The sequence below is a fragment of the Diadema antillarum genome, unplaced genomic scaffold (assembly GCF_040938485.1).
Source record: "Diadema antillarum isolate AM-2024a unplaced genomic scaffold, OU_Dant_1.0 scf00000182, whole genome shotgun sequence".
Classification (NCBI taxonomy): Eukaryota; Metazoa; Echinodermata; class Echinoidea; order Diadematoida; family Diadematidae; genus Diadema; species Diadema antillarum.
In genome coordinates, this window is record NW_027271071.1 from 491,302 (window position 1) to 552,244 (window position 60,943).

Sequence of the window (60,943 nt, forward strand, 5' to 3'; positions counted from 1 at the left end):
AATGCTGTTAACGCACTTTCCTGTGCATGGCAGAATGTTGTTAACCCTATGCACACTCCTACAGCCTAGCAATAATCTGCCATGCGCAGGGAAGCACGTTAATGACAATCTGCCGTGTGCAAGACGAAATATGTTCCTAAATGATTGATAGGCAATCAGCACAATGATAGTTCTTCGCTTAGAAGATTTTTTTTAATTTCATTTGGCAGAGACAAATCCAAAATACCAATAAAAGAAACAAGATTTACGACATTTGATGATAGTCTTACCCCAGCTTTCCTGAGGTTGTCAACCACGCCTGCCATGAGCGGTCCGTAGTCTCCACGGGTCACGCTAAAGGTCACGCCCTCAAAGTCAAATGACCCAAATTCAATGTCGCAATCACCACCTAGAGGGAGTATAAGGCATGAAGGTTAAACAAAAGAATGTCCATAGAGGTACACACAGTATCAATCTTTTGCACTGTATATTCCAAGCAATTCATTGTGTGCACCACATCACATTATCCATTAGCAGTATTTTCTAGTAGATCACAATCTTATCACATTTTTCTTCTTAAAACATGGAACAATTTTACACAAAACTGTCAGTAGTCAGATAGTCTGTGAGTACACAGACATTTTTACAACAATTCCAAACGAATCTATCTTGAGCTACACTAAAATAATAAATTTAGTGAATGAAAAAAAAAGGAGCTAGACTGAAAGATACAGAAAAACTTTAAACTTCAAAGAAAGACATTGCAAAATAACACACTTATTTGTATGCATCTTTTCTTTCACATAGCAAAACCATATGTAAAATATTAGCAATATGTGCTAATGGCACCCCTTTCAACAAAAAAGCAAGATATATGTTACAATAAGCAAGATATAAGTTTTCCTTGCAATGGCAACCCAGATCAGTCGTAGAATTCTCACATTTGGTTAGATAACATACTGGTAAGCCTGATTTCATACCCTTCTTCTTACCATCTGCAGTGGCTAGCGACGAAGCCAGTCTGATCTCATAGGTCACTTTCTTGTTGTCATCCAGGGTCTTCATTAGTCTCGTGTTGTATGCGCTGATGTTCTGGTAATTAGGAAGATGTGATTATAAAAGACAAGTGACCTGTGTGTGTTTATTACAAATATATGCATATATTCCTCTTTGTCCTGTCAAGGTCTTCTATGATCCTCACATCTTGAAACATATTCACATTCCACCACTTCTTCTGGCACAAGGCTGAATTTTTCATCTACACCTATGGTGACAATATCACTTCTTGACATTATGGTGAGATTTTATTGATTGGGAAAACACTATTCTCAAGCCATGCATACTCTATCACTCAAGACATACCCAGGTATATTCTTTTATCCACACCCTAGACATTTCTCGGTTACCCTGTGCTTTTATAATCATACAACAATATAAAACATTATCACATGTACAAGCATTAATCATTTAGTTTGAATCCAAGGGGGTGGGGGATATTCAATCCATAGTGAAAATGTACACTTGAACTGCACACATATAGCAAACCATAAAACAAAATTTAACTGTATTGAAAAACCTGGATTCAGCTTTTTCCATATGCTATTACCACCCAAAGGTTCTGTGACTGAAAGATCCAGATCTTACAGGTTTAACAAGATTTTAATATGTTGCAAGTGTCAGCAAACCTTCTCAGTCATGAACTTCTTCGCCATTTCAGCATCTTCTAGCGTACAGTTGTCAGAGAAGTAAGTCGTCACGCCCTGCAAAAATAAAGAGCAATACATAAAAACAACATAAAAGCAGAAGGCAAGAGCTTTGCAAATTGCACTTCATATGACACAAAGACTACCCAATATCACCATCTTTAAAAAATGGTAAAGAAACTCACAACTTCCCTTTCACTTTAATCCAGGCTATAGCTTTATTACAAACAGAAAAAAAAAACCCACAAAACAAAAGATAAGATTTGCTGTTTTGGTCCTATAAGGGTAACCATCACTACCAGAGCTTTTGTGCGAGTATAACATGTTTTCAGAAGAGCGTCATGAATCAGGATTCCTCGTCCCTTGAAGATAAAATCCATGCATTAGGCCAAAAAAAAAAAATTGTTGCATTGGCGAAACCCGCCCGACCCTAAAAATTCCGCCGACCCCATGTTTTTTTATTATTTTTTTTGCTATCGATATCAGATATCTTGTTGATTGCGATCGCGATCGCACAAACCCAGAAGTGGAAACGGCTCTGGGGATATCGGATGTACGAGGGAGAGATCTAGCGCCTCGCATAAGCCTTCCTTGATCAGTACGTCATCTGTTTCCAACACGGAAACGTACTCTAACAAGATTTATTCAGTGTATACGTAGCATTCAGACTGCGATGTATTGTGCACAGTTTTGCCATAGGTTTCTTGTGTGGAGAACTTACACGAATCTGTATATGTGGGACTGTAATAGACATCGCCGTGTGCGATGAAAAGATCGTACATATGGGTCAATTTGCATCTATCTTATCTAAGTCAAAATAGTAAAATATGAAGTGAAAACATTCAGGATAGGGATTTCAACATCTTTAAATTCTGTGAAGGGGTATAATTCCAGTAATATCGGCCTCATAAATGATTTGTAGAATAGATGAACACAGCACATTCGGTGCAGCAGTTGTAACTGTTTACTGAGCTGAGCACGAGTTTTACACGTAAAATGCAGGTAGCAAAAAAAAAAAAAAAAAAAAAAAAAAATCCGCCCGACCGACCCTATTTGAAAATCTCATGTTACGCCAATGCAACAATTTTTTTTTTTTTGCCTTATACAAGTTAACCTTGACTGTCTGAGGGCCACTGGGAGATGCCAAGGGTGTTCACAAAAAAAGAAAATAAAATCCACTCAAATTTTTCCTGTATAACTGCTACCTGGAATGATGTAACTTGTGCTATGACATGATACATGATACATCTGCTCTGATACAAACCATCATCTTCATTTGGAAATAATTTGGGGGAGGGTTACTTATGAAAGCTATTATGTTAATTATATGATATGACTGAGAGCATAAAGCTCTCCTTCATTGCTTCAACATTTACAACTTATACCATTGAAAAAGGTAAAATGCAACACAATTCAGATGTATTACACAATAGAGTTATGACAGAGGTCATCATAACAAAGCGATAACAAATCAGATTAAACAAAGAACAAGAAGAGAGAAGTGAAGTAAATTGAAAGAAAGAGGTGTCCCATAAGAGCCACAAAGGGCTTGCAGTGATGGGATCACCTGCAATAAAAAAAGATTCAAGTTTGGGCTCCATGTGGACCACTGACCTCGTCTCCGAGACCAAGTTGCTGCTCCCGCTTCTCCAGGGAGTACATAGCGGCCTTGACTTGGTCCCACTGCTGCTGTACACCCTTGGGATTGGCCTCGTATGCCTTGCTGGCTTGGACCACTGCTTCAAACCTAGCCTACATGTTAAAAACACATGATGATATTTGATGGTCGATACATACTGGCTTTCATCACATTCAGAAAGGAAAATTGTCATTAATTTGATTTGATAACATACTGTGCAAATTTGCAATTTTAAGCAAACCATACATGAAAAAGGCAAGATGAATAAAATGAGGTGCTTAGACAACTTCAGAATGCACTGTCATTTTAACAGAAAGATAAAGAGATAGGGACTCCAAGAGCATGGCATGGAGTGGCAGAGCACTAAAAAATGAAAGTGGAGATAGTGGCAGTGTAGGTGAATATTAATGAGCATTCACCATCAGGAAATCTGATGAACAGATGCTCCCTAAAACTCACAGAAGATTTTCCAATCCTTTAAAATGTACTCCAGTTTGATACTTGGAGGATGCTAACCATCTGTAAGTGTCATTTCACTCTGGTGCCTTCTGGCTAGTAAAACACGGGCCAGGCCAGTGCTAAACTAATGTTTCTCAAACTTTGTATAACAATGCCTTTCCATCCAGACATCTGGCTCAATAACTTTTAGAGCACCGGTACAGAATTTCCAACTCAGCTGTTCATAATATTGACATGAATGCCCTAATACAGAGCTTGATGCCATGTCATGAGGATCATATGGTCAACATGGATTGGGAATACAACCAACTTACCTCAGCCAGCTCAGGAATGAACTTGGTGTCTCCAAAAGACTTGTAGTTCCCCATGTTGGAGTAGAAGGCAGCTGCATAGGTCATGAAAGACTGCGTAGAATTCAAAAGTAATATCAGATTAACTACTGGGTACCGCAGATCAAATTTTACGTAAAGTCTAGTTTTCTGAAGGTGCGGTGCGACATCTGCAATCTAAATGACGTCATAAAATATCTCCAAGAGCAGTACAATCTAATCCCCTCCCCTGCAAAAACAAAAACAGGCACAAAACTAAGCAAACAAACAGATGCTCTATGACAACTGCATGTTTCACCATACATGTAGTCAAAATCTGTCTTCAATTTTTATTTTTAGTATTAAATTTTTACTATAATTTGACCTTCAATAGCATGCAACTTTGACTTGAGGTTAACCAACGCAAGGCATCTACCGATCTAGGAGATAACTGTCAGACTGGTTATGCACAGATGAATACATTTACACCCTCCAACATGCACAACAGTATGGCACGTACAGCAACTGGACACTAGACTAAGTGTTACTAGAAACACTGTAGAACAAGAAGGGAATTTTAGGTTAAGGTTATCAGGTAGACAATGTCAAATTATAGCAGCTTTATCTATGAGAATTATTTCATTATCATTGTTTGTTTTAGGTAAATTCATACCTGGAATTCATCTTCGGTGAGTCCCTTCCCAAGTGCTGAGTTCTTGAGCTGATCTAAGGGTTGGCTTTTGAAGATTTTCTGTAGAAGCAAAAATATGAGAGGAGACTCGGGACTTGTTTGAAAGAGGCAAACCAAACCACCGCTCCATGAAGCTTTGGCTATAAAATGGGCGTATTTCTTCTCCTTGCTTGTCAGACCCTCGAATGCTGTCTTGCACGCCAGGTTCACGAACGGAACATCGTTAGGAATAATAAACTGGGAATTTGCCATCGTGTAGTAAAAGTTTTTGCTCCGTTTGATGATACTACTGTCAGATCTACTACAAGTGTTACAGAAGCTGCTGTACCAACGTCTCACACCGCCGTCACACTCGCGCTCGCCAGAAGTATCGGCGTTGGAGATCAAACGGCAGCCGCTGAAGAGACGTTTGACCTGCGGGGTGACACTGCTGCGTCGAAGAGTTGACGTCAATTCCAGTCGTATAAACAGGTTTCTGGGAAATACCGACATAGGTGTAAGCCTACTGCACCTAAGATTTTTCGAAGCAGCGCCGATTGTATATGAAATAAAACATGAAAGTTTTAGGATTTGACGCGCTTCCAGTTCAGAGGGCAGTCACATGGCATGGTTACTATGCATGGACGAACGAGAGAGGCACACGCAAAGGTATAATCTGTTGTGCGCATGCGTAAATGCTTTGTGCACCTGTCATAGTCCTGTACAGTGATCGGAGGAGCCCGTGGAATACTCAGTAACGTACCAGGGGGTGGGGACTTTGAAAATATTGTCTGAGTGTGGATCTTTATAATATAATTACCAAATGTAAGATGAAATATTCAACCAACAACAACTCCCACCAGTCCTCCCAGACGCTACACAGTGATCGAAAATTGAACCATCCAGAGCAGAGGAGCTACATGCATTACCTACTTGTGTACTTAGAAATCAACTTTTCTATATCATGCAACCAAAGAGATCTCAAGAGATACACATGGCACGCCGAGGTCATGTTTTTGAGGACCTCCTTGATCAAACCAGGGAGGTCAGGGAGGTGCCTCACCTCCCTGATCAAACTCTACTCGGAACACGATGACCCCAAAGCAAGTAGCTGAAAATCTGATCCCGCCCCCTGAAAAAAGAGGAGCGTGTAATTCAACATGTGTGTGTGTGTGTGTGTGTGTGTGTGTGTGTGTGTGTGTGTGTGCGTGTGTTAGAGAAAGAGAGCGAAAGAGATAATTGATAGATAGATAGGTAGATAGATGGATAGATAGATAAGTAGATATAGATAGATAAATAGATAGATAGATAGATAGATAGATGGATAGATAGATAGATAGATAGATGGATAGATAGATAGTGTAGAAAGATATATAAAGGGGTTAATTCCTGGCATATCCCTCATATAGCATTCAAATTCTTATGTGTTCAATTGACTTAAAAAAAAAACCAGAGTTTAAGTTAAATAGTATTTGAAGTTAGACATGAACTAAAACTTTCAGAAGTTATTATCATAGTTCAAATTTCACAAGTTTCGTGGGGAATTAATGGGAGAAAAACCATATAATATTGCCGTGAATTGTGATTGAGGTCAGGTGTCGCAGTGTTTGTATGTGTGTTTGTTTGTTTGTCATTTGTTTAACATGAGTTTTCGTTTTGTTTTGCATGGTTTGGTTTGGTTTGGTTTGTTTGTTTGTTTGTTTGATTGATTTTGTTCACTGCTACCCCTCCGTAAGCAGAAAACTCTCCGAAGCTTGAATTATTAAATTTTACTCTTTGGAAGTGCACTCCACGTGCAAGATAATCCGAAGAGAACGGGTATAATTAAACAAGTCATGAAACACTGTCCGTTTCACTGTATTCAGACAAAATGAAAACAATAATGCTATGGAGTTTGAGTTGATTTCACACATGATATCGGTCAAAATCATCTCTTTTTAGGCAATTCATGGATAAAAATCATGGTTTATTTTAAGTTCAACAAAAAACTTACTTCATACCTGAAGAACAAAAACTCCCCTAAAGAAGATTATATCGGTTTTATGAAAGTCAAATTGAAGCGAGGTCAGGACTTTGAGAAAGATACCCTTTATCTATGAGACAGGGCCCGAGAAACCGGGGGGGGGGGGGGGGGGGGGGCTCGCCCCCTTTTTTCACAATATATAGGAATACTTTAGAATGTGGTTAAGCCTTTTCTTTTTTTTTCTTATAAGCTTATAAAACCCGGAAGTACACTAGAAAATAATATACTGCCCTACCCCCCTCCCCCCCCCCCCCAACTTTTCAAAATGTATAGCGCCGGCCATGTGACAGATATTTACGGCATTGAATTCAATAACGTGCGTGATCCGCGTAATTTATGACCGATTTATAAACATATTTATTAGTAGGTGAAGATTGTGTGAGAGATACAAAATCTCTGAAGTCTCTTCTTTGCTATTTTCATGAGGTTTCACTGTTCTAATATATTGGTTAATTTATTTGATTCACAAACATTAAGATTATCTCAAGAGCAATTTTTGAATTACACCAATAAGTGTCGTGACACAAAATATTCATGGCCCCTCATTGTCAGCAAAGCCCATCTCAAATCAGCCTTAAGTTTTCGCGATTCTTTCAATACGATAATTTACATGTGTATAAAGACAAATGAAATTGATGAATGCCCGAGAAATTATCAATCATTGAAGTCTAAGCGTATAGAGCCAAGACAGTATGACAGTGATAAATGGAAAACACGGTGCCATGAATGTATTGTCTGCACAATCTATATTATTTGATCTTAGTTAAGATATAGTACAATCATTAAAACGAACACTTTAAATCGACTAATTGATAGCGCTCATGCAACTCCTGTGAAGGTCTAAAACGTGTAGGGAAACAAATCAGTGAAAAGAAACTCCTTGCACGAATGTTTATCTGTAATAAGCGATTAATCTGCTGATGTACCGAAAATAAAATCAATTGTTGCACGATTGTAGTTTCACGAAACTTGTATTCATAAGCCACTTCAGTACCCCCCCCCCCAAAAAAAAGAACACCCCGCAATATTGGGTTGTATTAATAGGCATTGTTTTTCTTGACACCCCTTGAGTCATTTTTATGGGGGTCCGTTTCATGAAGTCATTACATAATCTCTATTCAAAACATTATACACATCTCGGAATGGCAAAAGTCGCTCATAACATGTAGCTTTGAGAAATTTTCAAAGAGAAGTACAACCCATTTTATGAAGCTTGTCATAAATTTCACAAGTGTGTCCTAGTATGAGCAAAAAGTCTCCATAAGACTTTCATGAAACAGATCCAGGGTCAATGAAAACACAACGTAATTTGTATTCATCGTGCGAGTTTTTCTTAAACTCTTAGGATATAGTAAAACAAAACAGAGTTTTGTAAATGGGTTCCGAAGATAAGAGCAGGAATAATCAATGTGCGTTGGAAATGTTTTCTCTCGACAAAATTGACGTCAGACAAGGTGATGGTTGAAGGAAGAGGTGGGACTAGACTTTAATCACATCGACGTGTCAGAATACCGCGGGTATGCATCTGCTACTAGTATATTCTGTACAAAAAAATAATGTACTGCGATGCAGAGTTTGCGTCACACCTGTGCTGGGTAAGTAGTGTTTATGAGCGCGCGCAGATATTTGAATAAGAGCGCCACCATTATTTTACGGGTATAAGTATCGTCTGCTGAGACTTTGCTCTCGTCGTATCTGTCGGCACGACATGGTGGTTGGATGGATGTCAATGTGGTTCATGTGTCCAAGATCTCACTGGCCCTCGGTTCATCTTCTTTCAAAGTTGAAGTAACAATGTGATTATTGTCGCTATCGGCGGTAAATTTTCGTGCTTTATACAAAGAAGTAAAGTTTGGCGCAAAAACGAACAACGCGTTCACAATCTCATCGTGTTCATCGGTAAGTAAACTCATCAGTCAGTATAAGAATAGAGAGGCATATTAGAAATCTACCTATATAAGTGAATTTCATCATACCAGAGTAATACATTACAGATATATGAGTGTTCTATTCCCCTTAATTTGATACAGTCAAACCTGCTTCGCAACGGCCACCTGCCATATACGACCACGTGAAGTTGAAAACAAAATCCCTGAGAGGAAGCCATGTAAACGACCCTGTATTTAGGCCTCCTGTCTATAACGGTCACTTTATCTTCTCCCTTGGGTGGCCGCTATATAGACAATTTTGACTGTATTGTGGGAAGGGTGGTTGATGGAGAAAAAAAAAATGTCATTCTAGATCAGTGTAAATTTTGTATATCTTGTCTTTCCCCATTTGGTTGCGGCAGTTTAATAACTATGCCAAAGAAAGGTAAATTCGAGTTAACGAATAATTGATTCAAATTGATTCATGTGTATAATAATGAGAAGTGATTGTACTAGCTTGTATAGGCCCTACACACTGGGGATGCACACGTTGAGTGTTATTGATTTTACGGATGGCGCTAATATAGCTCTATTATCATGGGTCAATTCTAGTTACTATAAGGGAAAAACAATAACAAAACATCACAAATATCATTCTATTTTTCAAACTTTCATGGTTTTTCCTATGCCTACTAATTATGTTGAATTTCAGTCTTGTTGGATGTAGATTCTAGGCCTGAGTTGAGACGGATTCGGTACGAAATTGGCGACTTGCTTTCTGGGAGGCATTTCACAAAGTGTTTTGTCAAGAGATTTTCGCCGACAAATTTGCTCTCAGCCAAACTGAATACGGTAGATGCAACTCTCGTGAAATGGTTGGACCCGTTTCATAAGACTGGTCATAATATTGATCTTACGATTGATGCGATTCAAACAAAGTTTGAATCTGCTATGAGATCTGTGCTGTAAACCATCTTTCAGCATGTCTTAAAGGGATTGTACAGTTTTGATTGAGACCTAATTTCAGGTTTCTAACATTTTTTGGTGGGATAATGAGAAACATCTCATGAAATATGAAAGAGCATGTAATTCTATGAGGAATTTCACATTTATTTGATGAAAATTGGTTTTGAAATGGCTGAGATATCCCTAAAAGAGTAATTCTAATAAAGTGTGGGACCCAAACTTTATTACAATCGCTTTGTTTTACTGTGTTTTTGGATGTTTCAGTCATTCCAAACCCGATTTTCATCAAATAAACTTTGAATTCCTCTTAAAATGGTATGTTCTGTACAATATCATAAGTGTTTGCTTGGTATCTCGCAAAAAGTTAAAAGCCCAATTCTGCATCTCCACCAAAACTGTACCATCCCTTTAATTTGAAATAAACTTTCGACGATCATTTATATCAATATTGATCTTACGCGCGATTCACTGAGTAACGCTCAATAAATCGAACGTAAGATCAATCATAACTCTTCTGAAACAGACCCCAGAGAGTGCTGGTGTTGAAGAGGTTTGGCGGCACTACAAAGCTGAAACTATTTCCCCTTTAAAAATATATGTTCAATGTTAGAGGTGTAAAAGTTTGTACTGTAACTGTTATATGATTGTATGATCGCCCAAAATATCCAGATACTTTGCGCAGCAGAGTAATATAATGGCTTTAGTTGTTTCAAGTTAGCAGGCTGAGCGAGACATAATTAAAAGTGGTCACTCTTTCGTTTTTGGGCAGTCACGCGTGAGCACATGCACACCGCCCCGTATCGTGACAAAGAAAACAGAAACCTTACCTTGAACACACATTGTTGAAAACATACCAGTAAAATCAGCTTGCCGTCGCACGGGGATGAGAGCGAACACCCCGCGCCGATAAGTATCGATCCGAATTTAGGCGAGGCGCGGCGTCAGGCACACTTACGTACATACGTGTACACCGTGTACACGGTACGGTACGGATTATACGGGGTGGTTACGAAACCATTCTGTCTGGCTGCATCATCACAGTGTTGCCAGATGGTGATTTCGGGAACCAAAAAGGGTGAAATTTGGTGATTTTTGAAGTTGTTTGGTGACAAAATTTTAGCCTGGTAACCAAATCAAAATTTGGTGATTTTTGGTAACTTTTTGGTGATTTTTAGACCGATGAAAAATAATCACACTAATTGAAAAGGAAAATGCATTTTGCCCAAAGTTTTCCCCTTATTTCCTGCAGAAACATAACATGTGCCCCTTTTTTGTCACAGCGACACACACAAACACTCATAGTCATATGTCCATACACATCGTACACATTTTGCACTTAGTGCGTGTGACTACGGCGCGCCGAAAATTGCACCGAGACTCGCGCAGAGTGTTTGATAAAGGTTTATTGCTACAATTTTGTCTTGAAATTAAAGCCTTACCTACGCTTTTCCAAATTTGGTGATTTTTGATGGCTTTTGGTGATTTTTTGCAAGCCTTTTGGTGATTTTACTCTGTTGGGACCTGGCAACCCTGCATCATCATAGTGATAGTGGCTTGTGAATGTGAAATTGAACTGGTGGTGTATCAAAGCTCCGATAGGATTATAGATCGAAGGTTAAAATGAGTGAGAGAAACAAGATTTCTGCCAAGGTACGTTGCCTTTCTCCGTTATATTCAGTTTGACATTATACTCAAATATTTGTTTTGACGTTTCAGACAGCTAACGAGTTGAATCAGAACTGGTATTTTCCCCAATAAATTTGGTGTGAACTCCTCTACTGAGCGAGAGAAGCAGTTCGTTCTGAGAAAGCTGTTCGGTCCAGGAATCCCTCGGGGCGCGCTCCCGATGAATTAGCCCATGCTCCGCTGTCACTGCTGATAATCCATCACGCTCTGGCTGGTTTGGTAATGTCAAATAGATTTTCTACTTGTTTAAAGTTGTAGTAGGCCTAACTGCGCGTGTGTCATTGAAAGAGCTCAAGCTTGGATGACTTTTGCGATTTTAGGCTAGTTTGTCTTAGAAATGTGTCGGCCTGTTTGTTTCAGGTTTTCTGTGGATTTTCAGAGTTGCTCACAAATCTGTGCTGTGTCTCTCTGTGTAGTGTGGGTGACAATGAAATACACTGGTAAGCGGGTTCGCAAATCTGATTTATCCTAGATCTAGTGATTGCCTACCGATGTCCTTCTCACGCCACCTCCTGTAGAAACTATATATTATTCATTCTTAAAGTTAGATCTTGTGTATGTGGAATTCATTCAGAAGCTACATTTTCTCTGCTCTCCGTTAGTTCCATTTGACCTTTTGGATTTTTCTGTTCGTGTCTGTCTTTTTCGTTTTCTTTTTTTTTTTTTACCCTTCTCTGGCCCTTCCAACTTTGATGTACTTTGATCCTTGCTGTGCTTGTTTTTATGGTTGTTTACTGTTGTTACTGCACTATTATCAGATTTTTTAATCCTAGAGTGGCAGTGTAATGTGACACAATGGAAACTCAATATATCTATCAACTAATATAATTTGACCGAGATAATCATGGTGGTCAAAGACTGACCGTCATAATTTACTGTAGTCATACATCCATGTTAAATGCACTGTAAAAGTGGAAAATGTTTGCGCATTTTGTGCAACCAGAAACTGGCACAAAATTATAGGCATTCAAATATTTGCTTTATATCAAACAATATTTCAGTGTGTCAGCAAAAGGAAAACTGTAATTCAAATGTGCCTTCTATAGTTCATAGGGCAGCGAGAGTATCTCCCACTGGCAAAAGATAAAAATTAGAGGGTCTACCAAACTGGACATTGAAGTATTACACATAAAATGCACAGTTGGAAAAAGAGTGTGCTGCGAAGAGTTGTGAAAAGCCATAAGAAATTGTGAAGTGGTATAGATAACTGTGTTATCGGCCATTAAAGTTGCATTATAGGAAGAAAATTTATGAACCATCACATTCAGACCATCAATGTACCTGGAAACTCTCTCTGCCCTATTTGAAATGCAATTAGGAACAAATGACCTGTAAGTAAGGCAGCACATGACAGTTTAGTTTGTCACACTTTTTTCAGCACAGACCATTAGGCAGAGCGCGTCTCATTTGAGGTGGCGTTTATATTGACAGTCAATTGCTTCGATGGATCCTGTATTCCTGGTTGCTAGGTATACCACCAAAGGAAGAGGGATAGTTTGTAATTGGACAAATTTATGTGGAGTATCATACGATGTACGTAATGGTCTTTTGTCTTTAATATTCATACTTTTGAGGCGAGTCTGGAGGAAAAGGTGCTCCAAATCCAACTAGTCTATGATTGTAGAAATGTCAGATAGCAAACTGACATTTCAGAGCAATTTTAGTCCTCCCTCACTTGTGCTGCAGAAGTGCATCTTTCCATGTGACCAGAAACTATTTGGGGTAACTAAATACTCTTTTTTGTAATGAAAAATGTAAAGAATATGTCTTACTCTAAGTTTGTAATCAAAACGGCTGAGGAGAAAAGGATTTTTTTCTTTTCTTTCAGAAAATACTATTTTTATGCCTCCGCCACGAAGTGGTGCCGGAGGCATTATGTTTTCGGGTTGTCCGTCCGTCCGTACGTCCGTCCGTCCGTCCGTACGTCCGTACGTCCGTACGTCCGCTTTCGTTTACGCGATAACTTGAGTAATATTTACTGGAATTTTACCAAACTTGGTCCAAGCATGGAGTATGATAGGGCAATTATTTGATTAGATTTTGGGTGAAATCGGCTAAAGGTCAAAGGTCAAAGGTCAAGGTCAAATCATGAAATTGTATCCGTTTACGCGATAACTCAAGACTGGATGGAGTACATTTCACCAAACTTTGTCGGAGGATGATGTATGATGGGACAATTACTTGATTAGTTTTTTAGTGAAATCGGACAGAGGTCAAAGGTCAAAGATCAAGGTCAAATCCTAAAATTTATCTGTTTACGTGATAACTCAAAACTGGATGAAGCAGTTTTCACCAAACTTGGTCCAAGGATGATGTATGATGGGACAATTAGTTGATATGATTTTAGTGACATTGGCAAGAGGTCAAAGGTCAAAAGGTCAAGGTCAAATGCTACAAATGTTGCAATTTCCCCCATATCTATGCAATGCCCAAAGGTATTTTCTTGAAACTTGGTGTGGACATGTACTACTGTGTAAAGATTCTCCAGAGAGAGTTTCATGTCATAAGGTCAAAGGTCAAAAGGTCAAAGGTTAGGTGAAAATGTTGCAATATCACTTTTCTCGCAAATGGTTCAATGTATCTTCGTGGAACTTGGTACTAACGCATGTACTGACTGGCAGGGATTATCTAGGGAATTTAGGGGTCATGGGTCAATTGTCAGGGGTCAAAGGTTAAGGTCAACTCCTCAAAATTTTACTATTTCCCTCATATACTAGTATATATGCAATGCTTGCATTATTAGTTTCAAAACTTATTACATGCATTACCTAATGGAGATTCTCTTGGAAATTTCCAGCCAGAAGGTCAAAGGTCAAAGGTTAAGGGTCAAAGGCCAGGTTTCAATGCCCCCCCCCCCCAAAAAAAAAAAAAAAAAATCCATTTTGTACCGTCATTACACTCTTTCTTCATACCTTGGAAATTACTGAATGCATAAACTTATAAAAAGGTCTGTCAGAATTCAAGTAAAAATTCTCAATTCCCCAAATATGTGTACCTGCTCTCTTAGAAAATTCAAGCAAACCCAGTTCAAGACATTTCTGACAAACCTGTCATTTCAATATTTTGCCAGTTATGTGAAACTGTCATGGATCACACATTGTGAAGACATTGTACTATACTCCTATTGGGAGAATCATGCATTATGGCGGAGGCATCAGTCGCCATAGCGACATTTCTAGTTTATTTGTTACACTTCATTTTGGGGGGAGGAAAACTGCAGTTGTGATAGTACTAAATTCACTGAATGTATAAAAAAAAATGTTGATACAAGGGATTTTAATCTATACTAAATATGTCCATCATTCATTAAACTACATGTAACTTAACCTGTTGAGGATGGGCTTATTTTGCTACAACATGCATATCCCATAGACCCCTGCCTGGGTATACTCGAGACTCGTCCTCAACGGGTTAAAAAATAGACTGGAAAGAGAGAAAGTCTGCAGAGTTACAAGTGTAGTGCACATCTGTGTTCGTGCATGCACATTCACATTGTCTGGCATTTAAAGCAATAATGAATGTGAACATGTGTAATGCTGTAGTCAAGGGCACATTGACATAATTAAATGTAATACGTGTTCTCTCGTACAGTTTATGCCAACACTTAATTTGGGTTTTATTAGTGCGGCATCACTTTGTATCATACATTGCATAGCTGTTCAGGGACATATATTCACTGTTCCAATTAGCAAAGTAACGTTGTACATTGTACAGTACCGCGGTACTTTTGTTTCCCAGAGACATCAGTCTAGACAGGTTGTCCATTAATTCAATTCCTGTACATTGTAATGATAGCATAACTTGGTGCAGAATCAGCTGATGATGCATTGCGTTTAGATGGAGATTATGTATCCACAGTCTTACTGACACTCAACCCATGAAATACACACAAATTGATGATATGATCCATTAATGACACACATGTGGATGAGGCTGATCAGGATGTTAATAATTTGTTCCCCTGGCAACACTTCATACACTTATTACAGTGGTATACTGCAACAATATCTCATATTATATTTTGGATCAAAAATTTGTCTTCCATTGATTGGTTAAAAGAGCTTCACGTGATTATAGGTATTTTGAACTATTTTAGAGTGTTGGTGTGTTTGACACTCCATGAAGTACTATTTGCAAAATGACGTCACTTTTATGACGACATTTTGCAAATAGTATATACTATTTGCAAAATGATGTCACAATCACCCTTCTTTACAATCAAGTGTACGTGGTCCGTCCACGTCCGGTCCCGAATTCTAGTGTTCAGGTTTGCAGCGGCCATACGAGCGCTTGGATACATGCGACGGGCAACTCTGGCGGTGCCACGGCTGCTACGTTTTTCAATTTCCGGTCTCTCGCACTGCTGCGTATTGCAGGCGCTGCGCTGCCGCCGCAGTGCGTGCGGCTAAGCCGAACTGCGACCAGCCCCAACACGCAGTGTTGCAGTGTAACTGTGTACACGGAGCGTCCCGGGGTTAGGCTAAGCCTATAATGATTTTCACTTTTTATTCAAATTTTTGATCCAAAATATAAAACAAATATACTTTGCCTAGTTTCGAGTTTCTTGTTAAAACTATGGGCCTCGGTGACTCCAAACTAGTACTATTCACTTCGGGGCTGCGCCCCTCAGTGAATAGTACTAGTTTGGAGTCACCTCTGCCCATAGTTTTAACAAGAAACTCTCAAGGCCAAGTATATTTGTATATTATTATCTCAGTTCTATCATGGGTAAGTTCAGTATTTTTCTAGTGTATTCAACTCCTGTCTTGCTATTTAATATTTAAAAAAAAAGAGAGAAAAAAATAAACCGGTTGTCAAAACTGTTCTGATGAAAAATTATCATGGATTAATACAAGCTTGAATGGCATTGTCATCTCATGGATGAAAATGTTTCTGTTGGACATGGAGGTGAATGACTGCTCATTCAAAGTTCACTGGATTTACACTTTTTACATCCCCTGTATGAGATTCCAGAACTTTCAGAACCCCCCCCCCCCCGAGATTTCTTGTGTGCCATTTCAACAGGAGAAGAGCCAACACTGTGCAGCAAATTCTCTGAAATCTAGTGGATATTGTTATTTCAGGCATCACAGTGCAAACATAATTTGTAATATGAGATATTGGATATGACATGTGTTGCAATCATGTTTGATGAACCTCAACTTGTGCTCAAGACAAGTGTTTGAGTGACTGAATTCATAATGGCGAAACATGCTGATACTTGTTCTATCTGATAGAACAAGAAATTAGTGATGCTGTATTGTCCCTTTTCAATAGAAAATTGTGTAATCTTCCATCTATGAGATGATATACACGTTGTAAACTTTACGTGGCATTTCCGTTATGGATTACAGACAGGCATCACATCCACTAGACTACTGAGCTTTAGCCTGATAGCCAGTGTAGTAATCAGGAGATCATTGGTTCGAGTCCAACCCAAACTAGTATGCATGCCCATGATTTTTTTTTTTTTTTTAAATATCATGATTACTACTAAAACACTGAACAATCGTGGCTTATTTACAGCAGTGTAGGCTAATTTGTCAATCAGGATTTCTTGTTGTTTTTGTTCGTGCTAATTGTCACTCTCTCTTAGACGGGACCTCTGTATCATGTCCTACCTGAGGCTGTTTGAAGTAATTTCATGGTGAGCATAAGACTGTAATTGTCTCCTCTGTCAACTGATCCTAACCAGAAGTTTATTATTTAAAGCCAAAACGTGGAAAGTGAAATGCTGTGCCTATAATGACACTTGGCATGCTAAGCTACGCTTGGCGTTTCTCCAAGATGTACAGCTTCAGAAGGCTAGCAGCTTAATAGGGTAAAAAAAGATGTCTGTTGGCTGTTATTTATTTTTCATTGGTTTCTTCTAAGTATTTGTCCCTATTATCAATGCCCCAACACACAGAGAAAAAAGGGAGTTCTCAATATCTATCAATTTGATGGCCTGGCCCTCTTTCTTTATGATTCCCATTGCCTTTCTGGAAGTATAGGTGGACTTCCTGTAATGCATACATAAAATATCCTGCAGCATGCATGGATTCTTGTGACTTTCAAGGAAGAGTGTTTAGATGTCATCGATACATTTGGATTAAACCATCAGACTGCTGAAGGGTTTTGGAGTTCTCATGAATTTTCATGAATCTCAGACTGAAATAATTGAAGAAGGACTTGGTATAAAAGCCTCTGATACTCAGGGAATCCATGAATCATGCTGTTAGTTTTAGCATGAACACTTACTTTTAGACATTGATTGTTCACACAAAAGTGTGTATCATAATACCGTTCATTCATTCATAAAGCATATATGACACAATGTGCCTGGTTGATACCATTTCCTGACTACAAATGTATTGCCAGTAACCTGGGGCGAACCATGAAGGGTCGGCATCATTTACTGGTTTACTTGTGTGGGTGGGTAGGGGGACCACTACACCGGGTTGGCACAGTGCTCTTTGCCAGGAATTAATGAAGTGGGAACTGTGATAGGTATAATTACTGATACTTGTTTGTAATTCTTGATAGTTCAATTCAAATTTTCAATGATCATTTCTTTTGATACACTGAGTCATGTGTACCCTAGCTTAATGGTGAAAGTGGCAAATTACAATTCAAGTGTTCATACTACAACTTGACTTTAAAGGGGAAGGCTAGTAACTGATCAGTGGGAATCAGTGGAAATGCTGGGAGATGATTGTTCCAATCCTTATGGGATTCATTCAAGAGTTCATTGTATATCTATTGTTGTGTGAAAATGATTTGCTTCAGAACGGTCTCATATTCAAGTAATGTGCAGATTAATGCTCCGTCACTGACCAGGGACGCTAACCTGGAAGCATTAAACTGCACATTACTTGAATATGAGACCATTCTGAAGCAAATCATTTTCACACAACAATAGATATACAATGAACTCTTGAATGAATCCAATAAGGATTGGAACAATCATCTCCCAGCATTTCCACTGATTCCCACTGATCAGTTACTAGCCTTCCCCTTTAAAATGCAAGTCACTCAGTACATACTCTGTATTGCTACATAACTGAGGCACACACCCACACAATTTTTTCTTTTTTATAAGATATATTCTTGTGATTTATTTAAATCGGTATGGAAATCATACAGATTTATAGTGGTAGCACAAAATATGGCAATCCATGTATTGATACGACTTGGCCAAGACATGCGAATGGAAACTAGAGAGGTGATGTACCCTTACATAAAATGAATGTCCTATTAAGATGAACAATACAATGTGATCCAAGTATGTCGATGGATATCATACAAAATAAAAGTACTGTAAAAGCTGTTACACTGTACCTTCTCGAATAGATATTTTTGCAAATGATGGATTCCCAGACAATTTTAAGAGATGTTTAACATACAATGTAATATTAATAATAACATGTATAATAACAGCTTTTACACTACTATTAAAGAGTGAGCAACAACATGAAATATAGCCTATATTATAAAGGCCATTTGGTGCTATCACCCTTCCCCTACCCAAGCCTACCGTATTCCCCATGTATTTAATCAATTGCATTAATTAATGCTGCCTTATTCTGCATGCATGAAGTCCTTCACCCCTACTCAACAACCTTTAAACACGAGCACACCCCCACACACAGACTTGCACAATGATGGTTTTAAATGGTCAGGTGTATTTATGCCAGTAATGGTTCATTTTGTTAGACTCTGTTCATTTTGCTACAACCAAAGAAAGGCATCTGAGAACCAGAGAGCAAATCACACTGATAAATGTATTGATAAAAAAACAAACAAACAACAACTATGTATTGATATATGAGGAGTTCATATTTTTCTGGTTCTTGCATGAAGATTTGTATTCCACAGGTTGTCATCTCCTGAGAATTTACTTGCTGATGGAGCTAAATCAACATCTAATGCTTGGAAAATTGTGTGCTGTGGGCAAGCTTTTCATGAATTTGTGAGTGTTTCAGGATTACTGAGATTGTCATATGATGCATTCTACACAATAGATGCATCGCTGGTTGATGAAACTTACAAATTGATGGTATGGGAATACATGTGTAGCAAAAAAGGTAAATGTGCACAGGATGTAAGGTGTATGAAGAGCAAGCGTTTTGTTGCTGCATCATTCTCTGTACCGGTACTTAAGTGAGATTATGATGCTACCATGTATTGTGTCCAGCAGGGTGTACTTACAGTGTTCTGTATTAAGGTGTACATTGTGGGCTTTCATGTCATTGTTGGATGAATACCCATAACACCACTCATATTGTCACAGTCCTCCTGATGAAGGATTCCCCTTGGCTTTTCTTGGGTGAAAAATGTCATCAGCCAGTTGATTTTTTAGTGGTATTTGATTTGTAATTTGAGTGGTTTATGTTACAAAATCTATTTCTATTTCTGGCTCTCAGTCTTCACTTCACAAAAAAAAGAAAAAAGTGATAATAATGATAATAAATGACATCACCACCTCCAACAACAACAGCAACAACAACAACAACAACAGCAATAATAATAATAATAGAAATGATGATAATAATAAGGATAATAATAATAATAATAATAATAATAATAATAATAATAATAATAATAATGATAATAATGATATTGATGATTATAACTCTGGAAATACAACTTTGCAATTGTAGTGTGGAGATGTGATTGTTATAATCACTGCAATGCAACAAAAACTTTTCCATCAAAAAAAAAACAACAAAAAACAGTCAAACAAATCTGCCTGAGCATCTGAGAAACCCTTTACAGTTTAATGCTACAGGACCTGCAAATTGAATATGCCCCAGAAGGAGTAATTGTGCATGGTTATAACTTCCAATCATTTTGAGCCCTGCATTACAGGACAGATTTATTTTGTCCCCTGTATGAGTCAACAAGGCTGTTTATATCCTATGCGTGAAATTTCACAAGTCTATATGTTTTATTAAATCTCGTAGCTGTAGTATATTAAGCTTCCCTTGTGTGTGTTTTGTTTCTCATGGGAGGTTGATTTCAATCTTTCAGCCCACTGCCGACAGCATCCATCATCAAGATGCAGGTACCAGCTAGTATAGAGCTGTCTCTCACTTTTATCGTGTTTGCACGAACCTGGGATGCATTTCATGAGACAGATTGTTTGTTTGAAGACAAAACAAAAGAAAAACAAACTGTTATCCTTGGCAATTGATACTAGTTTACATAGAAAAGAATACTGAGAGTTACTTTAAAGTGGAAATATTGGATCACATTTTTTTTTCATGATCAAAGTACCAGTAAGATGAAAATTTTGCACACCCCTTTGCAGTTTTTTTTTTAACTGTTTACATGTCTCCTATGTTAGTAAAAAGTAATTTGGACAAAATATGGAAACTGAATCTTTGCATGCTTTATTTTCATGCTGATATTTAAATACATTGTGCGAAATAACAAAAACAAAATCCAAGTTACCATTATTCCATATTTACAGCATCCCATCTCTTCATGTTTAAACAAAATCCAAGTTACCATTATTCCATATTTACAGCATCCCATCTCTTCATGTTCAAATAACCTGCATAATATCAAAGTATTGTCATGAAATTTAGCATATTCAAACAGATAGTGATTATTTATAGAAAGTTATAGGCCTTGGGGTCAATAGTCCAGGGTCAAATAAAACTCGGTTCAAGGAATACAATTCAGTGCATTTTGGGTTGTGGCTTTATTCAAACATTTTGTTTCATTTTCTTGCAATCATGTGAAACTATCATCTGAAATTGTGAAGATGTACTGCAGACCTTCTGGGAGAATGATTTGATACGTGTAGCGGAGGCATACCAGTTGCCATAGCATTATTTCTAGGTAGTCAGCTCTGTCATCATTAATGACAGAACACGTGGCAACAGAGCTTGTGTTTCCTGGCACCGCAACCGAACCCGTTTGTGCCTTCATGCCCCAAATATATGAATATTTCATCGTTGAAGTCTAGACAGAATCTGGCCTGTCCCCCAAGGCCTGCGCGGCAGAGTGAATAGGTGTCCAATTCATTGTACTTCTTGCTATTCTGCAAAGAAGCTACCAGAAATTGTGATATAAAATCTAGTGATTTTAGTGTATATGACTGGCCTTCGTACTGGATAGAAAGCATTGCCAGATATCCCAAGAGCTGGGATTGAACAGGTCAGTTTAATAAGTGATTGTGGATCATATTTACATACTGTAATGGTATTGACTCTTGGAAATGATTGTATTTGCCATGTTTGAGTCATGCAAGACAGAATCATGCCCTTCTCTGTCATTGGAAATTTTGTGTTGTAGTGAAAATATAGTTTTGATATAATGCCAGAAGTTGAGCTGCTGTGATACATGTAGTGCGTACCTGGTATTTAAAGCTAAATACGTGTACATTTTTTTTTTTAAACCAATGGTGAGGAACTAATTTCTGCTCTCTTCTTGAAAGTACAAAGTCAGTTCGAGTATGTCAACATGGTCTGCATTCTTGTGTTGTAGCTCCATGCTGCATTCAAGATCAAACCCTGTTTGTTTAAAGTACACTGTATATGGCATTATTAAAGGCAGTTGTAAATCATTCATCCCTGAAGCATGCGACCATAAATAAGCAATAAATTTGTGGAATTGTTATACTGTGTGGCAGAAGGTAGCATTAAGTCAGTCTCATTGAGTAATGAATAATAGTTACTTTCAGACAATGATCCTTAAATTCAAGGCTACACTTTGTAAGCTCTGCAAGGGGCAATAGCTTAGTAACATTATGCATAGTGTAACATGGACAGACAAAGATGCGACAATTTTGTCTATCCATGTTGAATATGTTCACTACTATTTAGTTTAAAGTCTCAAAAGGGTATAAAAATGGTTGAAAAAACAACAAATTTTCAATGAGCATTAATCATTTGACCTAGCTATGCACTATACTAGTGCATAGCTTTCTGTCCAGCATCACATGATGTTCGCCCCAAATTTGTCATTATTGCGAAAATTCTAATACACTGCTTCTTCAAAGCAATTTTTGGGCAAAGTTATCTCTCATTAAAAATCCATAAAATGTTCTAAAAGATTGTATTGTATTGGGGGGTAAATGCACATTGGAAACAGAAAGTGAAGTGACATTCCTGAAATATATTCTTTTACTGTGGAAATGCCCATTGTCTTTTTTTTTTTTGGGGGGGGGGGGGGAGGGGAGGTAGGGCAGAGGCCCAAAAGATGAAATTGACACTGAAATCTTTATTATGCATAACTATCAGATACTAGTAGATCTTCTCTGAATTTACTGTAAAACAAGGAATTTTTGTGTGCACTTTAATTTCACAAATTTCGCGAGCGCCAAAATTTGCATAATTAAAATGCACGCGAAAGTCCTTGTTTACACTATATGCATTGAACGCCAGTGGCACTTCGCGAAAATTTCATGCCACGAAAAAGGCTGTCGGTTCCATTTCGCGAAAAATTCATGCCGCGAATATATACATCATGTTTTACAGTATCCAGAAATAGTACAACCAAATCTTCCTACATTAATATCCTGTTTATCCACAAAGTAGGACAGAGTGCTTGAACTTATATCCTTGTGATTTTCTTTATACAGAGAGTTACAACCCACCAAGATCACGCTGTGAAGTGGCTGAAAGAGCCCTAACTGTTATGCTAACCGTGAACATATGCACAGAGCGTAAATATGTTTGTCAACAACAGCATACCACCTCCAGGAGTGCTCTGAACATTTATGACTATTTTTACAGGAGCGCTCCTGAGCCCATATTCAAGAGGGACATATTTTCAGACCACTCCAAAACCACTCTGTCTGTTCATACAGAGCTAAGAGTGCTTCAGGAGTGCTCCTCGGGGGCTCTAAATGTCATGTGTAAATGGGGTATAAAGATAGTCTCCAGGGGTAAAATTTTTTAACTGCTCGCCCCTGAAGAGGCACACAATGCAGTTAATGACCTATCATCAAGGGTCACCGCGGGGAAGATGCTTCCAACTTGACTTTGTCTTGGAGCTGAGATGATTGTCAGGCGCCCCCAATCCCACCCCCACCAGCTCTTGTTTCATTTCCTGTTCTCCTCATCATCGTCAACACCTTTCAATACCTTCTCTCTTTCCACAACAGTCAGTGCTCTTTGCTCCTCCCAGTCAAAGTCTCAAACCTTTCCCTATTTCTCGTCATCCTACTTGTCTTCCTCCTTCTCTTCTTCTTCCTCTTACCCCTCTCCCTCCGGTTCCTGGCCCCATTGAATGCCAAAATATTCTGCTTACTGGGATTTCATCTTTTAACCACCAATTCTGTACGTAGCTGTTAAACCCCCTGAAAAGCTGTACATACTGAGGACAAAGAGGTAGGAATGTGTGACAGACAAAACTGGCAGTCATCTGACTCCATCCCTTTGCAGGCATCAGTGAAGCAGAAACCTCTTCTCACTCTGGATCTCACTTAAAAAAAAATCACTCAGCTGTCTCCTTAGCATCTTAGCACACCCATGGGGACCTACTTGAGAATAGACCTGAACAAAAGAAAAGGCAGTGCAGCATATATATACATTGCCTTTGTTGTTAAAATTTCTCTTCATTTTGTCGTGGAGGATTTAGGGACTTGATTTTCAAAATCCAGCGTAGTTCAGCAGATCAGCTTACTGGTTGACTAGTTTTATTGTTGTAGATATTCACTCATCTGAGCATCTTAAAGTGACTGTGCTCAGCTTTGCTTGCAGTAACCATTTCTGTTTAGCTCTCCCATTGATGTTATTCTTTAATCCCTATGCTGCCAAAGGCCTATCATATAAATACACAAACAGAACAGCATTTAGAGAACTCTGGCCTTAAAGGGTTGAGCAAGAAGGAGAAGAGGCTGTATGTAATAACTTGCACTAATTTTCTGATTTAAAGGGATAGTACAGTATTGGTGGAGATGAGAATTAGGCTTTTAAATTTTTGCGAGATACCAAGAAAGCACTTATGATATAGCACAGAGCATACCATTTTAAAAGGAATTCAAAGTTTATTTGATGAAAATCGGGTTTGGAATAACTGAAACATCCAAAAACAAAGTAAAACAAAGCGATCGTTACAAAGTGTGGGTCCCACACTTTATTAGAATCGCTCTTTTTTGGATATCTCAGCCATTTCAAAACCGATTTTTTTTTTTCAACGTTGAATTCCTCATAGAATTACATGCTCTTTCATATTTCATGAGATTTTTCATTATCTCATCTAAAAATGTTAGAAACCTGAAATAAGGTCTCAACCAGAACTGTACGATCCCTTTAATGTTCATACTAGCATGTACTTTACTCATCAATGTCAGATGACTCAGAAAATTGTGTGAAATAGTTATCAGCAAATGTACATTGTAGGTTGCACATCAACTTGCCATAAACTTGCAGTACTCCATTGTGGGATTCCTTTTGAAAAATACAGTAGATGTGTTATCGATGAATGAAGAATTTGATCGTCCATTATAGGTAAGAAGCACGGTGCACATTCGTACGTCAGTGTTTCTTCTACTCTGACCGTCAACTTGAGAGAAAAACAAGGAAGTGCCTTCCTGCTGGTGGACAGAAAATCGAAACTGTGCTTTTAATGGATGCACTATGAGCTGCAGTAAATGCACTCTTATCTCTCCCTGGCTGCTGTCACTGCTAGTGCCCGGTAGTCAGATGCTCGGCGAGTAAGTAGCTAGGTGTGTGATATTGATTGCAATAAATTATGCCCTGTCTGCTGTTATCCTGGCAAAGTAATATCACTCGTATACCTGATCGCGGGGAAACACGCTGATCGCAGAGAAATGAAATGGGAGTTGGGAAGGCTGATTTGTGCCATAATTAATGACTGCACGCTCTACATTCATGTCCTGCCAAAGTTGCACACAAACACGACCATGGTTCCAGAGTTGAAAAAAAAAGAAGAATCTATAGAATAAAAGAATTGTCATATCTACAGTGAAAATACATTAATTATATGAGCTTATGGCAATATACTTTCCAAGGTTGTGCTAATTGACTCAAGTGTGATGATGTAGACATTTAGGCCTACACCATACTGCAATCATGTTATATAAATCATGTTTTGACGTCAGCTAAGCTTGTTTGTTTTGGTGATAAATTTCTTGAAAATCTATGTTCGACCAGGGAAGTGGCTTCTTCCACATCCCTGGTTCAACAGATAACTTATCAAGATTTCTTTTCTTCTTACATGCTATGATTATCTTGACGTACAAGGGTATACAATCTGTCTATCATTTTATGTATCTAAACTTTCATCTGTCTTCAATCTACATTTGTCAGTTAGTCCTTCTGGGTGTCAATATTGGTGCCTGTTTTCATACATAAAGAAATACAATGTCAAACTTTTAACTCTCTTTATTTTACCTTTGCAGATGAATCATCCGTGTCTGGAGGATATAGCAGCAGTGAAGTTCAGATAGCACAAGTGAAACCACTATGAGAACAGTGTGTGATAAAGAGCAGAACTTGAGGCTGAAACAATTTTATACCCTGTTGTAGTGGATGGTACAAACACCTCAACTGTGTCGATAGCCAGGAGAACTTCTCTGTTTTATGACCCTGAAGTGCTGCCTGTGTGAATGTAGCAGATGGTGTCATTTCATAAAGCACAAGGAGTATGAACATGTGAGAAAAGGACAATTTCACAGCCCACAGAGTGTCAGAAACTAATTGTGCCACTGCAATGAACAACTAGGTGCAGAACACAACCTTCCGCTCATCGTAACTCCCAATGAACACTGGTACTCGGATTTGCTAAGGGTAGATCAAGGAAGTAAGACCTGTCACAATGAATGGGCTCAAGCTTTTCATCTTGACTGTTGTCCTGTTTCTGTACCTCCTCTTGGGTGCTGTCATCTTTCACTACCTTGAGTATGACAACGAGACTGTCAACCGGAGCGGCCTCCGCCTCCTGCGAGATCAGCTTCTCGCCAACTTCACTTGCCTGACCGAGGAGGCCATCTCCGACTTTGTGCGGGCCCTGAGCGAGTCGGGGGACATCGCCTCGCTCGTCACCAATGCCACATCTCTTTCCTCCAACTGGGATTTCAGTAGTGCCTTCTTTTTCTCAGGGACTGTGGTCACCACTATTGGTAAGTTCTCATATCCGTTCTAACTTCTTGCTTTCTGATCGTGTACTTCACACACGGATGCGTGCTCACGATAGGAAACACATTCTTTTTCACGAGGTCATTCTTATGTCGGTTCTGCATCTCATTTTTCTTCATATCGGTAAATATTTTAATTCTGTTTCTTTGCATAGTACTATAGCATGCTAACTTTACTTTCCCCCCCCCCTACTTGCTTTTACCTGGTTTTGTATCACGTCAGTCCCTTTGTGCCTGTGCAACCTTGTTGTCAATGTCATTAGTGTTTTTGATTAATGATACAACCCTCATCGTGAGAATACATAGTACATAATGTATATTGAACTGAATATTTCAGTGGGTTTCCTTGAGCAGTAATATAGTGATGGTGTTGAGTCATAGATGCATTGTGTTGTGGTTCTCCCTTCCATTAGTGAGCTATGTACGGTTGTCGAAGGGTTTTGCAACAATGCTACTGTCATCAGAATGTGCCCTGTCCATTAATGAAACAAATATTTGATCATTTTGTTGCTCATGTGTCTTTTCTTTTGTGTGATTATTTGATTTGTATGCATCATCATAAATTTACATTATGTGAATATATTGTAGTTTAAGATTTTCCCTATTGAAGATGAATACCTATTATTTGTGTACTCTTTTGATGATCAGAGAATATTCCAACTTTTGCTTTAGGAAAGTGTAGATTCCCAACAAAAGTATAGGTCTACTCTCTTCTTTCCATTTTTTGACTGTGCCCTTTGCAAGAGCGTTGACTGCAGTTAGACCAGAACGATGGGAGAACTCCTTCCCACGTCTCTGGTGAACACTCAGGTGGATCCACACTGACATAAATTACAATGTAGTGGGAAACAAATCTTGAAATTTTTGTTTTAATTTATTTACTTTAAACTTATAAAACAAATTTTTTCAGGATTGCTTGATCAGCATGAGCTGTTTTTCATCAAGGTCCTGAGATAGAACATAAAAATACAGGCAAAAATTAAGTCATTACAAAGAATTGTCATCAGTTAAAAATCCAAATCAGCTGCAGTAATGAAAATAGCAAATCAGATAAATAATTAATTGTCCACAGAATAACATTCATATCTTCAGATTTGTTCTCTACTTCAACATGGCATCTCCCCCATCAAAATTGGGGGAGATTTTTTTAGATTACAAGATAATCTGATTTGATTTAGATTATCTCGTATTCTGTCATGCAGCCATGTTTCAGTGTAATACATAAAATATTGAGCTTAATTTTTGATAACATGAATTAGCGGTGTTGAAATTTTCGCGCATTTCGCGCAACCAGAAACAAGCGCGAAAATAAAAGCATGCCAATATTTTTGCTTTCTATGTTCTTGTAGTTGATGTCTTGATCCCGCGGAATTAAAAACACACGAAACTCTTCTTACCTGGCCGAGCGCGAAATATTAGTCACGCGAAAATATCCACTTTTACAGTATGTGACCAAGTTTTAATCCCATACACTTTGAGAAATTTGCATGGCAATCAGAAGATAATGCATATTCTGCATCTTTGGTAATTTTTTTGTCTAGCTAACAATAATATCTAAAGACTTTTTTTTTTCCCCTCAGGGCTGAATTGGAATATATTTCAACACAGACTATGACATCTACAATGTATTATACAACAAATAAAAACCTTGTAGAGGACTTGAGTGAAATGCAGTGCTGCTACCATAAATTTAAAAGACACATTGCTACAGAGTGACAAGGACAGAGTTTGAAACTTGAATGTAACCCTGCCACTCCCACATTTCCTGAGTGTATGGTGCTGAGCATCTTTACAAACATTAGACAACAAAGAAGATTTACGACTTTCAAATTTCCTCGTGAAGTTGTATCCATGATATCAGTCGGATCAAATTTCTTTGACTGTCAAAATGCTGGAGTAAACGATATCACAGAGCTTGAGCAGTTTCTTGAGTTGAATCTACAATGTATTCATTCAGACTGCACTTTAAAGGGATGATGTAATTTTGATTGAGGTGAGGGACTCACATCTAAAATAATAAGAAACCACTTTATAAAATATTGAAGAGTGCATACAATTCTAGGAAGAATTCAAAATTTATCTGATGAAAATCATCTTTGAAATGACCATTTCAAAACCAATTTTATCAAATAGAATTTCTTTTAGAATTGTCTGCTTTTCATATTTCATAGGTAATTTCTAATTAATTTCACATAAATTTGAAACTTGAAGCTGCATGTAAACCAAAAGTGCATCATCTTTTTAATATGGGCCTGACACAATTTTAATAGCTGTATGTTTCTGATTGACTATACAAGTGCATGATGCTTTCAGCTTTTTAAAAAATAAATCCAAGAACATTTAATGTAAAGAGGTCATGATATGAACAAAGTGCAACAATAATTTACATGCCTGCATGTTTCGCCCATTTTTATTTTTACTTTTATGCATATTATTCCTTATTTTAAGGACAATTTGGAATGTCTTCCATTTATTTCACATTTATTTTGATGAAGCACGTACACCTGTATCATTTTATTTGAAGCACCCTTTAATCCATACCACCACTTTACATCTAACCTTGGCTTACCCATTTACCTGTTTAAATGTACCATGTTTTTGTTGTTGTTTGGGTGTTTTCTCATCTTCATTAGATCGTGGCTATTCCTCCATCAGATACCCCCCCCCCCCCCCCCTGCCCATTTCTCTGTCAGAAGAATGTTAGTACCGTAGACAAATCAACAATGCAAAGGTCCTTGACAAACACCAGCATACAGTGTAGGCATGGTAAGGTATTGATAAAATTAGGTAATGTCCATTTGTTGATTGTTGCTGATCAGCAAAGAAAGTGCATCACCAGATTTTCTCAGCGGCAAACTGGGCGCAAAGGGTTAACATTCAGGGGCTCAATTAAACACATTGCTAGTGCTCTGTAAACGAGGGCTGTCTTAATGGATGAGATTGATGACATGTCAAGCCTGTGGAGCTCAGGGTGAAAAGCTCTTAAGTAGCAGCTTTGATGCTCCTCGTGTCAATGACAGTGGGAAAAAAAAAGTAATGAATTGGATCCTGAAAAAAAAAAAACTTCCACTTTTATGTGGAAATGTCATTTAGGGTTGATGGAAAGGCTGGGCACAAAAGCTGTCCGGAAGAACTGCTTGCTAATTCAAGAAATTAAATGTGATCTTGATAAAGTGCACTGTAACTAGATATTACATGTACATGTGTACAGTGTATTTGCAAAAACTTGATGGCAAGTATGGTAACAGTAATGTGCAATTGAGGTACAGAAGTATGTTTTCAACCTCTGACAGTGTTGCATTATGAAATTCAGTTTGCAGGAATAGGTTAGAATACAATTATTTTAGCACAGTTTGAGATTAGATCAAGCTTCTTGATAATGCAGTACCCCTACTTGTAGCTAATGAAGAAGTGAATTAACATGCAGCATTCGCGTGAGAATCTGAGAATGTGTGAGGTCACAGTTGTAGCACTCAGCTGCTAAACAGTATGGAGTAACTGGATAGAGAATATGACAGATGGATTGATAACTTGCATATTACAATGTAGGTGAATCATATGCTTTAGGCATGGTTTCTCAGAAAATTTGACAGATACATGTATCTAGGAGTGTCTGTACGTGTTTAGTGTGTTGTGTGCTGTGTACAGTGTATGTCCAAGATAGTAATGCTTTTCATCATATGTACATGTTATATGTACAGTGTTCTTCAGCTGTCTTCTGTTTGTGATCAGACACCGAGTATGTCTTGATGCTCTCAAAACCCGATACGTGTACCTGCCTATTGTTGGCAATATTTTGCGAACAATATTGCTGATCTTTCAGCTTGCTACAGTGGTTTACAATAGGGTGAGATGAATTCATAAATCTGTCAGGAGAGGGGAACATGAGTTACATGACATGACTATTACTTATAATCATCCCATCACAGCTTTAATGTGAGTCATGCCTTCTGCCAACCAACATGCTTTCTCCAGAAGTAGTGATAGCGCTGTCGTTGTCTAGCAAGCCACGTGGCAGTGCAGTGTGAATTAATTGCATCTGTGTCAGCATCGTCACAGATCGTAGTTGTAATATATTCCTCCCCAGAGACTGTGCTGTCCATAGGGAACAGATATGAAATATGATATAGTTTGAAGTAAAACAACAGTTTCCCAGCTGTTAGTTATTCTGAGGGGTGAAGAAATGGAAGAATAAAAGATTGTCGTCCAGAATGCTCCTCATCACAGAAGATATACTCCATTTACATACATGTACTTCAAAGCAAACAAAACATGCATTTATAAATATATCCTCATCACACACAACTACTGTAGATTTTCCTGCCATTGTAGGAACATCCCTTTGTCTATGGGTATAGTTTCTACCAAATTACATCTTATCAAATTCAAATTAAAAGGGTTGTATGAAGATTGAGCTCAAACTTCTCAGTCTACAGGATTATCAGTGCAAAGAAAAACAAATGCCTTGAATTCGCTTGTATTTCACAAGAAATATCAGGCATCTTCGAGGTATGAACTTTAATGAGGTAAAGGTTATACCACCAGTCTAGACATCATTCATGATGTGATGTACTTCCCATATGCCTCATAAAGCTACAGTGAGTACAGTGAGTACAATGTAGCTATGGCCTTGAGAGCCCCCTCCCCTCCTCTTGCTGTTGCATCAAATGAGAAAAACAATGATGATCTGGTTTGGTTATTCTAACCTATTACATGTAGAGGTCTTCATCTTAAAGCACAATTCATTATTGCACTTAGCCCATTGAGGACGGACTTATTTTTAAAGGCACATTTCCCATCTTAAGACACTTTCCTGAGTATTCTCGGGACTCGTCTTTAACAGGTTAATAATCACTTTCATGTGAAACATGGGGTTTTAAAATTACTTGTACCTATAGCATGGAACCATTTCCTTTCCCTATTTAAGTGGCATGCCATCCATTTCAGATAATAAAAATGATTTGTTAATTATTATATACCACATGTTCATACAGCAAATGTCAGATGCCTGCACCACTGAAATGAACCTACCACAAAAAAAAAAAGAGAAAGAAAATGGGGAAAGAATGAATACTCCCCTTTAAATCTCAGGATATCTTGGGAGGATATGCATGCTAGCATGTTGGACAAATGAAGGGTACTTACTGTGCCCCCCGTGGAATGATTATTAGCTCGTATCATGGAAAATGCATGCTGCAAGCGACATTGTCATCGCGTGACACTCGTTGGCCTTGGCTTGCATGAACCCTGCTTTCCGCCCTGTCCTGGAGAACCGCCAGTTTCTGCCTTTTGCACCATGGTTTGCATCGAAGTCGACACAGACTAGAAAAAACTTGCTGCCAATTTCGGCGAAACATTTGAGTAAGTGCCTCTGAGCTGTACAGTAGATTCTTTTGTAGTTAGCAATAAATATGCAGACTTGAAAAATGTAGCCATTCATAGTACAAGTATGTTATGATTGCCTCAAAAACCCTACTTCTTTGTGGTTTCATTGACTTGATACATGTATCCTGCTTGAATGAACTCTAAATGTTGTCAACCTTTGTGCTTTCGTCCTTGTTGTCCTGTACCTCTCAAAGTTTATTTTTCAGGTTTTGGCTAGATAACTGTGGTGGATGATTCATTTCTTTCTGCTTTTATTTACTTGCATGACATGGTGAATGTACTTGGTGGTTGTTGGACAGAGTATCTATCATGCCTGAGTATTCTATAACCTTCTCAGAATCCCTATGCTTGTATTTCCTTAACAAGTTTTTATCTTTGTTACACCAGTTCTGGTTTTCTTTTATCACTTTTTAATATATCAATTTTTTTTTTTTTTGTCACCATGCCCTCATGGGGATGAAACTACTGTCTGATATAACAATGCACACTTTACTCACCATAGATATACAGTATTGAACAAGCTGAAGAAAATGATTCAATATTCTTTCTTTGTGGCACAGTATTCAGATTCTCATACTAATATCTTCAGCCAAATGTTCTATGTTCCATACTTCTGGAGGTGGGTTTACTGTATCTCACTTACGCAAAACAGATCTACTTTGTAAGCGTTTGGATGGCTCATGTTGCTTGCCATTAAATGCCACATGAATATCTTTAGAATAAGGAAAATACAAATTTACATACAACTTTGAGTGTAGATGATTAGAACTAGTGCTACATTAAATCTCACCAATATTATATATCACCCAAAATTAGTGACATACTGACCATACACAGGACATTTTGTGTGGCTTTTATTTTCACGAATTTCACAAGTTAGAGGATTTTTGAGAATTCAACAACTTGTGAAAATATCCACTCTGAACCCCACTTAAAATGTGACATGCCCTCTTGCATTTCTCTATTCATTACTGTAATATCGACGATCGTGAACTTATCCACTTGCAGAATTTTTGAGAAGTCCCAAATTGTGAAAAAATAGACTAAGTACCATCTGCTGTGTATTAATAGCAAGTCTACTGTGTATGCCATATATTTCGCGAGTCTAAATTTTTGCGAATTGGGACTCCCTGATAATTTCGCGAGAGGTTAAATTCGCGATCGTGGAGACCTGTATTGAACGGAGAAATGTACACACGTACGTCACATTCACATCAGGATCAGAGTCAATTATGGTAATTCGCATGTCTTTAATTTCGCAAAAAGCACCTGACTTGTGAAATTTGCAAAAATAAAAACCTCGCGAAATATTCAGCGCATACAGTAATTTTTTTGCGAATCGGGGCTATCCAACAACTTTAGTGATTGAGTTTGCTATTGTGGATTACAGCAATGAATAGAGAAATGTGTGCAGTCACATTAATGTTGGGATCAGAGTTGATACTTTTGCATGTTTTGAAATTGGCAAATCCAACTTGCAAAATTAGCAGTTGTATCTTGTTAGATATCTGGTGTATACAGTAGTACATGTATGTAGACATTTCTTTTACCTTCAATTTGGGATTGCTCACATTGGTTTCATTGCTGAGAATGGTAGATTTGATATGTACTACTGATACTGGAGTGTAAAGTTGTCAACAGGTCCAAAGCTCAGCTGTTCTGAAAGTAACAAAAAATAAATAAAAATGATGCAGTAAATTTTGAAATAGTATGCTCATTCATAAGATAGAATTGACATCAATTGCTGTCATTTCATGCTACTTGGCATTTAGTCACCTCATTTCCTTCCTTTGCCTTGTCCTTGGGCATCCTTGCAGGTTATGGCGGTATTGCTCCAAAGACATTCGGCGGTCAGCTCATGTGCATAGGGTACGCTGCCCTTGGAATACCGCTCACCGCCTGGCTTCTTGCAAGTCTGGGCGGCTTCTACCAGGAAGGTTTTGAGCGATACATGGCGAAAACCGATGAGCTGCTCAAGCGAGCGGTGTGTCGGCTGAGAGTGCGGCGAACTCTGCTCTGGTTGCTAGTGTTGACGGTCAGCTATGCAATGTTTCTGTTTCTTCCCGCTGGTGTGTTTGTCTACCTGGAAGGCTGGACCTTCCACGTGGCTCATTACTACAGTTTCATTACCCTCACAACCATTGGATTCGGTGACTACATCGCCACATTGCATGGCTCAAGTGCAGAGCACTGGATCTACGATATTCTTATCACCATTTGGAACATCTTTGGCCTGTCTTATCTAGCCGTTCTGATCACTGTTGTGCGCAAGGGGGAGGCCAGGACTGCCAGCAGCTTCCGCAAGTTTCATGCAGTCGTGGTCAAAAAGAGCAGGAATCTGAGAAAAGCTGCAAGAAATGATTGGAAAAAGAAGAAATCTAAAAATAATGGTAAATACGAAAAGGAAGACATAAGAGTCGACGCAATGTACTCCAAGAGTAGCTCTGCAGAGGATATCGATGTTTTTGTCCCCTGCTACGTAGACCCAGAAAAAAGGGATAAAACCGTTGTTCAAAGTCTGGAGGGAAGTGAAGCAATAGAAACCTCTGTCGACTGCAACTTTGAAGACATTCCAGAGGGTGACACCTTCATCAAGGAAGTTGTGGACATCGAAGGGGAGATCGTAGAAGAAGGAGACAAGCTGTGTATTGTGCTGGAATGTGAGAGTGGAGAAGATGTAGATGTAGCAGAGAGGGCCATAAGATCCATTTTGGAGACGGGGGTGACGACAGACATCAGTATTCCTCACAGAGGCTTTTCGCTCAGCCATCGACAGGCACCGCACAAGCATTCAAGTTCACAGGGCACGCAAACGTAAAACCACATAGGGAGCACAATTCATTCCACTCTCTTTTTTTTTAAGTGTGTGATTTACTGCAGGTTATCCTATACTGGTAAACATATCAGCCCATATGTTTCTATTTGGTGAACTGCTGGAACCTGTTACATTGTTTACACGCATGTTGATTTGTGACATGCCATGTTAAATGGCTGATGCTAAGTGGCACTTTTGAATGATTCATACAGTAAAATAAACCTTATCAGTTTATCAAGACCCATCAGTCTCATGGTAGTAATGCGAGCATATGGTCATGATGTCGTGTGAGGGGATAACTTGGTGCTTTTGATCTTGGCGATTTTGGAATGTAGGAGAAAGCCCCCTTTCAGGAAAGTTCTCCAATATCTAAAAAAAAAATGTTAAAAATTCTATGCATGTCTGCATTTCATATAAGAAATAGGCCTATATACTCCTTTACAGAAAATCAACAAAGTTTGTTTTCAAGAGATCATAGATTAGTTCCTTTGATAGCTACAATGAAAATGCGTAGTCATAACAAAAATTCCAGCTTTTTTTTTTTCAGTAAAAATAGATAGAATGTGGTCCTTTTCTGTGTGTTTTTTTTAATGATTTGTTAGGTCAATGTTTCAAGTAAAGTTTTTGTGACCATTTACGGAGAGTATGTGAACTCCAGAGCACATGACAGAATCTCTTCCAAATGCAAGAAGAAAGTACAATACAATGTAGGTAATGACAGGGCAAGGTACAGCTTTATGGCAACGAGTGCTGATAATCCTGACTAATTTTGTCTTGCATGCACAATACCGATGATTAGAATAAAGACAGAAAGATTCCCAACACTGCGCAGCCAATCAACCACATTCGAAGAAGTCTAGACTCCAATTATGATTGTTACATTGTATGAGAGAGAGGTAAACTTTAGCTGATGACGTTCATTACAAGTAATTGGCTTGCTCTTAATGTTTGAAAGCTGCTAGATACAAGTTGAAGTATGCGAGGGCATAGACAAATTCAGCCAATAATACTCCCTTGATTAATGACATCAACAACCTTAATTCCAACAATTTTGTACAGTAAATCACATTAACGTACGAAGAACGCACTTCATTATATGGCATGTCAACGAGGTCCACTATTGGCTACATTGATTGTCGCTTGAATTACGGTTAATGAAATGAGCAAGGTCATTCACTTGTACTCTATGTTTGAAAGTGATTATATATTGGCATATAAAAAGAGGAGAATATCTGAGGTCACTGACTCCTGTTAATGAATTCCACTGTGCATGGATGGAAGAGCTGACAATTATAAAGCAGAGTAATCTGCTCGTTAACTTGGGCTGAATTAATTTATTCATCATAGTGCTATGCACAAGGAAAATTTCATTGATTCTGATATATGTCATTTGCGCTTGTCAAAGTTATTATGGTCCCAAGGAGTATGTGAGGCTGCATATCAAAAGCTCTTTTCCATTTGGTAGACAGTGGGTCATTGTACCATACTGTCATCCCAGGGTTGCGGCAATGTGGTGTACTATCTCATGCTCATATAAAGATACATTTTCACATTGCTTGTATGCTATGCTTTAAAGCAAGATATTTTCATGGCTTGAAATTTTCGCGAATTGGAGCCTACGGCCTTTTTTGCAGTATAAAATTTTCGCAAATTTTTGCTGTCATTTGACGCATATAGTATAGTCAAGAATTTTTGGATGTACTTCAATTTCATGAATGTTGGCTCTCATGAAATTTATGAAATCAAAATGCATGGGAACATTCCTCAATTTACAGTTTTTCATGATTAGGTTGATCCTCTTGTGGATTGTACGTAACAGTAATTACTTGTGCATAGGTTTTACCATGAGACTGCATGCTGTAGAAGAGGTACTGTAAAACCTTAGATTTTTGGATGCATTTTGATGTCATGAATTTTGCAAGAGCCGAGACTCACAGAATTAAAATCCATGTGAAAGTTCTTGTCTACACTATGGATTGAATGCCAGTGGCAATTCGTGAAAAGTTCATGCCGCAAAAAAAGGCAGTCGCCTCCAATTCACAAAAATTTCCAGCTGCGAATATTTCTATTTTTGCAATAATTGCAAGCTTATAGATAAAATCTACAACTATGGATCAATTTGTAGGCTGAGGGAACTGGTAGAAAAACCTGTCCATGTTCTGCGAGTGCAAGAGCTCTTTCTGTGGGCAATATCTCATGACCTTTTGTGCAATCTTCAGTAGATTCAATGTTGTTAAAAGTGCTGTTGAACACTGGAGACCAATTTGTGTGAATCAACTAGGGCTGTTTGTGTGCTTCATTTTCCGATTTCAACGGCAACGTATTTCTCACGGTGCGGGAAATGTTGAATATGAGAATAGATTGGGCAGTTTGATATCCTGATGAAAGCAAAGTAGTACATGCAGCAGTAATTTCAGTTTTGCCCAATTCTGCAATTATCTTGCTTTTCTACATTCATACAAAGAAATTCACAAAGAAATGATGGCAGATTTACAGGTGGAGTAGTTGTGTTGTCCCTCAGGGCATAGAATTCATGGTCTGAAGGCCTTCTAAACTTGTCTATTAAGTTGTCCTAGTTCAACTGAATGTTGCAGAAAATGCTATGACATGTTAATACTTCATAAAACAAAATATTTGAAAATGTTCATACACATGGACTGTTTTTTTTCCCCCTCAAGGTATAGCATTCCACTGATTTTAAATGAATGACAGGTTATGTGTGGCCAGCAGTTCCAGGCACCAAACACAATTAAATATTTCAGTACATAGTTTCATGTTATTATAATTGCGTGTAGTCATAAGTCCATGATTTACTATTTCTAATTATCAAATAATTTCAGTAATTGTAAATATACAGAAACCAAGACCCTTTGATGCACTTGGGCCCTTGTATACATGCTTACAGTAGTGAGACTCAAGCAAAATAAGGATTTAAAGTTCAAAAAAGTTCAGGCAGTAAAGCACTACTAGTATTTTATAACAGATTACCACAATTGGAAGGGGATTTTATAATGCTTGATTGTTCAAGCTGCCTTTTATTACTTCTAGAGTGGAAGGCTATACTTTCAAAATGAACCTCCACCAGGTGAAATGGCTAAAGATTTATAGATAGTAACAAGTTTAACTTGGGAGAGAGGGATGTCACTATTAATGTATGTATAATACACTTTTATGTATCTGGAAGTAATGGTTTTAAAGTGGTTTTTATTGTTGTTTAACACCATACATGCACACTGATCACCTGTTATGTTATTACTTTCCATTTTTATGTTAAATGAAGGGGAATTCTTATGGTGATTGATTATTACGTGTATGTATAAATTATGTAAATTTCAGGTACTTGCCCACATTTGGTGTTTAGAGATTTACCTTTCAATTGTCACATGCAGGGCATCGATGCCACCCTTGTTTTTGCAGTCTTTTGTTGAATAGGGTTGCGTTGTGGAAAAGAGGTTGTGTCATCTGTGATGTGGCTAGTCTCAAAGTTCTCTCGTTACAGAGTGATTCCTTAATTACCTCGGGGAATGTATCGCTGGGAAATCATTGATCTGGAGTGACTCTGTCGCCAGTACATGAAGATGAAGTCATTTCATGAAGAGAAAACTTTAATGAGGGGAGGTGCAGACAGATTAGGCAGTATGGTCACTTTTCTGTTACTGACCAATATAAGCCTGCTGTTTATTGATTATATTTATACAGTGCACTCCCGCTATAATGAACACAGTTATAACAAAGTTTTTGTTACAATGAAGTAATTAATTCAGATCTCAAAATTAACATAGCTACATTTTCATATACTTTTACTCATTAGCTTAAAAAAAATTGATATAATGAACAAAAAGTGCCGGTTTGGATGACATCATTATAACAGGAGTGCACTGCAGATGTTATATCATGTAATAAAGCATCTTAAATTAATTGTTGAATGATGGTATAGATTGACTTGCTGTAGTCATATGAATAGGAACTTTGAGGAGCTTTTCATGTCTTGAATTTGCCCTTTTTTCACTTTGAAGTATGAACAGAGATACTGTACACAATTTTTTTTTCTTGGATGCAATTTTTTTTCCAAGATTGCTGTCAATATGGTAACAACATTGTTGCAAGTGCTTGTCTTTGTCAATTTAGAGGAGTTTAATCATTTTCAAATTTGTATCTCAGTGATAATATTTTCTCACAAAATGAGCATTTGTAATCATATTTTAATCTCTTATCATTAAGTCAATATTTACATAATTAAGATTTTGAACATGCCTTTTTGGAAGTATTCCATAACAACATAGATCATGTGTAACAATTAAGAGTGCTCTTGAAAAGCACCCTGAAAATTTACCTTTCAAAATAAGATTGAAATATGCATCTTTTGTTCTTTGTTCCACACTTTTCAGGCTGCTTCAAAACTATAATACATGCACAGTTGACGTGGTTTTGTTGATTATCAATCGATGTTTAATGTGGAATGAATGTTTCCCAGTGAGCATTTTGCCTGTCCAAATGTCAATTTTGGTTGCCACAGACAAACTAGTCTGCGAATTTGCATTATTCTTTCTTTTTCAGGGGGTAGTAGGCCCTAGCTTTCATATCTATCTCAAATGATGAAGTTTCTACCTCACCAGCAATTTATCAACATTAATATCTAATTTATCGATAGCTGATACATTCAGTATTCAGTAGCTGGTTCTTGTGTTCATTCTTATGTGTGCTTACTAATATGGCGTGGAGATTAACAAGAATAAAGAAATGTATCTATGAGTTACAAATAAGAAGAGAGGCATTCGATAGCAGGACAGATGTGAATGAGTCGAATTGCGCCATTTTCATGGCTTTTTTGATCACTTGAATAGAAAAATGATACAATGTCTGGGTAGCTAGCTTCATGGCCTTATTATAAAACCTCTGCAGTTTTATTTCTTCTGATTAAGTGCATTCTGTCTGGATGCAAAGTAAAATGAGACTTTGAATGAAATCTTGAGAAAAAGCAATTGTGAATTCAGACTGCTTTAAAAAAAAAAATCTACATGGTTTATTGATCTACATTCGACCTTACCTCCACCCAGCTGGTCTTTTCACACCGGTGTATTACCACTAGGCATCCTTGCTTGGTTGCTAGGATACAGGCGAGTGTCTTCTCCCTAGATCTCTGGGTGATTTTCCACTTGATAAAGGTCGTACGGGGAAAAAAAAGGAGGGAAAAGATTGGCTAAGATTGCTGTCAGACTGAATGTCAACATTGCATCTGATTGTCAAATACATCTATATGCTGTTAGTGTAAATAAAGCATTGTATCAGTATTAGATCATGTGTCAAAATAAAGGATAAGCAGATCACAAGATGACAGATTTTTCTTACTATCCGAATCAACAACATAGCGAAGAGATATGCCAAGGTGTATCATGAAGGCCTGTGGCGTTGCATTCAATCAAAATGGCAATGAAGGTCAGAGTCAAATTTGCTCTTCAGTTGGTCCTGACAGTTGCGATTTCAAATCGATTGTCTTTCATCGTTGATGTGTATTGCTAGTGGACTGGTAATCGAAGGGAGAATAATTATCATATGATTGTGTGATATTATCAAAATGTATATTTGTGTATATATATCTATCTTTTTTTTTTTTTTTTTTTTGCCTGTCTCCAGTGTTATATGTAATTATCCATCCATGATTCTTCAGTATACTACATGGTCATGACTGATTCGGGTGCATTAATCCTTATTATATGGGCCAGAAGCAATTCTCATTCAAGGCATTCTCTGAAGCACCATGCTTTCAATTTAGTTTTATTCATCCGCTAGGCATTATTCTTCTTGCTGTTTCACAATCGTGACATCGTTGCTTCGGGTTTTATTCCCATCATGTGCAGTATTGAATGAAACTTAGGCTATCTTTCCTCATTTGCCAGGGAATAGAAGAAGAGATGTCAAAAATGAAATTGACTACTGAATATTTTACAACTTCAAAGGAGATATGAAGTTGAAGAAGTAAGACCACATTTCAATCATAATGTCCCAAGTAAACAAAGTATACCCATCTTTACGATAAAGAAGACCCATGTATTGTATGGAAACCATAAGAGATAACCCAAGTATTACAAACAATGATTTCCCATTATGTATCAAAACTTGTGCCAGAAGAGGCAAATTGACAGAACACGGCAAAGTAAATGTAATATTATACAATTATGTTTCTTTAAAAGCTAAGAAATTTGAAGGAGTTGTCATTTTTTCAATAGGCGAATTATCTGTGGTGAAGTGTTGTTCTGCATAGTTATCTGTCAATTCTAATCTTTAGAGGATATTTTGTTTTTATGGTGATGATATGCAAATGAGAACTAACTTCATATATTCTGTTTTTGTTCACTTTTAAAGAGCTTGTGATAATGCGAATTACAACTGCATTTCATGCTTTGAATGTAATTTTTAGTTGTTACTTTTTTCATTGTTGAGGTATTATAAAAGGGTTTCTCCATAATTATAATCTGTAGATATATCCAAGAGTTTAATTCTGTGCTTCAGAAATAATTGAGCCGTCTTTATGATATCGATGCCATGGAGGATTTATATCAAATATATATATATATATATATATATATACACACTTGGTGATTCTATCCTTCTATGAAGAGTGCTCGATATCCTCAAAGGAAGAGCTTTAGACAGAAGTATTGCAACAAGTTCACTCAGTTGACATCAGGTTCATCCGTATTTATTGCTACTCGGAGTTTCATGTTTTGTTTTGTTTTTGTTTTGGTATCACGCGCTAAAAATGCGTTAATTCAATCCAAATGCATTTCTGGGATGTATTTAATCATTGCCTGATGAATGCCCCTAAATGAAGGTGGCATGAAACTCCGAGTAGCAATAAAATACGGATGAACCTGATGTCAACCGAGTGAACTTGTTGCAATACTTCTATATATATATATATATATATATATATATGTATTTTTTTCTTGGGGGGTGGTTGGATTATGTACAAATACAAAAAAAAAAATGTAATGCAAGATAACATGAATCTACTAATGTGATTGTGGGTAGGTGTGGGTAAATTTTATCATGCTCAGCCCTGTTTGTTGTAGTTTGAATTTCATGTAAATTCTTGTTTTCATACATTGTATTATATTAGTGGCCTTTGATTTTTTTTTTCTTTTCTTCTGTAGTAATTTTTCACAAAATGTATCAGAACTCCTTGTGTATGCTGTAACGGGAAGGCAAATTTCTGCAATTTTGTTAAAGCTTTGGAGTAGTCTAAATTCTTTATTTATCAAATAGCTTTTTATTTCTATTGTTTTTTTTTTCTAGTTTTCTCTTCAAAGAAATATTACCCTTTACCTTTGTCTGTTTCCATTTTATTTTCCAACAAAAAAAAAAAGTATAGCTTTTTCTAATTAAGAAGGTAGAACCATGCAGTTTGTCAGTATGTATCTGTATGTGTATTTTCAAAAGGGGAAAATGCCCCAAAATACATAGAGAATTAATTAGCATGGTACTCCGGGAGCATTTTATGCCTGTAGAGGGGAAGTTTCTGAAGGATAAATATGATAACACACTCTTCCCTGCTTTTTTAAAGCTATCCAGGCACTGGTATGCCTTCACTCAACGATTTTTCTGTCATTGTTTGATGACACCATTGTTGCCTTCATGGTCAGAAGCATAAATTCAAAGTCAAATCGCTCACATGATCACTCTCTCCTTCAGTGTCAGCCTCTGAACTATGTTGGCATACTGTTTGAGCACGGCTAGTCTACATTCTGGACTTTTTCACATATTTTTTTCCAGCATACCAGTGTGAAAGGCTCAATATGTGTGAAGCAGTGTGATATATTTTATATTTTACTGCAGGTAACAAATATATGAGCACAAGAAATGCACAAATGTATAAATCTATGTACAATTGTAATAAAAGTAGCAACTAACAAGCAATCAAATATTATTCCACCCACATTTACCACATGCACAGAGAAGTCGGTGTGATAGCTGCTGAATTTATGACAAAATACAAACTTTTGTGCCATGCCGAAAGGAAAGTTCTACACAAGAAATCATAGATTACTTTCTTGTGTCAGTGTGGATGATTTTTACCCCTGCCAAGGGAGAAGGTTGTGTTTTCATCATCATTGCTTTGTTGTAAAGTTGTTTGTCTGTGTGCAAAATAACTCATAAAGTAGTGAACAGATTTGGATGAAATTTACTGGAAAGGTTAAGAATGACACAAGTAACAGATGATTAAATTTTGGTAGTGATCCAGGGATTCAAATGGATTTTATGGTGGATTTTTGATATTTTGGGAGGTAGGATCAATGAACTTGGGAGCTTTTTTTAACTCTCCTTCAAGTTATAATTTTTACTTTATTGTCAAAATTGTTTCTTTAGTTTAGGTAGATGTATTGACAGTGGTGTACTAGATGATTAGAAGTGCACTTCAGTTAAACCATGGGATACAGGAATATCATATTTAAGTATATACTAAGTCTTTCTAGGGTATATCTATGTGTAGTAGCGTATAGAGGTTTTGGGTTGTTGCCTTTTTTTTTCATTGTCCAGCAGCATTCTAACAATAAATTCCTGTGTTCTGTGTCCTCTATTTATTGTTTGACTTATGCTTCTTTGGCAGATGACAGTAGCATTCAAATGGGAGTACCTACATGTGACTAATGAAGTTGTAGTTGCAATGCATATTTTTTTTTCATAGTAGTATTAATAGAATAGATGTGACTTTCATGTGATTAATGCTACTGTAAAAGTAAACGTGCAGTAGCTATAGTTCCTGATATCATGCGTTGCTTTGTACTCTGTTAACGTCAAGTCTGTTATCAATTATCGGATTGACATTAATCTGTTGGCATGGAAATGAAGTGCAGATCATAAAATTCAGCAAATTGGACAGCAGTAATAGATTTGATTAAAGCTGTACAAGCCAGAAGCCAGTGAGGTCTGTACAATATTGCTGACTTTAAACACGCTGCAGATGGTTGCATGGAATGAATGTCTCCCTGTATTTGGTACTATGTTACCTCATAAAAATGTTGGTTTCATCAGGGCAGTCACTTAATACTGGTATTGATAGTTCACAGGGAATTGTGACAAAGTCAAAATTATGTTTTTGTCCCTGAGTGAATCCACACTGCCGATCACATTTCCTGTCAGGGTTGTTGCCTATCATGTTTGAAGTACCAAAATTAGCAAAGGGATTATTTGCTGACTGTTCATCAGGAATAAAACTTTGCGAGCGTAAAACAATATTTAGACAGCATAGTGATCAAATACCCATTGCGCAGTGATGGTAGCTACAAAAAAGGCATTTGATCATTTTGTATCACTTTACCTCACACAAAGTTATACTTCTGTGACAGAACTTTGCAGAGCATTCAACATAATTCAAAATATTGTACAGTGATGAGATATCACAACTTAGAAGCAATGAGCTAATCATAATTATCTTCAGTGCATCAAATACATCATTATCATAGTAATTAGGCCTATATTTCTCTCTTCATATGATGGAAAGGGTTGTACATTTTGTGTTTGCAGTGGAGTAATCTCAACATTTTGTGCCCATGGAATAAAAGCCTACTGCATCTACAAAACCAAAGTTCTGTAAATCTTCAGCATTAGAATAATAATAATAATAATGAAAAAAAAAATCAACTTTGTGTGTATATTTTGCTACTTATGATTGTACAGGAAACTAACTGATGAATAAACTGCTTTATCGCTTACAGTGATATTTGTATTTTTTGCAGATGCCATTGTCATATTTTGAATAAAGCTTGCAAAGTATTACAAAAACAGTCCCATCTGTGGTACATGGTGTGTTTTACACAGTCATAAATCATCTACTGGTATTCTTTGTTCATGAAATTTTTCTTCATTAGAGCTGCCAATTTGCTGAGCTGAGTTTGGTGTAACATATTCATTGTGTGTGTGTGTGTGTGTGTGTGTGTATGTCTGTCTGTCTGTCTGTCTGACAAAATATGTGTGTTATTTGAAACTATTTTTCTTGAATTTTGTTTTAGCATGCGTAGTATACATATGTGCAAATTTCCCATTTTCAACCAAAACACAAATTTTGTCTGAGAAGTACTTGTTTGTTTGTTTGTTTGTTTGTTTGTTTGTTTGTTCATTTTTCGTTTTGTTTTGTTTTGTTTCTTTCTTTCTTTACTGTGCACCAGTATGTTTTTGATTTGGAGAGGGTAGCAACCCTCTGTAATATCTATGAGAGCTTCGATCAATTGTGAGTATGGAGCACTTAGTCTATGTATGATGAATTAGCAGGCCTTGCAGCCCAGGGTAGTTGTGTGTTTGTACGATGTACTTCCCACTTCAAGACTGAAGTAGCGTCATCATGGTATGAACTGAATGTGTGAGAGGCAGACACATTTGTGAAGTCAGGGTTTATGCAAGCCGCCACTGTGAATATTCAGATTCTTTGAACACAGAAGCTGGTGAAAAGAACATATTTTATCTAGCTGTCCTCTTCCCATTCCATTACACATCGTAAGTTGTTATTAGCCCGGCTCAACTATTACTTGTAAAACCAGAAACATTCGTGGCATAAAACTTTCGCCACTTGGGGGCGACAGCCCTTTTTTGCAGCATGAAACTTTCACGAAATGGTAACAGGCGTTCAATGCATTATGTATAGACAAAAACTTTTGCGGGCATTTTGATTTTGCAAATATTGGCTCCTCGCAAAATTTCCGTTAAGTTCAAGAATATCTCTGGTTTTTCAGTAACTCATTAACTGTCCTTTACTTGATCATCACTGATGGAAAGAAACAATAAAACTGTTGTACTAAAAGACTGCTATATGGTGAGACGCATAGGCACATCATTGAAATATTTTTTTTCCTACTCGACTGAAAAAAAATGTTTTTGTTTTACACACACAGACAGACAGACACACCCCCCCCCCACACACACACACACATACACGTATATCTGGGCTCGACACAAACTTTTTTCTTAGGTGGCCCGTTCATGCCACCAAATGATAACCTTTTCAAAAATTTGATGGCCCAGCATAGCTTTATAAAATTTTGTCTATGGTCGCTGCTAATTTTGAGCCCTGCATGATATACACATCCTGATATGAGAAGCATGTCCATTGTATGAGATAAACATGTCCACAAAAAAAATCCAAACTCTCATATCTTATTTTAATTTTTTTTCATGAATTACATGAGTCAGGTGCTATTCACAAATCTAAAAATGAGGAAATATTAACTCTGATCCTGATGTGAATGTGACGTGCACGCATACATTTCTTCATTCAGTATGGTAAGGGTACCACCTATCGGCAGGGTACCTTGACATCGGCACCCTGCGTATCAAGGCTGTTTGCGTATAGAACGAAAAGGTACGCGCCGGATTAAGTGTCATTAGCTATGAAAACAAAAACGAAGAAACGAAAATCAAACTCACAAACAAACAAACTAACAAACCAAACTATTATTTAAAACACGTTTCAATTACAAATCCGCTTAGTAACAACGCATGGCTGTGAAATTCACGTGTATTACCTATGGAGGGAGGGGGGTGCCGATCGCTAGGTACCCTTTTAAGCTGCGCGAAGAAAACAGATCGCATGCACTAAAATTGCGCTATTTTAAAACGAAGATTCATAATCAACGAGACGGTCACAGCATTCAAAACTGCAGTATTTATGGCATATTTGAGGTAAGAATTAGGCGAATTTATTTTATATTTTTGGAATAAACAAGCTACAGATCCTTAGGGTGACAATAGGTGGTACCCTCAATCATACTGTACTCAACAAAATTTGCAAATTTAACCACTTGCAAAATTGTTTGGAAAAATCTCGTTCGCGAAAAATTAGACTCGCTAAATATATGACGTATACAGTAATTCGTAAGTTTATATACTGGTAATCAGGCTGAAAAAAAAAAAATCAAACTGTGATAGTGAAGCAAGTGAAACACATTACAAATGCCATATCATAGAAAAGATCAATTGACATGTAATTTCATCAGCATAAATGCAATGTTAAAGGGATCGTACAGTTCTGGTGGAGATGTAATTTCAGGTTTCTAACATTTTTAGGTGAAATATGAAAGAGCATGCAATTTTATAAGGAATTCAACGTTTATTTGATAAAAATTGGTTTTGAAATGGCTGAGATATCCAAAAAAGAATGATTCTAGTGAAGTGTGGGACCCACACTTCGTAACGATCGCTTTGTTTTACTTTGTTTTTGGATGTTTCAGTTACTCCAAACCCGATTTTCATCAAATAAACTTTGAATTCCTCTTAAAATGGTAGGCTCTGTACTATATCATAAGTGTTTTCTTGGTATCTTGCAAAAATTTAAAAGCCTAATTCTCATCTCAACCAAAACTGTACTATCCCTTTAAGATATTTTTGACAAAACATATCCTGACATGATGTGCTGTTTGCTCACAACCTGACATTCAATAAGAACATGCTAAATCCAACCTAAAAGTATCAATGACGCAAATTAGGATGCATTGTCACTTACTTCCTTCTGCCAGAGTAAATGTACCAGCATCCATGTGTAACACATTAGCGATGGGTTCAAGAGCAATGTAATTTCGGAAGACATTCTGCTCATTTGTTTCATCTCATTTATATAAAGCTATATACCTGAAAACGATACTCAACAGACAGCACAATCAAGACCTTGGTTTAAAGAAAAAAAAACAAAACGAATAGATGGGTGTACCAAATTGAATTTAGATGCAGATTCCCAACCCTGATTGGTAAGTTTGTGCAATACACTGTGAGTCCTTGTCACACACATTAAGCATGTTATTCAAGCATATATCTGGACTGCAACAATCTACCTCAAACATGACAACTGAAAACACCTGCTCCAGAAATGAGAGAGAGTTGATATATCACTTGTCACCCCTCCCTGAGAGTCATCAACAGTTGTGCTCATCCTTAAAAGCGTAAAGTAGTCTGCCGGTCATCTGGCCTAATCGTGTACATCTGTCAGTGCAAACACACTTCTTGTTGACCCCTATCGTCAGTATCACCATTGGAGCAATTAATGATGTTTGCACTGGTGCTCATCAGCCTGCCACTCATGGGCTATTTACTCATGGCGCCTTCCACACTGGGGTCAATTTTCAAGATCAATATTTCGTGTGATATAACCTCTTATGAGGGTAATATTTGGCAGCCACTCGGGCAAACGAGAGAGTTAATCGAGAACAAACAGACGGAGAGAGGGAGAGAGAGAAAAGAAAAATCAATGAACATACCGGAGTTCTGAAATTTGTGTCCGTTTTTACACTATGCTTCTGTGTCACCATACCTTTCCCTTGGATAAGAGGCAAAACGTCCTGACCTTGAGATTAATGAAAAAATGGAGGTCCTGTGTGTGAGAGAGTCACAACTCAAGCATGTAAAAGAGCCCTCTTCATTTTTCCTCTAAGAGCAAGAAGCATGCCCTCAGATGTGGTCCATGTAACCAGGGAGGTAGAAGGTTCCACCTCCCTGGTGCAACCCATAGACACACATTGGAAAATGGGCAAATTATACCAAATGATATCAAATGATACCAAATATACCAATTAATGATATCAAATGATACCACATGATACCACATGATACCAAATGATACCAAATGATACCACATGATACCAAATGATACCACATGATACCAAATGATACCAAATGATACCAAATGATACCAAATGCTACCACATGACACCAAATGATACCACATGATACCAAATGATACCAAATGATACCAAATGATACCAAATGATACCAAATGATACCAAATGAAGCCACATGATAACAAATGACACCAAATGATACCACATGACACCAAATGATACCACATGATACCAAATGATACCACATGATACCACATGATACCAAATGATACCAAATGATACCAAATGATACTACATGATACCAAATGATACCAAATGATACCAAATGATACCAAATGATACCAAATGATACCAAATGATACCAAATGATATACCAAATGATACCAGATGATACCAAATGATATCACATGATACCAAGTGATATCAAATGATACCATATGATACCATGATACCAACCCTTCATGGTTTGGTTCAGGTAACTGAATGGCTTCTTAACAGTTTGATAAAGAGACTGTCATGGAGAAACTGCATAAAGGTTGGCAGTTGGGACACGTGTGAGAATTCCTGTAACGCTTCAATTTAAAGGTCCTGTTTACCTTGGGAGCAGTGATTTAAAAATGTTCAAGATATCACACTTGATGCATATGTGTAGGTCTGTTGTTCCACAAAACATCCTACCATATAAAATTTTTGCGATAAAGCTTAAAATATAACGAGATATCAATACATTTTCTCAACAAACCAGAACTGTAGACGGTTTAGTCTGGAAACGTTTTTCTTATAACCATTGTTCACATATTTAATATTTAAAAATACTTAACATCAATTTTACAGGTTCAAATTTTTACAGTCATTGTTTCTATCCTTAACTCACATTTTAGGACTATTTTAAAGCACTAATGCTGGATTTTGTTTCACCTGAAAATGGTAGATTATGCCTTTAAAAGCACCTACACAACAGGCTGTTGTAAGCAGAGAAGATTATATTCCAGCTGTTATGAACTTCTTTTGACCAACATCCTAATCTTTGCATAGGATTTATAACGTAATTCAAATCAGTGCACATATATGATATTGGCTGATGAGTGCTTCTATTTTGGCAAGCCTGCACTTAGTCGTGCTTTTCAAATGTGTAGCGGTGGGCAGAGAATGAAGATGAATCCAATCAAAGAACCTTGATATCTGTCAATCAGTTCCCTAGAAAACTCTAGCATGTGGGGCCATACAAATGGGGAAAACACAGTTCTTCTCCCTTGAGAAGAAGATAGCTATTTAACTTAGATATAGATGTGGGTTGGAAGGGAAGCAGGCAAACATTGTGGAGAAATCAAAAAGATTTTTTTTTGCATTTTTGTTTTCTCTGTACTACATTAAAACAAACAAACACAAATGCATTAAGTGGGTTGATGAAGTTGTGTGGTTATAAGTCAGAAGATGCTTTATGATGGAATGATTTGTTGGCTGGCATAAAGACAAACATTACCGTACAGTCTGTAGGGAGAAAATGTTTCAATTTAAAAGTAAGCCTCATTTGGGGAGATTGGCCCAGAAACAACAGAGTAAGTATGTGAAGATAAAACTTTTGATGAAAATTTGATGTCCTGTCAGATTGTGATTGGACTGTAATTGGTCATCAGACCGAGATGTGAATATAATGAGATGTTGTTTTTGATCGCTGTGGACTTAAGGAGGTTAGCTTAAGGAAACGACTGTGCTGTTTTCCACATGTTAGAGTGCAAATTGTCACCACGGCTACTGGATAGTTAATCAGTGGTGGTTTGCTAAAAACATCAAGCGATTTTAAGACAATTTGAACGAGGACCTGTGCTACTGTGAGATCCTTTCCTGTTGCTGCCTTACACGTATGTGACCTTGTGTAATGATATATACAAAGTCACCAGATCGCAAAGTTACATAGACACTGTTTTAGTTTTGAGTCAAGAGAATCTCAGCTTTGCAATGACATGTAACCCTGTATGTGCTTAGGCATGCACTTTATACATGTGGCTTATTAAAGGTCCAGTTTACATTTGGGAGCAGTCATTTGAAAAATGTTCAAGATATCACTTTTCATGCATATGTGTAGGTCTGTTGTACCACAAAACACCCTCCCATATAAAAGTTTGCAATAAAGCCTAAGATTTAAGGAGATATAAGTATTTTTCTCAATAAACCGTAGCAGTATACTGTTTAGTCTGGAAACATTTTTATTATAACTATTGTTCACATTTTGTACATTTAACAATACTAAGCATCGATTTTACTGATGCAAATTTTCACAGTGGTTGTTTCTATCCCTAACTCACATTTTAGAACTATTTAAAAGCACTAATGCTAGGTTTTTGTTTCATCTGCAAATGGTAAATTATGCCTTTAAACTTGCCAGTCTTTGTCATGAGTTATCTCTGCATTCAGTAGTCCTAACCCATCCAAATGTGACCAAGCTGTGTTAAGTTAGCAAACCCACTCAGGTTAAGCAATATGTGTTTCTATCCAATAAAAAAAAAAAGCCATGGTGACACAAAGGAGATGAGGGGGATTAGGTAATCTCCACTCTCCAGATATCTGTCCCCTTTGGCAAAGAAAGTATTCCATTGCCATTTGGCCCCAAAAAACAAAACAAAACAACACAATAAAAAAGCAGGGGATTAAGTGGTCAAAACTAAATGTTACTAGTGTACCAAAATGTGATAGAAAAGCCAGCCTGAAGGAATTATTTTTATGAAAGAAGGCATTCGAGTTGAAGGCCTAATGAAGCATGTTTGCTTACTGTCTATCCTGTGTGCAACGATATGGGGATTTAAAAATCTGTAGTAACCATTTTGAAGAGGTTATCAAATTAATTTGAAATCTGTCATACTTATCTAGTACCTTCTGTTTTGAATGCTTAAATCTGAAAGCATCAATGCAACTGCAGTCTTTTTCTTTCTTACAAGTTTCTTTATGGTTTTAATGTACACTGTCAACTAGCTTCCTCATTGTTGAGAAATTAAAAAGAAACAAGTTTAATGTGAAATATATATGTTTGTTACCAACATGCAATATGTACCCCAGCACACAGGTATGGGAAAACCCCATTATAACGAGATACTTGGTACTGTGAGATTTTCCTTGTTGACATGAATCTCATCAAAACGGATGCCCATAGCTCGGTTGCTACATTAAACACACAACCATCTTACGTCATAGCTACAGATTTTAGCTGCACGTGAAGCTCCACATGCAGTTGTTGTATATGTACGGGCGAGAAATTAATCTTCTTACCATATGTTTGTGTCATATAAAACATTGAGTAATTGCTTTTAAAATTTATTTGTCAATTGATTTTGTTTGATAAATGAATTAATTAACTCATTTGTAACTTAATTAAATTGTTTGTAAATCAATCACGTTAACATTTCAAGCACCTGACTGTCTAGTATGCAAATTTTTGCTTTATATACATGTGGATTTACAATGTAAGTGCAAACAACATGAGGTAGTGGTTGAGAGGAGAATATATCACACTCATGTACTTTCAAAGATCAGTTTTCAATATAGACTACAAAACATTCGTGGAGTGAAAGCATATGGTCATTTCCACAGTATAAGGGTACTTTTCAGGGATGTTTCGTTATTTTCTGTTTCCAATGTGCAATATGCCCAAATACAATATGATCTTCTAGAACACTTTAATGAGAGATAACTTTGCATCAAAATTGCTTCAAACAAGCAATCTATTAGAATTTATTCGAAAATGAAAAAAAATTTGGGTGAACGCGTGTAACGCAGGACAGAAATCTATGTACCGATACTAACATATGAAGGTCAAATTATGAATGCTCGTTGAAATTTTGTTGTTTTTCAATTGAATAGCCTGGTTTTTATGAGAGAAGATAATAACAGCTCTAAAATTCTGTTGAACATTGTGTTTTTTACCATTTCTAGACTTAGTGGTGAATGCGCGTAACATGGACTGACCAAAATGTGATAAGTTGGTCTGTCCATGTTACACGCGTTCACCACTGGAGGTCAGTCCATACACGTGACTGTTTCGTTCTGTATTTCTGGCAAATAGTGATTGGAAAAACCTCCAGACCGTCATTTGAATCATTAGTGGAATTACAATTCAAATCACTCTCTGCCATTCCAGTTTGCATGTTGCACATGACCAAAATGCATCATATGAATCATGATTCTTCTCAATGCACCATAAGAATTCTTATTCTGACTACGCACTCTTGATACGTGTGAAGACAACCTGTAGAGGATACATCTTTCAGTCATGTGAACCCTCAATGTACGGCTAAAAGGGCCACCTGTCACGGGTATAGTGATGGAAGACACAATATAATAGGCTATAATTTGTTGCTCGATGACCATGATAGCGGTAGGCCATAGTGTGAGAATACTAATTAGTGTTCGACACCTTTTATTGATTACCTGCCTATTTAGGCTTCATTTGATTACGAAGCACATATTTACACAGACTCAAGGTAGCAATTTGTTCTCCAATCTCCATATGGCACTTTCTAGTGTAAACAGGAAGGATCATTCACACTATTAAAGGTCAGTGAAATGTGACACCTGAGTCGACAAAATTTCACTCGCCTATATACAATCCAATCACATACATCAAAAATGTGGAAAACGTTTGTGCGAGCCATTCAGTTAGCACAGCATACTTTAGTACTTTGTACTGCACTGTAAAACCAGAAATGTTCGCGTGCATTTTAATTTTTGTTAATTTCATGAGAGCCAAGATTCATGAAATGAAAATGCATGTGAAAAGTTCTTGTCTACACTATATGCATTGAATGCTAATGGCAATTTGCCAAATTTCATGCCACCTTGTGGTATTGTAAACTTTCAATGAAGACATTAACAGCAGGCTGTATACTGACCATTTACATGTATTATTCTCTGAAATGTGAAATATGATTTAAAAATTAATTTCTTGTTTGTAATTGAGCAGTTATGACTGCAAGAAGCACCTCATTACATTGCCAACAAATCAATCTTTTTCACTGATTCTTCCTTGTTAGCAAAGGCTTTAGATGTTGGAGAAGAGTGTCATACACTTGTACCCCATTCATTATACACCACTGTGGCTTAAAGGGATGGTATAATATTGGTGGAGATGAGAATTGGGCTTTTAACTTTTTGCGAGGTACCAAGAAAACACTTATGATATAGTACAGAGCATACCATTTTAAGAGGAATTTAAAGTTTATTTGATGAAAATCGGGTTTGGAATGACTGAAACATCCTATCCAAAAACAAAGTAAAATGAAGCGATTGTAATAAAGTGTGGGTCCCACACTTTAGTAGAATCGCTCTTTTTGGGATATCTCAGCCATTTCAATACCAATTTTCATGAAATAAACGTTGAATTCCTCATAGAATTACATGCTCTTTCATATTTAATAAGAGGTTTATCATTATCTCACCAAAAAATGTTAGAAACCTGAAATTAGGTCTCAACCAAAATTATACGATCCCTTTAACTCAAGTTTCCATAGGCGCAATCAGGTTTAGGATAGATGTGAAGTGGGGCAGAGTGCAAGACCAGGCTCGGAGGCGACATGAAGCTGCACACTCTGCTTCCATTTTCTCTGTTACGACTATCATTGATGACCCACTGCAGGCTGTGTGGCTATCACATGGGCATTCTGAATCCATTGGAGAAATATTTATAAGTGCAAAGCTATAGAGACAGCAGACATGATTTGTATCTCATTGGACAGACGGAAATATGGCATACTGGTGGTACTAATGACTTTGCAACTGCTAATGAGGAGTAGCAGGCAAGGATTTTGAATGGGAACACACACGTGATCGACCTACCAAGTCTCATGCGTCAGGCATGACAATCATGCCTCAGGGGTTCTTTAATACGCTTGCATGCCTGACAAGCTATTTCTTGTGCCTCATTAAAAGAGAAGTTAAAAACACACAAACAAACCTTAGATATTCAACCATCAAAAAAGAACAACCCAACAACAACACACCCTGAAACACTAGTAAACAAAACACTCGCATGAATGGCCCTTCAGTTGGAAGAAAACTGACAGGTGCTATCTTCAGAATTCAAGATGATGTCCATATATACTTCATCTACAATTCTTAACAAAGTTTCTGTTATGTTTTGGTATACTTCAATTAAGTGTTATGCACAGTCAGAAAGACGGAGAAAAAGGACAGCAGTGTGTGCTGCCGAAGACATTTTGTTGCCTCTGGTCTTTGCGATTACCATTAATCAGGTCTCAACAGTGGCGAGTCAGAGATGTCTGCATGCAGAATTTGTGCAGAGTTTTATGTGAAGTGGATGAGAAAAGATTTCCTGTACTGAAGCCTAGTTTGTGAAAGATTGAGAGTAACATGAGTTAGGCTCACATGACATTTCTAATCTTAACACATTAGAGACCAGTCCTGATTATACTAAGGTAGGTAAGTGTGGGTAATGCATGTTCTATTAAAATCAGCTTGTCCTCAACGGCTTAAAGATTTAACTTGAAGATTTAAACGTTGATGATGGATGAACTCAAAGGTTAGCAATCTTAAAGATTTGTTAATGATTAGAACCCAAAGACATCTTAAGGTTTGCGCTCTATCCATGAGCTGTGGGAAGTCCCCACTCGCAGTTTAGCATTGCATGAACATGATGATCAAGTGTCCTCCCTATCCATCCTATTCCTCCTTAGCCTCTGGGTCAACCTCCAGTATGTGTTGGACACAACTGTATTGTCGCAAAATATTGAGTTTATCACTAGCGCTGTGTTTCTGTAGTTCAATTATAGAGTGGGACTGTCCTTTGAAAGTTTAATCTTTAAGATTAGTTGTCATGTGAATGCGCATTGTAGTTTAAAACTACAAGACAACCATCAAAGTTTAAAACTTTGAATTAATCTTCCAAGATGAAAACCGCTGTGTGAACCTTAACTATTGTTTATTCATGCTCCCTGTGCCCTGGGATGGGGAAAATGAATTAATTAGATTCAGCCTAGCTGGTACAAAGCACCTGCTTTGATGCTGAATATTTGATAACCATGGATAACTTAATAAGCATTTATTCTGCCTCTTCCTCGAGTAGCCTCCAAGGATACAGGTTATAGGATCAGTGGAATCAAGCAAAATGGCTTAACCCTCTAGATGTGCCCGGGCACTTAGTTTATCCTGTTAAAGGACAAGTTCACCTTCATAGACATGTGGATTGAGTGAATGTGGCAATATTGATAGAACATATCAGCAAGAGTTTGAGGAAAATCAGACAATCCTTTTGAAAGTTATGAATTTTTGAAATTTCTGTTTAGTCACTGCTGGATGAGAAGACTACTACTGCTTGTGATGTCATCTATGTACTACTATATAAAGAAAATGTAAAGAAAATTCGAGATATTTTCATGTTTCTCTCATAATAAAAGAACACTTGACTTCCCTCTTTCAGAAGGCAAGGGGGAATAATATTACCCTTAACATACGTCAGTGACGAGTCGAGGAAATATGCACTTTTTTCAAAAAGTAAAATTTTGTGAAATTCTCTTTATATTTTCCTTATATTGTTGTGTGCATGTGACATCACACACTGTAGTAGTCTTCTCATCCAGCAGTGACTGTGGAGATACTTTAACAATTCATAACTTTTGAACGGATTGTCAAATTTTTCCCCAAACTTTCACTGATGCGTTCTAATAATATTGCTGCATTCACTCAATCCACATGTACATGAAGGTGGACTTGTCCTTTAAGTCTTTTTTTTTAAATCAGCGTTCAGTCTTAGATCCATGATTCAAACTTGGCTTTTTGTAGGTTAGTAAACCCACTCAGGTGTAGCAATATGCCTCATTCCAACACGAAAGCCATGATGACACAATAGGGGTGGGGGTGGGAAAAGCAATCTTAATTTTTTTTTGGCAATTAGCTTCCAGACAGCTGTGCGTATTGGCAAAGAAAGCACTTCAGTGTGAGTACCAGTTGGCAAACAAAACACAGTAAGAACCAAATCTTAATTTTATGATATATTAGAAAAGTGTATAAGTCCTCCCATGATTGAGCTTTCTGCTGGCTGCATCAGGTAGTTGGGCAAAAAACTTCACCTTCAATTTCGAGACCCACTAGATTTTAAACTGTTTTCCCTATTCCTCTCAGTGTTGCATTGCAGAATCAACTTTTAGAAGACTTTGTAAAGTACTGTTCATAGAGTTGTGTTTGGTTAGACTAGCTGCAGTAAGTGGCAGGCACAATTGTTCACACAGATTTCTTTTCTTTTCTTTTGGTGTCTAAGAAATGCATCACTATAGGATTAGCACAGCTTCATAGATTAGATGGAGCCACAAGCAGAAGCTGAATTAAGTAATGGGTCCTTAGCCTGTTGATTTACAGGTTTTATGTCCATTTTATGTACAAATAAAAAAAGACCCACACATTTTAAACAGTTGATGCCCACAGAGTTGTATTGTAGAATACTGAACGGGATTCTTTTCTTTTTTTCTCTCTCCTTCTTTGAACAGATAAGCACTTGATCCATTCACAGTGAACACAATATCAGGAATGCAAGTGACTGACGAGGGAAGATTAAAGGGACTGTACAGTACTGGTTGATGTGGGGATTCATGTTTTGAACATTTCTAAGTGAGATGATGCGAAACCTCTTATGAAATATGAAAGAGCATGTAATTCTAAGAAGGATTCAACGTTTATTTGATGAAAATTGGTTTTCAAATGGCTGAGATATCCCAAAAAGTGATAATAATAAAAGGCGACAGGCCACGCCTCTTATTAGGATCTCTTTGTTTCACCTTGTTTTTGGATATCTCAGCCATTTCAAACCGATTTTCATCAAATAAACCTTTGATACCCCTGAGAATTGCATGCTCTTGGACATCTCATAGAATGGTTTCTGAATATCTCGCAAAACGTTAAAAGCTAAATCCTCACCTCAACCAGAACTGTACACACCCTTTAAATCACAAAATCCACAGAGGTGATCAAATGTAATGTTGTGTGTACATTTGTCTTTTAGCTGGAAGAAAGAAATTAAAAGCAAAAAGAAGTGTGGAGTGAGTTCATGTTATGTCATTTTTGTGTTGGCTTTGATGTAGCCATATACAGTATAAGCAACGTGGCTCCTACTTGCATCTATAGAGTCTGGTCTAGGATGAGTCAGTGTAGATGAGGGAACAAATTCCCATGTTGCCTGAGATGACGGAATTTGTTTATACAGGGTTTAATTCAATATTTCATGCATTACGGAAAAGTAGCCTAAGTGGTCATGTGACTGTGCAGAACACATGGAGGAACACTCAGATCATAATTCAATAATGAGAAGAAAATGATCTGGTGTTAAGTGTGCATTAACATGAGACGAAATAACATAGGTCAAAATGCAGCCACTGCCACTTGACGAACTTTGTAGATGACGCCTCCAGAACTTTTTGATCCAACTTCTTAATTGCTAAGATTTGAGAGTTTTAGAGCATGGATAAAAGGCAGTAACCTTTCAGCAGAGGTTAAAAGGTTTAATAAGTTTTCATGATTTTTTTTGTTTGTTTCTTGTTGCATTTGCACAAAGAATTTTAGTTTCTATTTCCTATGTGAAATCCCATTGTTTTCAGTAGATTGAACATGTTTTTAGTGGGAAATGACTACTTGCCCACAAAGATATCATATTCTGCATCACAGCCAGTAAATTCCTTATGATCTGCTAATCAAGGAGACATTTTAAGTTAATCTGTGAAGTCGATACTACATGTAGCTGACGTTGAAGATAAGTTATATGAAAATGATGTACGCATTTTGGCATGAGGTACAAATTTACATAAGTTTAAGCAATTTTTAAGTAGCATGGATTTGATATTTTTGTGTGGATCATTGTGGATGTTCGATAACTGCGGTAGCTAAATACCACACACTCGCTCCTTTGGCTGAGGGTGCAGGGTTCAAGTATACATGATGCATTATGGGCTTCCAGCTAGCATTTCCCTGCGCATTTACAACACAACTTTGAAACTTTATGATATGGTGCAGGCACAATGGCTATTTTATACTCGGTCAAATATGTATTATGTAATCATGTTGCCCATATGTACCTTACATACACTATCAATTTCATTATACTCTATATTGCTTAGGCATGGTTATGCAATTGCATAATGGAGACCTGTGGGAAATCTGAACCCTATTGGATTTATAAGCACATCATACGACACATGTAATCAGTGGTACTGAGACAAGATGCGATGTACATGGGCATACAATATACAGCATGCTTGCCGCCTTTACGTCCGCGTTTGTACGGCTGTGATGATATGGTTACAGCTGCAGTTAGTAGACACACACACACATAAAATATGCATACAGGAAAAGGACATTCACAAAGTTTATTTAGGAATGAAAATACTCCATAAACATAGGGAATAAAAGTAATTTCTTTACATTTTTGAAGAAATTGACCATAAATGAAGAGCATATTTTGTGCACCTCTTAGGTGCTCTTCCATATTACAAAGTTAATGTCTACGTAATTATACGCTTTGATGGCACCCCAATTTGACTTCAGGCTATGATAACACAGAACAGTCAGCAGCAACTGACAGTGCAGCACATATCAAGGTGTGTGACACAATCACACTCACGTTGTCCAACACTCCAACGTGTTGCCTTTTGGATGAAAGTTGCTGGTAACCTTGTGTAAGATTTCATCATTGCAAGAAGATTTTCCCAATCCAGATTTTTCAGCACACATACCAGGAGCAAAACCCAGTTGATATACCGGTAGTGAGCTACTTTTGGAACCATGCGAACAAGATTTTGCTGGTGGAACAGTGTTCTATTTTCTTTACTTGCTTCATTTGTTACAATAAGATTAAAATAACAGGAGAAAAATGATCCATTTGCCAATACACCCATCAAGGATTCACAGCAAGCGTTTTACACATTTTTATACAAACTTTCACGCTTTACACTTAAATTAAACGTACACACATAACATTGATCACACACAAAACAGAGAGACAAAACTCGCTGTGCAGTATAACAAAATTTCACATCTGTACCATAGCACGCGGAATGCAGTGCGCTATCTGTGATATTACTCAAGTGATCATAGGGAAGCTAGGGTGTGACAGATGTTCTTTGGCTGTGATTGGATGCTTGCACTTCACTTTCATATGGATGGTTGGAATCCATAGAAAGTTTGACATCCAAAATGAGTTGAATGCTCCCCTCCTCCCCCTCCCCCCACCCATCTATTTCTCTATCCATTTCAATTTCCTTTCTGTGCACCATGTGTTTATATACTTGCAGATTCACAAATGAATTTATAATTATGATAATTTGTACAGTACTCTCCGAATAATCGAGTAGGCTCGGGCAGAGCATTTCTTACCCGATTAAGAGGAGTAACCGATTAACAGAAGAACACGGGAACTCTCATTCACAATTGACACACACAATGTGCATTGTACACTGCACCAAACACCTACACTGTATACTTTAATTAACTTAACATGTGTGCTTGCACAGCACATTATACATAGCTTACACTTGCTCAATCACGAGCAATAATTTACACTCTTTTTATGGACAAATATGTCTTCAGAAAACTTTGTTGTTTGACTATAGACTCCTCGCTAACACGTAGGCGTTTTCTGAAATGAACACGTCTCTTTGCGTGCACTAGTCACGTAGAACGTCGGGTTATTTTCCTGAATTTGCAAGTACTATTTTGTAAGCAATAGTCATACCTCTACAATAATGCAGCTATACTAGTCATTTAAAAGAAATGCAATCATAGATTTGCCGTACGATAATATTTACATCAAAGCAAAACTGGGCATTTTCACTACAACTTTGTACATTACATGTCAAGGATAACAAAAATCTATAAAAATTATACAGATTTGAAAAAAAAAAATCCAATGTTTCAACTGATTGACAAATTGCCCTACATCGACGTAAATAAATAAGCACTGAATTAATCAGTGTTTTAGTAGTAGCCATGCCAAAAAATCATGGGCGTACATACTCGAGCAGGATTCGAACCTACGACCTCCTGAACACCAGACAGGCGTCATCTCCACTAGACCACCAAGCTTTCGCCCGACAGCAAGTGTTGGTTCTAATCCTTATAGCATGCAGCGGGTACTGCTTTGTTATTCAAATACATGAAATTCTTCGACGGAAGAATTTCATGTATTTGAAACCCAATGTTTTTTCCAAAGCATATTAAACTATGTGGCTGTCATAAAATAATGAGACATAGGGGCTTACATCATGGCACATAAAGAGTTAGCAGGGTTTGCCTGTACATATGAATATGGACGTATGTGTGTGTGTGTATAGATATGTAGGCTCTACAGGTGTATATATTTGATTGCTTTAAATACATTCATTTTTTTTTTATGCTGTGAGAAGGCAGTTGAGCTTGGTCAAAAGAGCTTTTCTTTCGCTGATGACTCTTCCAGAGAAAGTGAAAGTGAACATAATATAGAATTTATCCCTTACGTGATCTGCCATGGATATTGCATCATGCCTGAGAAAGATCATGCAAGTTGGATGGAACTGAGATCCTGTACAGCGTATTTCCAGTCTTGTAGCGCTGGTAAGACAATTCTCGCTATCGCCAATGACGTAAAAAGTACCCGGATGTGGCTTTTTCGTCAAGATGTAGTGCACTTGGTAGCAAGGACACTTCCGGCGCGGGGCATAATTTGCACAACGCTAGCGTGCGCGTACGTGTACCTTACCTATAGCGCAGCGCCGACCACGG

At 37.5% G+C, this 60,943-nt stretch overlaps 2 protein-coding genes across 2 annotated transcripts in view; one reads left to right on the plus strand and one right to left on the minus strand.

The window, feature by feature from the left end:
• Positions 1-5,356, minus strand: part of LOC139723143 (dipeptidyl peptidase 3-like) — a 17,220-nt gene extending 11,864 nt beyond the window's left edge. Inside the window, exons 1-6 of the mRNA XM_071634405.1 lie at positions 4,762-5,356; positions 4,095-4,184; positions 3,297-3,434; positions 1,665-1,739; positions 972-1,071; positions 270-388 (exon numbers count right to left, since the gene is read on the minus strand). Coding sequence (XP_071490506.1) covers positions 270-388; positions 972-1,071; positions 1,665-1,739; positions 3,297-3,434; positions 4,095-4,184; positions 4,762-5,271 — 1,032 coding nt within the window. The 5' untranslated portion in view covers positions 5,272-5,356. The remainder of the gene's footprint in view (positions 1-269; positions 389-971; positions 1,072-1,664; positions 1,740-3,296; positions 3,435-4,094; positions 4,185-4,761) is intronic.
• A 5,834-nt stretch (positions 5,357-11,190) lies between these two features.
• Positions 11,191-34,598, plus strand: LOC139723176 (potassium channel, subfamily K, member 16-like). The gene is made up of 3 exons (XM_071634434.1): positions 11,191-11,265; positions 25,661-26,380; positions 33,598-34,598. Exons 2-3 carry the CDS (start codon positions 26,077-26,079, stop codon positions 34,596-34,598), a joined length of 1,305 nt encoding a protein of 434 aa, XP_071490535.1. The 5' UTR covers positions 11,191-11,265; positions 25,661-26,076.
• The last annotated feature ends 26,345 nt before the right edge of the window (positions 34,599-60,943 follow it).

Coding starts and splice junctions, on each gene's coding strand:
- LOC139723176 (XM_071634434.1), top strand. CDS start 26,077: ATGAATGGGCTCAAGCTTTTCATCTTGACTGTTGTCCTGTTTCTGTAC. Junction 26,381..33,597: donor GACTGTGGTCACCACTATTG/GTAAGTTCTCAT, acceptor GCATCCTTGCAG/GTTATGGCGGTATTGCTCCA.